General features: G+C 36.0%; 2 protein-coding genes, 1 non-coding gene and 1 pseudogene across 3 annotated transcripts in view; 2 read left to right on the top strand and 2 right to left on the bottom strand.

Moving 5' to 3' along the window:
• The window catches only part of LOC114414880 (uracil phosphoribosyltransferase-like), an 8499-nt gene extending 6025 nt beyond the window's left edge, over nucleotides 1-2474 (bottom strand). The window contains exons 1-3 of the mRNA XM_028379324.1: nucleotides 2242-2474; nucleotides 1941-2033; nucleotides 1051-1129 (exon numbers count right to left, since the gene is read on the bottom strand). Of these exons, the coding sequence (XP_028235125.1) occupies nucleotides 1051-1129; nucleotides 1941-2033; nucleotides 2242-2370 (301 nt within the window). The 5' untranslated portion in view covers nucleotides 2371-2474. The remainder of the gene's footprint in view (nucleotides 1-1050; nucleotides 1130-1940; nucleotides 2034-2241) is intronic.
• A 25516-nt stretch (nucleotides 2475-27990) lies between these two features.
• On the bottom strand, nucleotides 27991-32977 carry LOC114423394 (annotated as a pseudogene).
• An 8756-nt stretch (nucleotides 32978-41733) lies between these two features.
• Nucleotides 41734-41840, top strand: LOC114368624. Its single transcript, XR_003657374.1, has one exon. It is a non-coding gene; the product is annotated as a small nucleolar RNA R71 (small nucleolar RNA).
• Nucleotides 41841-59473: 17633 nt separating this feature from the next.
• LOC114423315 (uncharacterized protein Mb2253c-like) lies at nucleotides 59474-60337 on the top strand. Its single transcript, XM_028390059.1, has 2 exons — nucleotides 59474-59620; nucleotides 59903-60337. The coding sequence occupies exons 1-2, from the start codon at nucleotides 59474-59476 to the stop codon at nucleotides 60335-60337; spliced, it is 582 nt and encodes a 193-aa protein (XP_028245860.1).
• The last annotated feature ends 11752 nt before the right edge of the window (nucleotides 60338-72089 follow it).

Genomic DNA, 72089 nt, shown 5'->3' with positions numbered 1-72089 from the left:
CAGAAATTTCATGTCAAGTCTGATTAAGATTAGTTAAACATTGGGGTTAGAAGAAGAAGAAAAAATCAGAATGAGGGGAAATTGGGAAACTTGCTGTGCATTTGGTTATGTTTTCTGTTTTCATTTTTAGTTGATATGTTTTCACTAAAATGCCATATTTTTTTCATTTCGTTTCTCATTTTCAAGAAAGTAAATGATGAAAACAAGATTTGTTGATTTTACCACTTTGTAAATTCAGGAAACAATGAAAATAAAGATGACATTTTGTAATTCATGGTGAAAACATATCTATCATCTGAAAATGAAAACAAAACACAAACCAAATGTATAACCCTTTGAAGTTGAACATATCAATAAATGCAAAATTGATGATGCAACTCACTAGTCTATCTATCCTACTCAAGACTTGATTTTCTTAGGAAAAAGACCACGCTACTCAAAATAAGATTGTGTTTAGATTTCCATTTCAGAGACAACAAACGTCTGTTTGCACTTTCTAAAGCACAAAACAGAGAAGCAACAACATTGTTGGATTGGAAATACTGTGGGTTACGTTCAACTGAACTGTTTCCCAAACACACCCTAAGTTGTCCCAGTTCCAAGTTCCCATCATACTTGATGACACCATTTTTCTTTCATGCTGATTACCAGTAACAACAGATTAGCAGATAATGTGCACCATAAAAGTGAATATTGAAATTTGAAAAACTATCAAGGACACTCTAAATATATCATTCAGATAAGATTGGCTGTTGGAAGTGAAAACAACTAGACATACTCATACATCTTTCCCAACTTAACAATAACAATTGATGGAGCCAGTTGCTCCATCGGAGTCAACAGTTAGCCAAAACTCACAGCCTGATCAAATACAAGCAGCATGCTTTTGTCAAGAAGCTATAATACCATTAAGCATCAAATGGAAAGTAGCTATCTAACTAAAGTGATGAAGCTGTTCATACGTTACATCAATTGTGGTGAACAAAATCAGTTCAAAGTTGACCTCAAATTACAGAATATTGCTAAAAAAACAGAAACTTTGCCACTCACTGAAGATGGGACAAGGAGTTTGCTCATTCCTCAAAACTGAAACCCAGTGCTTGATCAACGGATGAGGAGGCACATACACCTTCAAAAACACAACAAACAGAGAAATCAATCAAACAAAACACCTCAGTAAAATCACCAAAAACACATGCACTCCTTCCATTATTTTTCCCTCAGCAACCAACCAGAGGAAAAACCCTTAAGCCCAGAAGCCAAAACCGCAAAAGGAATCCAAAAAATCCAATACACAGATAAATTGACCAATTAAGCAGTGGCACATAAATCATTAAAAAGAGAATAATTGGCTCTTTTTCTCAAGTTTTTCTCATGAACCAAACACGCCAAAAGTTCATAAACCAAGAAGCCAAAACCATAAGCGGAATAATAATTTTTTTTAAGAAAAAAACTGTCTCCCTTCCCTCCATTTTTCCTTTCTCAGAAACCAAACAAACCAAAAACCCAAAAACCCATAAGCCAAAATCAAAAGAGGAATTAAAAAAATCCAACAAAACCCAGAAGCCAAAACCACAAAAGGAATAATTAATAATTAAAAAAAAAAAATCTTTACAACAGATCATGTAACTAGTTACGCCACCAAAGATAAATTTCCAATAAAAACAAACCTTTGACTCCATTCCCTCCATTTTACTTTCTTAGAAACCAAAACCCCATAAACCCAGAAGCCAAAACCAAAAGAAATAACATCAAAAACAAAAAATCCAAAAAAAGAAAAACGCAAAACCCAATAAACAGATGAACCAACCAACCAAAACCACCATACCACCACAGAGAAATAACCAAAAAAAAAACCCTCTTGCCTCTTTCATCTTTGTCAGACCCAAAATCGACAAACCCATTAAGCAAAAGAGCACAAAAAGGAGAAGGAAACTAACGAGCATTTGGTTCTCAGAGAGAGGCTTCTCCTCCATGGTCATCTGACAGCACACCGCACCACACGTGCGCCGCGGAGCACTGGAATAAGCGATCTGAGCGGAGAAGAAAGCAACAGTGACAACACAACTTATAAAAAGGGTATATAAATAAATATATGTGAGAATCGAATCCAACGTAATAAATGGGAGCAAAGCAACGCAAACAAACCCATTAATATATATAAAAAAAAAAAAAACTAATAAATGAAGCACAAAATAAATGGGAAATTAAAAAGATCTAATTTATTATTGGTAGCATTGCCTTTGGTGTTGTGAATGTGAAGAGAGGGGAAAGAGAGAGGCGAGAGGGAGAGTGACATGTGTACGGAATTGGTGCCGCATCGGAGGGGAAAGGGAGATTAAGGTTGAAGTGAATGCGGGAACAAGCCATGTATGAATGATGTATCTATCTAATGTAAATCTTGGTCCGAGGTTGAGCTGTTTGTGTGTGACTGGGGAAGATGATCTGATATGCTAATTTTTAGATCAACGGTTTTTGGGATACACATAGATATATCATACATGGATATGGATACAGGGGATTGCATATGTATGTACCTCATTTCCATTTTTCATGTTCAAATAACATTAGTTTGTTACGAATAATTTAATCTATTTCTGGTTGTGTATATCTTTTATTGAGCTAATTTGTTTAAATTTATATCTTAAAATAAATATTTATTTTAATAAAATAAACAGTTTTATATTTTTTTTAGTATGTTTCTCAAAATTATTTCTATATTAAAAAAATAATTTTTTACTTATTTTAACAAACAAATTATATCTATTTATTAAAAAAGTAGTTATTTAAAAGTTATTTTTTTAAGTTTAAACAAACTTACCTATTATTTTTTATGATATTTCTATATATATTTTTAACTTTCTAGTTATCTTTTGTATTTAAGAGTGTTCATCGGGCACGTATAGGCAGATTCAAGTTCAAAATGGCTCACCCGACGAAATTCAGTCTTTGTTTTCTCTAGATCGAATTCGATTGATTGCTTCTTCGGATAGGGCAATTTTGAATTAGTGGGTTACGGATTTCACCAATTGAGTTTATACAAGTAGAAGATACCAACAGATTAACTTCAAACTCCAATTCACTCTGGCAACTTGAATTCGAAAGCCATCAGAAGGACAAGCGACAAGCGACAAGAGAAACATTCTTTTAGTGGAAATGAGGAATGAGTAAAAGTGCAAAGCAAACACTGGTCTTGCGTAACTAAGTTAAAAAATTAACACACCTAGACCAAGTTTCACCATTTTAGATTTGATTAAAATGAAAAAAAAAAAAAAAAAGAAGCCTATCAATAACACTAAAAGAACACATAATTTCTGCAAAAGTAGCTCACAATCTGAGTCCAAGCAACCCTAATTAGTAGTAGTGTAATGATAAGGGACTATAATACTAAGATAAGGGTATAATAATCAAGAAACAATGTAGAAAGAAAGGACTGTGATGGCTTTGATAGTGGGACAGAAGAAATTGTGGTAATGTCCAAGCACCATTGGTGCCCTCAAATATGCTATGGTAGTCCTAATTTATACGACTTCAATACATTAGTTGGGAGAAGAAAGGGATGAAATTTTGCTCACGTGAGTGACTAACTTAATTTTTAATTCGTTTAAGTGAATTAATCTTAGTTGTTGGATCGATTTAATTGAATGGTTGAGATTTTGTATAAGTTTAAAGACTTATACATGATGTAAACAGATCTTATCCCCTAAACATATATAAGAGAAGATGATTATTATGAGAATGATACTGGGAATGAGGATAAACAGTCTCAATTGTTGGATTTAATTATTAAAGATCAGAATTAAAACACTAAATTAAAATATCACATGCCTTTAATTATACTCACTGATCTCTAATATTCCTAAATTTCCTACTACACGAGCTTCATTGCCCTGCAAAACATATCCTGACATTCATAATCCCAATGTCTGGAGGAGCAACCCCTGCCTTTATGGTGTTAATAAAAAGCAAGCTCCAATTGAAGGTTATTCATACTTTGCTCTCTTAAATCCCAATCTTAGGTTGACTATTAAATTAAATCTCCCAGTTTATGCTTTCTACTTGCATTAATGGACCCCAAAGAACATTGATCAAATCCGCAAAGAGATACTTTCAATCAGCAAAGGGTTCTTAGGTGATAGCAAAATTAATTGTCAAAGAGATACTTTCAATCAGCAAAGGGTTCTTAGGTGATAGCAAAATTATTTGTCTTCTTGAAAATATCAAAGAAAAAACACAGAAAAAGTCCAAGTTTGAAACAACGACTTGGTAATGTATTAGGGAAGTCAATATTCTATTATTCTTGTTATTATGAGAGTTAACTGTATCTCATGATTCTTATTTTAAATATGGTAACAGTCAATTATATTAGAATGATTTGATTGTAGGAATAGATTGTTGAGTTATAGGAGAAGAATCATCTAATTAGAGATATGTATTTGTATATATATTGTCTCTGATTCTGAATGAAAACATAACCAAATTATTTTCATCTTCTCTTTCCATTTTTACATGGCATCAGAGCAATAATGATCTACTCCCTCTCTTTCCCATTTTTTTACCTTTCAAACATTTTTTTGTTTCTAAACCATTATGGCTAACGATGGAAACAAATTTGATTCTAATAGCTCTTACTCTCTTCACCATTTCGATCATCCTAGAATGGTCCCATCAGCACATGTTCAGCACCTTGTGTATGGATTGACTGAATTACAATTACAACAAATTTTATCTATTATGCAGGGCAATGAAGCATCTCAATTAGCTGCTCCCAAGGCAAATAATGTCAATTTTTCTTCAGATTTGCCCGTACCCAAGTTGATAATTGTTAGTGGTGCAACAAATCACCTAACTTCTTCTCCATCTCTACTTGTCAATAGTAAAGAAAACACTTTTTTACCACCAGTTGCTATGCCAAATGGAGATCAAGCTCCAATTATTTCTACTGGAAATTTACCTTTGAGTCCTATTATTTGTTTGAAGAATGTACTTGGGGTATCATCTTGTAAGGTGGATTTGATGTCTGTGAGTCAAGTCACAAGAGAATTAAATTGTTTAGTAACCTTTTTTCCTCAATTATGTATTTTGTAGGATTTGACGACAAGGATGATGATTGGTTTGGGTGAACAACGAGATGGACTCTATTACTTGGTTTCAATGAATAAGACACACAAAGTAAATATCATCAAAGTTTTCTCTACTTCAAGCACCTCAAGTATATTGTGGCATAAACGTCTAGGACACTTATCCTCTTCTTGATTAGACTTTATGGCCAAAAACCTCCTTCATTTCCCTTTCAAGCATAATAATGATTGTATTGTTTGTGCTCTTGCAAACAAACTAGGCTCCCTTTTTCCATAAGTTCAATTTCCTCTGATAAACCTTTTGAATTAATACATTGTGATATTTGGGGGCCTTTCAAAGTTCTTTCCCTTTCTAGTGCAAAATATTTTTTTACTACTGTGGATGACTTTTCTCGTTTTACTTGGATTTTTCTAATGCATCATAAAAGTGAGACAAAAAAATTTCTAACTAATTTTTTCTCATATGTGAAAACCCAATTCATTACTACAATAGTAAATATTCGGGTTGACAATGGAGGAGAGTTTTTCTCTATGCGATATTTTTTTTCCCAACAGGGCACTAATTATCAACATTCTTGCATTTACACACCTCAACAAAATGGGGTGGTTGAGCGCAAACATAGACATATCCTTGAGTTAGCCCGAGCTCTTCATTTTCAATCTCATCTACCTTTACACTTTTGGGCAGAATGTATCTCCACTGTTGTTCATATAATTAATAGGTTGCCCACACCTATACTTTCTCACCAAACTCCTTTCGAAAAACTTTATAAAAAAATTCCCTCTTATTCCCACCTTAGAGTTTTCAGATGTTTAGCTTATGCTACAAATGTTCATGTACCCCATAAGTTTGCTCCTCGTGCCACCAAATGTGTTTTTATTGGTTATCTAGTTGGTCAGAAAGCTTACAAATTATATGATACTGAAACCAATAAAGTCTTCACTAGTCGTGATGTTCTTTTCCACGAGGATATTATTCCCTACGAATCCATTTCTCCTTCCCCCAACTAAAACAGATTCTGTCCGACCCATTGATGTCTTAGATTTCTCACCCATCCAGCCAACACATGCAAAATCTAACCCTGCCACTATTGCTTCTCCAACAACCCCTTTGCGTCGTTCTCAAAGAGCTCATGTCCCCCCTGTAGCCTTGAGTGATTATGTTTGTAATCAAGTAAGTTCTCCCGAATCATTGTCATTCTCGTCATCTTTTCCAAGTAAAGGTACTCGATATCCTCTCTGCAATTTTATCTCATATGATTGTTACTCACCACAACATAGATCCTTTATTGCTACTATTACTAATGATGTTGAACCTACATGTTATGAACAAGCTGCTTCCCAATCTCATTGGCAAATAACAATGCAATCTGAGTTGGCTGCTTTACAGGCCAATAATACTTGGTTTCTCACACCTCTCCCTCCTAGAAAGCAAGTTATTGGTTGTCATTGGGTCTACAAAATCAAGCACAAATCAGATGGTTCTCTTGAACGCTATAAAGCACGGTTAGTAGCAAAAGGTTACACACAACTTGAAGGGATTGATTACCATGACACTTTTTCACCTACTACTAAAATGGTTACAATATGTTGTTTATTAGCTTTGACAGCTGCTCAAAATTGGTCACTTCATCAACTTGATGTCCACAATGGATTTCTTCACGAAGATCTTTCTGAAGAAATTTATATGTCTCTTCCTCCTGGTTTTCAGCGACAAGGGGAGAACCTTGTGTGTCGCCTCAACAAATCCTTATATGGATTAAAACAAGCCTCTCACCAATGGTTTGCCAAGTTCTCTACAGCTATTCAAGGTGCTGGATTTATTCAATCAAAAGCAAATTATTTGTTGTTTACATGTAAGAAAGGCAAATCATTTACTACCTTATTGATCTATGTTGATGACATCCTCATAATTGGTAATGATCCCAATGCCATAATTGTTCTTAAAAAGTTTTTGTGTAATCAATTCCGGATTAAAGATTTGGGTGACTTGAAGTATTTTTTGGGCATGGAGGTTTCTTGGTCAAAGAAAGGTATATTCATTTCGCAAAGAAAATATGCTTTGGAAATTCTAAAAGATGGAGGATGTTTAAGAGCTAAGCCTATGAATTTTCCCATGGAGCAAAATGTACTGTCAGATGAAGGAGAATTGTTGAAAGATCCAACCCCATATAGGCGACTTGTAGGACGCCTTATTTATTTGACTGTTACTCGTCCGGATATCACCTACACAATGCACATATTGAGTAGATTCATGCATGCTCCTCACAAACCTCATATGGAAGCTGCCATGCGAATATTGCGGTATCTAAAGAACAATCTAGGTCAAGGTTTATTTTTCTCTTCCCAAAATGATTTATCTTTACGTGCTTTTTGTGATTCAGATTGGGGAGGTTGTCTAATATCCAAAAAATCAACTACAGGGTATTGTGTTTTTTTGGGAACCTCTCTAATTTCTTAGCGAACAAAAAGACAAAAGACAGTTTCTCTATCATCAGCTGAAGCAGAATATAGAGCTATGACAGGCACATGTTGTGAGTTGTCTTGGCTACGTTCATTGTTGAAGGATTTGGGAATATTGCACTTAAGGGCAGCACTGTTGTATTGTGACAACAAAGAAGCTCTTCACATTGCGTCTAATCCAGTATTTCATAAAAGAACTCAACATATAGAGATAGATTGTCATTTTATTCGTGATAAAATTCAAGATGGTTCAGTTGCAACTGAGTATGTTCCTTCAACAGAACAAGTTGTCGATGTGTTCACTAAATCACTAGGGAAGGAATCCTTTTTTACAATGAAGTGCAAGTTGGGAGTTCTTGATATCCACTCTCCAACTTGAGGGGAAGTGTTAGGAAAGTCAATATTTTATGATTCTTGTTATTATGAGAGTTAATTGTATCCCACGATTCTTGCTTTAAATATGGTAACAGTCAGTCATATTAGAATGACTTGATTGTAGGAATAGATTGCTAAGTTATAGGAATAGAATCATCTAATTAGAGATATGTATTTGTGTATATATTGCCTCTATGATTCTGAATGAAAACACAACCAAATTATTTTCATATTCTCTTTCCATTTTTACACAATGTGCTCTCATACAGGGCTAAGCATTAGTTGAGTTTGGGCAGGTTCGGGCTCAAACGTGTCAATAAGGATGAAACTGACCTAAGCATTTCAAGGTTCATATTTGACTTTTTGCATGTTCGGTTATGCAGGTTCGGGTCTTGCGGGTTACGATTTTGGTCTGATGGATACATTCGAATTGGGCCCATTTTTTGCTATAATAGATTTTTATGCCAAAAACACATTTTTTGAATTTTTAAAGGATTTAGCTTACTTTTAAAAAAAAGAAGTAAATTGGTCATTTTTTAATTATACTGGACTAGGTCAAAATAGACTTTTACACTAAAAACACATTTTTTTTAATGTTTTTAAGGATTTTGCTTACTTTTTTTTTTTAAAAAAAAGGACCACAAAAGAAGACAATGGCCATTTTCTAATTGTCGTGGCCCAAAGGCTAAAATTTTATGTATAATAATAACAATAATCATAATACTTATCAATTTTAACATAAATAATATATTGAAGGAACAAACAATAAAACTTAATGAGAAATACATATATTAAGAGACTAAACTTGTGAAGAAAATATACCATATAAGTTAACAATGCAAATATTTAATCCACAATACATCCATAATGATCATACATTTAACCACACTAATTAACTACATAATATGCTTCTTATAAGTTCACTAAGTCAACCTTTGAAGGAGCAACCTAGAATTCATTAAACCAGTTAACATTGTAATAAAAAAAAAACATAATATCAAATGTTATATTTACATAACTATAACTAGTAAATAACTAAATTATAACTTATAAGTGGGTATTATAACTATAATCATAACTAGTTATAATTTGATATAATCAATTATTATTTTTAAAATATGGGTATATAATTGACTGTGAATAAACTAGTTATATAACAACTTATATATAAAATCAATTACATAATCAATTATGAATGAATAACACTAAATTATTTGAAATAACCATTTCTATAAAACTAGTTATATATGATTATTTTTAAATAAAGATAAATCATTTAAAATAACCATAACTATAAAATTATTTATAGTTTTATAACTAGTTATATAAAACTAGTTATAGTTATACTTTTTTTTTAAATTATTTGTTTTACCAATCTTGTTTAGTAGGATAATTAAAATGTATTAAATAATTAATCAACTACACAATGATTTAGCCAATGCATGATTATGATTCCCACATATCAACTTTACCATCCATCATGCACCTCCCACCATTGGTTTCGCTCGCAGCTTAAAGAGACACCCACATTTTCTACTGTCATTAACTGTTCATACTAGGTCTTTCTTCCCAATCCTATATTTTTCACTCATTTCACAACCAATTAAAAAAAATGAGGCTCTTCATCTAATTCCAATATTGTGTCTGACCTCATGATGATTGCCACAAAACCAATATCATACGCAATAAATCGAGCTAAATGCAAAACATCATCATGGGTAGCAAATACCTACAATAGGGATAATACATGTTTAGTCTTCAAGGGACATTCATTTACTTAATTTAACAAAAAAAATCATAGTAATACCTGAGAAGTATTGAAGGCATCAGAACAATTAACATGTTGATGCACACTAGGTTTCTTTCCATTTTCTTCATTCACACCAAGTTCCTCTTTATTTTTTTTTATTCATATCAACTTCTTCATAAATTATGTTGTTGTAGATCCACTAATCTTCGTTCATTTTAATAAAACATTGAAAAAAATTCAATGGCAAACAAACGATCCCTAACGATACCATACATATACTATCACACAATTTTTTCATTTTTTAGTGCATTTAGTAATATAGTACATTAAAATTGATAATCATATATATATATATATATATATATATATATATATATATATATATATATATATTAAAATTTAGACTTACATAAACTAATATATTACACAATATAATTATTTTTTGACTTCCATAAAGTAGTTAACTTAATAATATATTACACAAATATTATAAATATTTAAATATTCATCGAGTATTAGCTAAAAAAATATCAACTCTTTTAGGGACTTACCTTTTAATTTTTTGCTACAAAAAAATATACATAAATAATTACCTACAAATTAGTTATAAATATCAACTTTTTTTATTATAAATTATATTATGATAAATTACTTACGAATGTGTTGCTAATATTTTTGTAGTTAATTGTAATTCATAAAATTATAAGGACTAAAAAAATAATTTTAAAATAAAACGACTAAAATAAAATAAAAGTCTAAATTATTTTAAATTAAAAATAACTTTCAAACTATAAAAACTAAAAAATACAAATTATGAAACTATATGTATTTAAAAATATTTTAAATAATAAAACTGATTATATTACAAAATAATAAAATATTTTAAAAAATTTTTAAAAAAATTATACGAAACATACTAATTATCAATTTATAACAATAATTTGGATTGTTAATTCGTAAATTATATAAAACTTACGAATTATCACTCCATAACTTTTATATAACATCATCAATCCATAACTTTTATATGGATTGTAAATCTGTATAAAACTGTATCAAAATTACAAAAGAAAATCAATATGCATTATCTATGCTGTTAATAGTTACACCAACCAATCACCACTTGCCAACAGACGATTGTAACTAAAGCGTTTCGACCAAACGAACACAACAATGAACCGTCACGAGAATGAAGACAAACAAGAATGAATGTTCCGTGAAGAAGGAAAACAAAGAAGACATTAGTAACGAGAAGTACTTTCGGAATTTTAAAATTTTGCAGAGAAATTTGCTGGATGCATAAAGCAATTTCCTGCGTGTGATTGATCCGGGATGCAAAGTTAGCGCCCCAATATCAGATCAACTTGCCGGAAGTCATCATGGCTTTTTGGAACCACTCCCGTCCCTCAACTACTTTTTTTATATAAAAGGCCAATCAGTTGCCATTCACTCCTTGCCACTGGAACTACTCCCCTCCCTCAACTAGTTTTTTTCAACTCTGGAAGTGTAATTTTCTGGTTCTAACGTATTGTTCTTTGCATTGTATTTTTTTTATAATTTTTAATTTCATTGTATATGTAATTATTGGTAGCTATCAATTTTGGGTTTCATCTTATTTAATTTCGTTATATCTGTAAATTTTTTTTATAGTTTTTATTAGTTTTTTTGGATTTCATCTCATTTGATTATTGCTATTTATAATAATTTCATCTCTACCTTTTTTATATAACTTTCTATTATATTGACATGAAACCATTGCAAGACTTATGATTACTTATTGTCATTTTTTGTTTGTTTGTATTCATTGTTTTAGTTCTTAGTTATACTTACTTTTGGATACATTTTTTTTTGTTATCATAACTATTCTTTTTTACTTTATATGATTAATTTTATTTTGGTGTTTTTTAAAAAAAAAATTCCAGAAAAATATGTGTTGTGTTTGACAAAATAAGTGATGTCTACAAAGACAAACAAAACTGGAGATTTAAGGTTAGAGTTATTCAAATGTGGGTATGTATCCTATTAATGATCCAAGAAGCAATTTGTTGTTGATATGGTTGATTCTGATGTAAGTATGATCTATTTTTATTTTCTTTTATGTGTTACTTTTTTTTATATTTATTATTCAATAAATGCTAGTAATCCTGTCTAGGTTAGCTTTGCTATTCTTAGCCGGAATCAAGCCCGGATAAAAGGAGAGGGTTGTGTTAGGCTTTCGACGGCCAACGTAAAACTTTGTCGAATCTCTATGACATGGATCAATTACGTAATAATGTGAATGCTAGGTCGTTGCCCGGAAGCAACGCGCTGTATGGCTCGAGTACAGTGTCAAAAGAGCAAGGGCCGCTGCATCGCCGCCCGAATGTAGTGAAAAGTAAGCAAGGGTTCCCACATTTTCGTGAACGGGTGTGGGTAAATAAGCTAGTTCATGACAGGAGGATTCGCTTTGGTACATGGAATATAGGCACACTTACTGGAAAATCTATGGAAATAGTGGATGTTATGGTGAGGAGGAAGATCAATTTTATGTGCCTACAAGAAACTAAGTGGACAGGTGAAAAAGCGAAAGAATTAGACAACTCGGGATTTAAGCTGTGGTATACGGGAAAAATCAGATTAAGAAATGGGGTAGGGATTATTATGGACAAGGAGTGGAAGAAGGATGTCGTGGATGTAAGAAGAGTAGGAGATCGTATCATAGCCTTAAAATTGGTAGTGGGACAGGACACATTTAATGTTATTAGTGGGTACGCACCTCAGGTTGGGTTAGCAGAACACTTTAAGGTAAAATTTTGGGAGGATCTAGAAGGGGTACTTCAGGATATACCCCAAGGAGAAAAAGTTTTCCTAGGAGGGGATCTCAATGGACATGTAGGTAGCGTGGCTAGAGGTTTTGAGGGGGTGCATGGGGGTTTTGGCCTAGGGGAGATGAATGGGGAGGGTAAATCCATCTTGGAGTTTTCGGAGGCTTTGGATCTTTCTATAGCCAATACATGGTTTAAGAAAAGAGCGGAACTTCTTATCACTTACAAAAGTGGAGGGACATGTTCTCAGATAGATTTCTTCCTTATCAGGAAGTCTGATAGGAAGTATTGCTTGAACTGTAAAGTTATTCCGGGAGAGAGCTTGACTACCCAACATAGAGTTTTGGTCATGGATGTAAGAATTAGAGATAGGGCAAAGAGAAGAAGTCCTATGGTAGCACCAAGGATCAAATGGTGGCACTTGAAGGGTGAGAAACAAGGAATCTTCCAACAAAAGATATGGGAGGGATGGTGTGGACAATCACAAGGAAGTGCAAATGATATGTGGAACAAGATGTCCCAAGAGATTATTAAAGTGGCTAAAGAGACGTTGGGTGAATCTAGAGGTTTTGGACCTAGGGGTAAAGAATTGTGGTGGTGGAATGAAAGTGTTCAGAGCAAAGTTAGAGTAAAAAAGGAGTGTTTCAAGGAGTGGTCTAGGTGTAGAAATTCTGAAACTTGGGATAAGTATAAGATAGCTAGAAATGAAACCAAAAAGGCGGTGAGTGAGGCAAGAGCCCAAGCTTTTGACGAACTATACCAAGCTCTAGGAACCAGGGACGGAGAAAGATCTATATATAGGCTTGCTAAGGGTAGAGAGAGGAAGACTAGAGATTTGGATCAAGTAAAGTGTGTTAAGGATGAAGAAGGCAAAGTCTTAGTGCATGAAAAAGATATCAAGGAAAGGTGGAAGGCGTATTTCCACAACTTATTTAATGATGGATATGGATATGACTCTAGCAGTCTAGACACAAGAGAAGAGGACCGGAACTATAAGTACTATCGTCGGATTCAGAAACAGGAAGTAAAGGAAGCGTTGAAAAGAATGAGTAACGGTAAGGCGGTGGGGCCAGACAACATACCTATTGAAGTGTGGAAAACTCTTGGAGATAGAGGTCTTGAGTGGCTCACCAAACTCTTTAATGAAATTATGAGATCAAAATGCATGCCGGAGGAATGGAGGAGAAGCACGTTAGTGCCAATCTATAAGAACAAGGGGGATATACAAAATTATGCAAATTATAGGGGAATCAAGCTCATGAGTCATACCATGAAATTATGGGAAAGAGTGATCGAACAGAGATTAAGAAAGGAGACTCAAGTTACTGAGAATCAATTTGGTTTCATGCCGGGAAGGTCGACCATGGAAGCGATCTATTTATTACGGCGGGTGATGGAGCAATGTCGCATGGACCAACAAGACTTGCACTTGATTTTTATTGACTTGGAGAAAGCGTATGATAGAGTGCCTAGAGAGATTTTGTGGAAAGCTCTAGAGAAGAAAGGGGTTAGGGTTGCATATATTCGAGCTATCCAAGATATGTATGATAGGGTATCGACTAGTGTTAGGACACAGGGTGGAGAGTCAGACGATTTTTCCATCACAATTGGTTTGCATCAAGGGTCAACCCTTAGCCCCTACCTTTTTACCTTAATTCTGGATGTCCTCACGGAACAAATCCAAGAGATAGCGCCGAGATGCATGCTTTTTGCATATGACATAGTCCTCCTTGGAGAGTCGAGGGAGGAGTTGAATGAGAGGTTGGAAACTTGGAGACGAGCTCTAGAAACACATGGTTTTCGCCTAAGCAGAAGCAAATCGGAGTATATGGAATGTAAGTTCAACAAAAGAAGGAGGGTTTCTAACTCAGAGGTGAAAATATGAGACCATATTATCCCTCAAGTCACACGATTTAAATATCTTGGGTCTGTAATACAGGATGATGGAGAAATTGAAGGGGATGTGAATCATCGCATTCAAGCAGGATGGATGAAATGGATAAAAACATCGGGGGTGTTATGTGATGCAAAGGTACCGATCAAGCTAAAGGGAAAGTTTTATCGGATTGCGGTAAGACCGGTGATTTTGTACGGAACAAAATGTTGGGCGGTCAAGAGCCAACATGAGAATAAAATAGGTGTAGCGGAGATGAGGATGTTGCGGTGGATGTGTGGTAAGACTCGACAGGATAAAATTAGAAACGAAGCTATTAGAGAGAGGGTTGGAGTAGCGCCTATTGTAGAGAAGATGGTGGAAAATAGACTTAGGTGGTTTGGGCATGTAGAGAGAAGACCAGTAGACTCTGTAGTGAGGAGAGTAGACCAGATGGAGAGAAGGCAAACAATTCGAGGCAGAGGAAGACCCAAAAAGACTATAAGAGAGGTTATCAAAAAGGATCTCGAACTTAATGATTTGGATAGAAGTATGGTACTTGATAGAACATTATGGCGGAAGTTGATCCATGTAGCCGACCCTACCTAGTGGGATAAGGCGTTGTTGTTGTTGTTGTTGTTGTTGTATTATTCAATAAATGCTAGTAATTATGTGAATTTATTTTATAAGAATATATTTTTAGTAATTCTTTTGATGGTCATTTATATAAAAAAGTTTCGCATATGTAAGAGTAATGATTATTTAAAAATATTCTGGCATTTCATTTTATTTATTACAATTTTGATTTTTTTATGTAACATTTTTTACATATTTATTTGAATATTGTTATCATTATTTTAATATTATAGGATAGCAAAATTCAGGCTTCAATTCGTAAACTTATGATGAGGAAATATTGTGTTCTGTTAAGGAAGGTGAAGTTTATATTATGCCTTCCTTTCATGTTATTGAGAACTTAGGTTCTTATAGAGATACTACACATGCCCATTAGCTTTTGTTCCAAACAAGACTATTGTTATACCCTGCAAAGATGAAACTATCCCCATGAATCTATTTACCGTCATGGACTCTAAATCTGTTATAGAAACGAATGGTGGTTGAGGCTATTTAGTTGGTAATCACTATACACTAATCTGTCATTTTTAATTAATTTATTTTGATTATATGGTAGTTGCTTATATTTTATTTTTTATATTGTTGATGTCATGGGATTGTTGACCGTTGTCTCTACTGAAAGGGTCACTATTAAAGATGGAAAGTTGTTCAATTTGAGTTGGTTGACGATAAGTAATATATATTTTTATTATATTATTTATTTAGTTATATTATGGTGATGGATAGATAATTTTACCTAATTTAGTAGTTTTTTTACTTATTTGATTGAACTTACTTACAATGGTAATATGCAATGTGCATTGTTTGGAAAGTATATTGATGTTTTGAACGAATTTGTGACTATTGGTGGGAATGATGAGCTTCTTGTATTGGTTTTACAGTTTTCAAAGATTAAAATATATAGAGGTGAAATTGTTGTGCAAAATGTCATGGATCTAGACTTATTTGGGATCCACATGCAACTGAAGCTTTGCAACTAAAAATAGGTTATTTGTTTTTTATATTTTATATGTATAATTATATAATTTATATTTTTTTATTACGTAGTAGTTATATACTTCTATAGTTTATAATTGAAATAGGTTGATTGAGAGTGGATATACTGTTAATGTTCCTCTAGGTGTCATTGAGGATCAAAGGAGATTTATTCCAATGGTTGATGACTTTACTAAATTATATCAAAGGAAGAACGCATTTTCCAGCTACATTTGACTAATGAGTTATTTTGATGATACTGATGGTTTACAAATTAGTTTGATATTATTCTATTTTAATTATTGATTAGTTCATTAGTTTATTTTTTGGTTTATTAATTAGATTGAAATTTAATTTATATCATAATTTTTTATGCTTTGGATTTGTTGTTTACTTATAGGATGAGATTTTTATTACTATTGGAACAAGTGTATCTACTCCAAAAGATGAACCATGGTGGTACCATGCCTGCAAGTGTTAGAGGTAGTTAATTATCAAAATGGGGCGTATTATTGTTCCTCCTATGAGACTAATGTTGATGAAGTTATTCCGAGATGTTTTTAAGTTTTGTATTTTTTATTTGACTTAATTAATTTTTTTATATTTAGAATATAGGTTATTTTTAAATTACTACTTAACATTCATTTTTTTTCAATCAAGTATCTAAAAAAAATTTCAATTTCATTTTTTAGTTATATTTTTCGTTAAGTGATGACATGATCGATAATATCATGCCATCAGACTTTGTCACCAACACCTCATTACTATGTCATCACCTTCAATGATGTGATAATGACGTGTCACTGATTGAGCGTGATGACATAACACTACGTCTGCCATATCATCACTTAACGGAATGAGGACTAACGATAGATAGTAAGTTAAAACATAAAAATTTTCAGGTAGTTATTTGACAAAAAATGATTTTTTAGGTAGTAATTTAAAAATGATCTATTTTTCAGGTATGAAAAATTTATTTAAACCATATATAATTAGTGTTTTACGGTCTATGATCAATGTACACATGTAACATGTTATACATTTCCTCACTCTTCCTTCACTATTATCTAAAACCCAAACTTTTACTACCTACTGTTAAGTGATGACGTGACAGATAATAAAATGAAATATGATAAAGTTTTTTAAGTTTATATAAAAGTAAATTACATATATATTCATCAAGTTATTTTAATTAATTTTTAATTTTTTGACAAGTTTACAAATATTTAATCAAATAAAAGTGTTTGAGAAATAATTTTTTCTTATGGACTTATAAGATTTACTTTTAAACATAACTTAAATTTACGATTATTATTTTTATTTTCAATAAAATAATAAAATTTATCATTTATCATTTTATCTGAAATTAAATTATTTATTTTGATAAAACTCCTCTTTATCATTTGTTAACCAAAAAATTATTTTTCAGATTGACTTAATTATGTTTTTCATACCTGAAAAATAAATTATTTTCATATTATTACCTAATAAATTATTTTCATATTTTTCAGATTGACTTAATTATGTTTTTTTATCAAATAATTATCTAAAAAAAATTTTATGTTTCAACTTACTTACTACCTCACATTAGTCCCCTTCCATTAAATAATGACATGATAGACGGAGTACCACGTCATCATGTCCAATCACTAATATGCCATTGAAAGTGATGACGTGACAACAAGATGTCCATGACAAGGCGTGATGATGTGATACTCCGTTTATCACGTCGTAATGAAATGCGATATACAAGAACTTAAGACCTCACTAAAGCACATTTTTGTTTAAAATAATATAAAATTTTGAAGTATATATGAAAGTTGAATTCTCTTCGGCTGTAGCAGTGTACAAGAACTCAATCACTAAAGCACATATTTGTAGGTAGTAACACACAATTATGTTGAAGCCTTAAGCTATGACCCATATTTTTAATGAATCATAATGATATGTTGTAAAGAAAAAAGAGAATCATAATGATATTCTTAATCATGTGACCGTTGCACCAACCCACTTCAAGACAGACATACTCATTACTCTAGTATAGAACCAAAAATCCTAATTAATGTTATTTTGTGATAAAATAATAAGCCTAATATTCACAAAATTCTTACGTTATTTAGACAAATAAGTAGAAATTGCAATGATGAAGAAAGAATGTTCAAGGTCCTCAAAATCTCAAGAGATTCATTTGTGATAAGATTTACTACTTTTGTTTTTACTTGCAAATGATATAGGTTCCCTAATTGGAAGAAAGAGGTCTTAACCTTGAAAAGCCACTCACCTCTTTATATAGTTTATATTAAGTTAAATGAATATTTAATCGACTTTGATGTATAAGTTGATAGTGACTTTAGGAATTTTCGTATTATTTTTACGTTATAAGTGATTTATTATTGTTATTGTTTTTTAATTATTATTATATTATAATTATTACTATAACAAATATAAGAGGGTTTAAATTTTTTTAGTTTTTCGCAAATTCTAAATTACACAGGTCACATAATTGTTAATATTTATCTATTTAGCTTTTCTTTTAACTGTTTCTATAATAATATTTTATTTTTTGCTATATTTTTCCAATCTGGTATTTTTTATTATTCTTATTTTTTTAGTATAATTTGTATAGATTTTTTTTAACTTTCTTTTGTTTTCATTATCCCCATCTCTAGGTTTTTTTCTTTTTTATGTCATTGTGTTTTTATTTTTATAGTTCATTTTTTATTAACGTGTATTGACAATGAAATTGTCGTAATGTTCATAGATGTTTTGCATGATTTTCTAAATTTGACTTTATAAATTATTATATATTATTTTATTGTTTTTGTCTCTTTACACACTTGCATTTTACTATCAGTTTATTCATTCATTCATTGCAAAAAATCAAAGTCTCATTCTTTCCTGGTATTGAATTCGTAGTGCCATTTTTTTTTTGTTCACTGAGGTTTAATAGAGAAGACTCTATTTTGATACCACCCACACCACCGTAAGCTATTTTAAAGTTGGATTTTCCATAGTGTCATCCCAATTACCATCTTCTTATATCATAATGCCAATGGTTGTGCATCAAAGGCCCATGGCTTCATCTCAGACATCTTCAGAACTTATTCATGTTAAGTTAAAAGAAGCTTCAATTCCCCTCTCACACATTCAACGGTTATCCAAGAAAAAGTCATTCAATGAAAATACTCCTAGGAAGTGTTATATTTCTTTTGAACTTATTCTCATTGATATGGAGGCAACTGTTATTTTTTTTAGTGAGTGTTATATTATCTATGCTCGTTTTATATTATATTACCTTTAGTATTTTATTTGTATTTTTATTACATTTTTTTCTTTTATGATTGTTGTTTTATAATTTGTATAGTTTATTAGCAATGAGAAAGCGTAAAAGTGAAATGTATAGTAGCTCTTATGAAATTGGTGAGTTCCAGACAAGCTTCATCTAATAATAATACTCATTCAAGATATAGTAGATGCCATCACAACAATATTTTCTTTCTATATTTTTATATATTGTATATATATTTATATGTTAATGATGGTTTATAATTTGTATATTCTTTTTAGCAATGGGAAAGTGTAAAAGTGAAATGTTTAGCAGTCTTATGAAATTGGTGAGAATTTCTGACAAAATTCATCTAATGACAATACTCATTCAAAATATAGTAGGTGTCATTACAGATGAGTATTTTCTTTTTATATATTTATATATTAATGTGTGTGTGAAATTTCCAATGATTATATGCTAATATTTATTAATTATAAAGTTTATCAATAATATGGTTGTAGAAGAACGCCGAAGAGGACGACACATACTAGCTCTTTCATAGTTGATAATGATGTTGGTAATTTTTATTTGAATTATTTTTTTTTTCATGTCTTGAAATGGTATATTATATGTTAAATATTTTCTATATTATTGTAGTAATTTCAAATTAATAATAATTCATATATATATATATATATATATATATATATATATATATATATATATATATATATATATATATATATATATATATATATATATATATATATCAATGAATTGCCTTTTATAATATGTATATCAATGATAGCCTTTTATAATATGTTATTTGTCGTGATGGTCAACTTCAAATAATACATGAAACACACACCATCTTTATTCCTTTGCAATATATCCTTTATTATTTCCATATGGGGAAGATAGTTATCAAGAAGATATACCTTTTAATGAAGATTGTGATCGTCGTAGAGTTGGGAAAAAGAGGTGAGTTTCATTGAGGGAGTTTAATTATATTTTTTAGGATTCAAGATAGAGTTAATGAAGTGTGCATGATTATTCATAGTCGTAGACTATTCCTACAATTTATTGTGGATGCATACTCTATGATTGAATCACTGAGATTATTATATGTTAAACAGAATCAAAGTTCCATTAGGAAGGTCTTTCTTGCTGAAATTGAGGAAGTTGTAAAATGCGGTGATGTAAACCCTTCCAGTATTGGTTCTAGAGTTGTGTTTTCTTCTTTGATTGTTGGTGCATATCCGTATATGCTTAATAATTCTCAAGATGCAATGGCTATTTGTAGACGATTAGGCTATCCTGATTTGTTTTTGACGGTTAATTACCTGCAATCCAAAATTGCTAGAGATATAAAGATATACCAACAAAAAGAATTAAATGCATTTGATAGACCAGACATACTAGTAGGGTGTTTAACATCAAGTTGAAACAAATGTTGTCTGATTTCAAAAAGGGTAAAGCTTTTGGTAAGCGTAAAACAGGTATGAGCTTTTTTTGTTATCATTTATATATCAAGAATTAATGTTTTTATATTTTCTTTTTTACTTTTTTTTAAAAAAAATAAAATCTTTTATATTCATTTTTAATATAGGAATGTATACTGTTGAATTCCATAAAAGAGGGTTACCACATGAACATATTTTGCTTTGGTTGGATGCAAGAGATAAGATTAATTCCATTGGTAAGATTGATTATGTTGTTTGTGCTGAATTTCCTTGTTCGATTAAGTATCCTAAACTTTTTGAGGTTGTGTCCATGTATATATGGTACATGGTTTGTGTGGTCTTAGTAGAAAAAAACTCTCCATGTAGGAAGAATGGTAAGTGTTTCAAATTTTTTCCCGTAAGAGATATAACAATAATACATCTTTTGACATCGATGGATTTGCTATATATAGGAAAAGAGATAGTGGATTATATATCACTTGCCGAGGGGTGAAGTTGGATAATAGGTATGTTGTTCCTTATAATTCATTTTTGTTGATGAAATACCAAACTCATATCAATATTGAAATCTGTAACAAAAGTAATTCTATTAAGTATTTATTCAAGTATATAAATAAATGTGTTGATAGGTAACACTCTATTACAGATAAGGGAAGTTCATCCAACAACATGTGTTGATGAAATTAAACAATATTATGACTATATATATTTATCTCCTTGTGAATGTAGTTAGCGTATTTTTTTATATTCATGTGAGATGGTCAGCTATGCAAAGATTGAATTTTCGTTTTCTTAGACAACAAGGTGTTACTTTGAGAGATACAAATAGAATAGACAATGTATTGGCATGGAACGACGAAATGAAAACTACATTTCTTGCATGGATGGAAGCTAATATTAAATATCCAAAGGGCCGTAAGCTCACCTTTTGTCAGTTTCTTGAGGCTTTTATGTTTAATTATTATGATGCTCAAGAGTGGCACCCTAGAAAAAATGATTTATCTATTGGGAGATTGAGTTACTTTCCACCAGGTGGTGGTGAGTTAGATTACACGAGGTTGTTGCTTAATGTGCAGGTGGGTGCTCCTCATATGATGATTTGAGGACAATCAATGGTATTATTTATCCAACCTTTCGTGAAGCTTGTGATTCTTTAGTCTTAATTGCCAATGATGATTAATTTATCAATGATATAGTTAAAGTTTCACATTTTGCATCTGGGCATTACTTGTGAAAATTATTTATAGGTTTAATTACTCATTTGATTTTATAGTTCCATCATTTATACCTTTTAGTCCCTATAGTTTTAAAGTAATTTTTTTAGTCTTTATGATTTACATTTTAATTGTCTTTTAATCCTTGTAGTTTGAAAGTAATTTTTTAAGTCATTATAATTTGTATTTTAATTTCTTTTTAATCCTTATAGTTTGAAAATGATCTTTTTAATCCATATACTTTATATTTTAATTTCCTTTTAGTCCTTATCATTAAAATATGAGTAATATTATCAATTATAATTAACTACAAAAATAATAATAAGTAATTCGTAACTAATTTATTGCAAGATAATTTGTAATAATTTTTTTTTAATAATTTATAACTAATTTGTAGCTAATTATTTATATATCTATTTTTGTAGTAAGTACTAAAAGATAATTAAAATATAAATTACAGGGACTAAAAAGATCACTTTCAAACTATATGCAGGGACGACTCAAGAACTTGAGAGGTCTAAAGCAAATTTAAGAATAAGGCCTTTTATTTACTCATAAAATAGTTTATTAAAATTATCATTGTTTTATTTAAAATTAATTTTTTGGGTTTTTTGTGATACAAAATTATCGTAATTAATTTCATTTAACATTTCTTTTTCAATAGACAATAACGCCAATTCGTTCAATCTTTGTTGAGACATTGTTGATCTTAAGTAAGTTTTTATTAAGTTTTGAAAAACTCATTTCAGCTGGAGTAACTAATACTAGTATCGTTAACATTATTCTATAAGCTATATACGCATTTGGAAAAGAATTTATTCTTTTTATATAATTAAGAATGTCAATTGGTTTATCATTTTGCAATCCTATAATTTCCTTTAAGATATTTAATTCTAAAAATAAATCTAATCCATCAACATCCAACAAATTATCATGCTTCAAAGATTTTTTCAAGGTTTAGGTACTTCTCTTTCAAAAGTGTACAATCTAGTAACTTTAATTTGTTAACACTAAATAAAAAATCAAAAATATCTTCATATATTTAAAATTATTCAAATCTACTTTGAAGTGTGATAATTACTTTATCTATGATGTACAAAAAGTAATCAATTCTAAATTATTTTTGAAGAGATTTTACAATTTCATCCTCAACATTTTCATCAAATTGTTTCTTTCTACGACTAATACGTTTTTTTACGAAACTTAGGCTCTATATCCATTTCAAAAGTAATTTCCTTGGTAGAAATCTATGCATTTTCAAATCCATTTTCCCTATACTTTTCAAAAAATGAGAGAAGACCTTTTAATTGTTCAATAGCTTCGTCAATGCACATATCTTTTGATTGTAAGTTCTTATTAACTAAGTTAACTGCAAATAAAATGTTATACCAAATAGTCATGCCTAACAAAAATTCAAAGTTTTCAAGCTCATAATTTGCTAAACAATCAACTTCACTTTTTATTTTAGGATCATCACTAGCTTAAGCTAATTCAAATAAAACATCTCTTATTTGTAAAGTTTGAAATCTTACAGCTTTCACACTTTCAATACGGCTTTCCCAACGTGTTTGTGACAATGATTTAAGAGTTAAGCTATGTATATGGTTTTGTAAAATTTTCCACCTTTTTGTAGAAAAAGAAAATAAAATGTATGCACGTTGTAACACACCTTTATCTTTCATAGGACTCAACGTCCTCTGTCTTTATGCTTTCATAGGGCTCAAAGTCCTCTATCATTTACATTTCAAAGAATTCAATGTCTTTAGTCATTTACGCTTTCAAAGACTACAATGTCTTCATTTACATTTCAAAGACTTCAATGTCTTCAGTCATTTATGCTTTCAAAAGACTACAATGTCTTCATTTACATTTGAAAGACTTCAATGTCTTTAGTCATTTACGCTTTCAAAAGACTACAATGTCTTCATTTAAATTTCAAAGACTTCAATGTCTTCAGTCATTTACGCTTTCAAAGACTACAATGTCTTCATTTACATTTCAAAGACTTCTATGCAGTCATTTACGCTTTCAAAAGACTACAATGTCTTCATTTACATTTACAAGACTTCAATGTCTTCTGCCTTTTACATTTTACAAGACTTCAATGTCTTCTATCTTTTACACTTTATAAGACTTCAACGTCTTCTATCTTTTATAGGACTCAATGTCATTGTCTTTGTGCTTCTTAGGACTCAATGTCCTCTGTTTCTATGCTTTGAAAAAAAAAAGAAAAAAAAACTTCAAATGTCTTATGCTCTATAGGACTTCCATCTCCTCCCTTTTTACGTTTTATAGGACTTCAATGTCCTTTTGTTTATAGGTTTTTCTTCCTTGGTTTTCGCCAGTTGTCCGATCGAATAACAAGATCGCTCGAACAAAATTAGTGTCTTTATCTTTACTTCCCCTTTATTTCCAATAAAAGGTAAGTAAAGAGGGGCAATTGTCATACCCTAATTTCATCTGGGGACTATCATTCGTTGATCCTTTGATCTTTGCAAGTCGATTTACAATGTTAAATGCCAATTATAGTGCGAAATAGACGATCATTCAATGTTTTGATCAAGAATGAGAAAAATAGCAAAAAGGAGGGGCAAAAAGGTCGTCTTATTGAGTTTCTTGGACCCTAGCTCACCCAAGCTAGCTTGGGCCACCAAAAGACTTCCATGTTAAGTAACCAGCTCGCCTGGACAAGCCAGTTACTTCATGACCAAGTCTCAGCTCGCCTGGGCGAGCTGCTGGTCCACCAAATGCCATTTTTGGCTATAAATAGGTGGTAAGGGGGCTGAGGAAAGGGTTCCAAGGTTCAACATTGAAGGATATTGAGAGAAGAGAGAAAGAAGAAGAAGAAAGAAGAGAAAATGAGGTCGAGGCACTATTGAATCGCAACCGCGATCATTCCCTACGTCATTTTCTTGTTCTGTGTTCTTCGTGGGACTGTCGGTTAGTTTTGTTTTTAAGATTTGAATGTGAACTATGTACCCTTAGGTCCAATGCCTTAACAATTCTCTACCCTTAGGTCCAATAAACAAAACCAAGATAAAACCAATTCATAACTAATTTCTTTTTATCAAATATCACTTGAGATCGTTTCAAGGTCCAATGCCTTAACAATTCTCTACGCTTTTCAAATTTAAAAGATCATTTCAAGGTCCAACGCCTTAACGATTCTCTCTACTTTTCAAAATTTAAAACATCGTTTCAAGGTCCAACACCTTAAACGACTTTTTGTTCGCAATTAAAATGAATCTTTCAAAAACATAAAAATCAATTTAACACACAAACATTTAGACTTAAAGAACTATGTAGGTTTGAATTCTCCATCGCACCTGAGGATACGTAGGAGTAAGGGCAACACCCTTGTCGACCCCCAAAAAATAAAGAAACATAAAAAGGAAAAATACATAATTTTGAAGTCACATTGTGCACACTCGATCAAAGGCTGCCGTCCCTTGTGACGGACGTGTGGGGTGCTAATACCTTCCCGATGCGCAAACAACTCCCGAACCCTTATTTTCAAAATCCGCATACCTCTTTTTGGTTTTTCTAGTGTTTTCCTCAAATAAACGTTGGTGGCGACTCTCGCGCGTTTTCCTTTTTGAAAGACGCTCCTTTAACTTTTCGCCCACACTTCCGTCGTAGGGTAGGTTACGACAGGATGTAAGCTCAATTAGTAGAAAAAAATGCACTAACTAACTGAAGAGACATGTAGTATAGTTGTTAGTGCTATGATTAAAGCCATGAGTGATATGGATGCATGACTTGAAGGTAAAGACTCGAAGTCTAGTATTCATGATGCTTCACATTTTAATACTCGTAAGGATTTTGTAGTACAAGTAATACTAATGTGGAGAGAATAAAGACTAAATAAAGGGTTTGAGGATCGTGTGCTAGGCAAAAAAAGTGTTATTGAAAAGAGAAGGAAAAATAAAAAAGCTACACAGGAGGATGAACCTTCTTTGTTGAACTTAAATTCTGAATTGCCTCCATTTCATTCTAGCCATTTTTTTCTTTTTTATTTGATATAATTTATTTTACATGTTATATATTATTGTTTCCTTTTATTTTATGTTAGTCTAAAAGTTAAAATATTAACATGAAATTATTTTTTGTCAAGGCACAATTACCCACTATTAGGCATGGATCAAATGATGCTATCAATTTTCAAATCAAAGACCAACACGGCAATCCATAGAGCAACTTGTCATATTGTTATTATATTGCTTTCATTTAGAAATAGCAACAGGGTAGGGTAGGGGCACGTTTGATGTTTCTTGTCCACAATTCTGAATATCGTTCCTATCCCCTACCCCCAATGGGACTAATTTTTTACACCCATCACCGAATGTCCATAAAACAAACACAATAGTTGGTCCATAATCATACACAAAGAAGCTACATAAATATCAATATTCTATGCAAATACCACTGCACATAACATACTTTGCCAACTGAAATGGCATTACAAGATTATAACAAGATTTATAAAAAAAAATAATATAAAATATTGTAACAAGAGTTCAGTTGGAGAGAATGATAACATTTAGCAGTTTCAAGTAGTTGATAACTTGGTCTTGGTCCACATTTTCTTCCTAGTTCTTGCAAAATGATAACAACTTCAAGTATTATGCAGTGCAAGATTCTCTAAATTAAATACATTCAATAGTTGAAATGTAAAGACCCTGGTCAATTTGATAGGTTCAAAGTAAAACAAAAAAGGAGTGTTTGTAAAGGACAGTAAAACCAAAGTAGATACAAAAGCCACATAGGAATAATAATAGAACTCCATAGAAAGGAGAAAAATGTCAAGACCAAAGAACAATATTAAAAAGTAAATTTACCAAAGAGTAATATCCATTAAACGTAATAATGCTACGAACCAACAATTCATCTATATTTAGAAAAATTAAAAATGAACAATGAAATTGGAAAAATTAAATCTAAAATAAAGGATACCTTCATCGTCAGATTCATTTTCATTCAGTGAAGTAACTATTTCTTGAATTTACTTAGAACCTAAACCTACAAATATAAAATATAGTATTATAAGAGACAATTAATGAATTAAAAACTGAAAAAGTATTATAAGATATTTAAGTAAAGAAAGGTTACCTGCATTTTGTATGCTCCATACCCAACTTTTGTCACACATTAAAGCCTCTAAAGTAGTAAAATGGAGTCTTCTATGAATAGGACTTAGAGTATCAATTTCTTGTAATCTAATGTTTTTTTTTTTTTTGTAAATAATACATGTAGTGGTTGAACTATTTCATAAGTTGCTGCTATGTTTTTGGGTGTTGCGTGCCTAGTGCAAAACGTATATAAATATATATATATATATATATATATATATATATATATATATATATATATATATATATATATATGTATTATTGTCTTTCTTTTGCATAATGTCAAGGAAAAATAGATAAAGTATTATTATAAAATTAAAATAGATTCTTCTTAGCTAATAGGTTTTTGATTTTTGATTTATTTTGTTGCAGCTCAATAACTTGGAGGTGTAAAGAGATTGAAGATGTTCCTAGTCTAATCATGTGATTGAAGATCATGCAACAAATTCACAAGAAATTATCAACCTAGTTTTATTTTATGTTGTGGATTGAAAAAACTTAGTTGTATTTCTTTAGTTTTGTATCCTGTTGAACTATCACATATTGTGTAAGATTTATTAATTCTTTTTTTAAAATTTAAATCAATATTATTTTACTTTCTTTATCTTTAATTATTTAGAGTTTCTTTATCATGAGATTTTTATTCTTTAGTTACCCAAAGTTTTTGACATATTTCAGTCACTAGTAGTGACTCACACAACAACTGAAAGTGAAATTTTGGAATTAAAATAATTTTAAATTTAGCGATCGAATTTGTAACACCAAATATTGGTCACCATAGTCACAGGTAAGTAAAGCGACCAAATGACCAGCGACCGAAATTACCGGTTGCCGTGGTCGCTGAAGATTTAGCGACTTGGGTTTTTCCATTGGTAGCTAAATTGATTAGTGACTGAATTATTGGATTTAGAGACCAATTTTGCCGGTAGCTAATCCACGATTTTCTAGTAGTGATTTCACTAACACTCCCAGTCATAACTAGAGCAACAACTACTGGATTTCAACACCTTGTTGTTCCCCAACTGGACTTCAATCCTAACCTCAACTAGACCAGCAACACCACTTGATTTTAGCTTTGCTAGCCATTGCTGGATTAAATACAGAAAAGAGAATGTGTTTTATTGCACAAAATATAGTTCTTCACCTCAAAAAAGGGGATTCCACTCAAGAATTAAATCTCACACTTCTATCAAAGGAATATTATAGATTTGTAAGCATAAATACTGAAGTGGGTCACTCTCAAAGAGAGGGTTGAAGCAGAATTATAGGTTTCTCACTAAGAGATCTAGCTCAAGATGTTTCCATGTTGGACTTCGACGTGTTCTTCATGCCCTTCAAAAAAGCCTCATAAAGCTCCCAAGAAGATTGTTAAGGTGGGCTCCACATATCTTACAAGCTTTTGGAGCAAGTAGGTGCACTTTACAATTATTATGTAGTGACAACATGCAGAACAATTTTGATGTATGCTGAGAATGAATCCATACTTGATGAATTCAGTTGATGAACTTCGGAGTGATATCCCATTCTAATGTAGCATAGCTTCATCGCTCTTTAACGCTTCTTCACAACTTCATGCATTTTGAAGTTGATTACTTTAAGTAGAAGTTCAGTTGTTGGTGTATTAGTGTTCTATTCAAGGTTAGACTGAGTGACATTTTTTAGTCTTTCATTCTGATGATTTCCATCAATGTTTCTCATGGATAACTTCAACTTTCAATAGACTTGCATCTTCCTTATGTTGATGGCTTTCACTTTCTGATGTGTCTTCAATATATGTGACCACATATGGAAGAATTGATGTTGTCCTTGTGATGCATTCTGAGTCTTTCTAAAGCATTCTGATGTTCAAAAATTCAAAGTCAAAATCTTCACCATTCTGATGTAGACTCTACCATAACCTCATTGTGATATTGGATGCTCTTCATGTAGTCTTTGATAAGTTTTCTATGTAAGGCCCTGCTATTTAGTTTCTTGCCAAGAACCAAGTACTTAGAAGGAAGCATCCTTCATCATTCTTATGGGCTTCAAGAAATCTTCTAAGTTCTTGACTTGGATAGTTGTTATGAAATTTTCTAAGCACTTTAAAATGAATGAACATGTTTGCTTCTTAAATTAGTAAACACTGAAACACTTCAGTGAAATGTTAGTCATCACTGAAACCCATTATTCTTTTAATTTTCACTACTAATGATTTGCCATAAATAAAACTAGGGATGTCAATTCAACAATCTCCCCCTTTTTGATGATGACAAACCCTTAGGAACAAATTCAAAGGGTGATAGTAACTTTTTGAGCTTTTCAATTTTTAACTCCCCCTGGGAGTATTCATTTGTTTTCCTTCATTTTTATTTAAAGGGAGACTCCCCCTGAATCCATGCATTATAAGTTATAAATATCAAATCACAACATAATTCAGAAAAGAAACATATAGAGTCAGAAGGATATAACCATTCAATCCAGATCAGTTTCATTAATCAACAGGATTATACAAAATACATCAAAAAGATATAAATATAAATAAAAATAGAATCATGATCCTATAAAAAGTGATCCCCTTCCTAAACTTCTCCCCCTTTTGTCATCAAGCAAAAAAAGGGGAGGAACAAATATAGTAGATCAATCATATGTTGCTAGGAGATTAGTTTTCTAAGATAAGGAAGGAATGTTCTTGCCATGTTTGAGATCCATTATTTAAGTCTGAGAAATCTCTCAAAGAACTCATTCATGGTCCATTGAAGTTGATCAATGTTGGAAAACAATATCTTTTGATCAACATGAATTTTCCTAACTTGCTTCTCCATGGAAGTCAATTTGACTTCAATTGACCTTGAAGAAGATCCAACAACAGTAGGAGGAGTGGGAAGATGGACATGTGGAATCTCCTCATAAACCTTGAAAGGTTATACAATGACTAACACAGTAGGCAATGAAGGAAATGGGATAGAAAATGTGGAAGGCTCACTATGAATAGGACCAAAACCACAAGCAATCTCGACTGAAGAGTAAAAAATGGGAGAGTTGAAGAGATCCCCTATATTTTTAGTTTTAAAGACTAAATGCTTCACAGACCCAACAAGGGTCCTCTCACCAACTTCTGTTTTTGGTGCATTCTGAGCAAGTGTAGCAACAACACCAACCTCTTTTGCTTTCTAAGAAGACTCTTCTTCCTTTGCTCCTACCTTTTCTGTGCTAGAATCAATAGTTCTTAGCTTGGGCAACACATCTACAATAATATCAACATTGAGATCATCCTGTGCAGGTGCATAACTCAAAGGATTATGAGATTCAACAACTTCCACACCCTCAGAAGGATGGATGTCTTTGTTTTGCTGAACTTCAGCTTTCTGAGTCCCTGCATTCTAACCTCCTTCATTCTAATTCTGAGAAAGCTAATCACCTTTATCAACTATAGAATCTTCATTCTGAGGCTCAAAATGATCTTCCTTGTCCTTATTCTCCCCCTCAGAATGATGTTCTGAGGCATCATAAAAGGAACCAAAATCCAATGGCTCCTTAAAATGGTCTTTCTCTAGAAGGGGATGCTTCCTTTTCTTCCTCATTCTTAGCACCCTCAAAATGGTCTTCAGAAGACTTCCTCTTTTTAGAGCTTTAAGCCTCCTCAGAACTTACTTTTTCCTCTTCAACAACCTTCTCAATCTGCTCAGAAAACTCCTTTTTTGAGGCAGATGCTTTAGCAACTGGAAAGGAGACAATCTCATTCTCTTCTTCATTTTCTGAGGTCTCCTTCACCTCATCTAACTTGGACTGAGGACTTTTACCAATCCTAGTATTCAATCTCTTCTCACTCGTGGAATGATCAATGAGAAAGGGTTAGGATCTTTTCTTATTTTCTTTCTTCTTCTTATTTTCCTTGTTTTGAGCATCCTCCTCATCAGAACAGGTGCATGAATTCTCCTTACATAGTTGGGGATTCAGCCTCAAAGTTGCAACATTTTTAGCTCCCTAGGAAAGAACCTCATCATCCCTTGGTTTATCCTCCATAGACATAGGCTTGGTTGCTTTGATAATATGGTTGATGATCAGATAGGGTAGACTGAGAGGGATTTTCCTCCATAAATAGTAAATGAGCAGAAGATCATTTACCTTTTGAAAGGTACCCGACCTTGGCAGCACTGAGTGCATGTTGATTTAATGGACAATCCTTCCAAAGGATGTCAAAGATTTAGACTTGAGGTATTCATCTTTATACTCTAGGAACTTCTTTTGAATCTTCTTCTTTCTGAGCCCCACCATTTCAAACCAATCATCATAGAGCCTTGAGCTATCAACAAGAACTCCCAACATAATTGCTAGGAGTTGTTCCAAGATCAAAATCTCAGTTCCTTTTAGTGTAGCCTTCAATGTGAAGTTGTTGTTATCCACCTCAGTTGCAACAAAGAAAGCTCTTACTAGCCTTAGGTAGATTGGTTCATTCACTTCAAAATAAACTAGTCCATCTTTGCTTTTTTACATAATAGAGAATGACCTAACCATTCTCCTTGATTTTTAAGATATCAATGTATCTTTCATAGACCACCTTCTTCACAGCCTAGCTTCATTCAAACTTCTCCTTCAACTTTATGTCAGAGAAAAAAGTAGGAGTTTTATATTCTCGGCTCTTCCTTTTCTTTTCATATTTTTCTTCTTTCACAACACTTTTCTTCTTTGGTGACCCAACCATAATACCCTTGGCATAAAGGGGTGTGAAGGTCATAGTAGTCTCTATATAAGACTCAGAGGAGATGTGGATTGCTTTGGCTTTACCCTTTTCTTGGCTACTAAGAAAGGGTGAGGATTGGATTCACTTTCTGCGGTTGAAGAAAATAAGGGGTTTTTTTTATAACAATAGTCTTTGTTCTAGCCATTTGTGTTAGTTAAGAGAAACATGAGAGAGTAAAGGGGGGGGGGGGGGGAGAGTAAGAATAAGATTAATGTTTACTACATCTCTTTATATATAGATAGTAGGAGGGGAAAAGAGTAAGGTAAAACAAAAAACATAAAATTTTAAAAGCTAAAACAAATTTTAGTAAACTAGTATTTGATCACATAAATTCATTTTGCTAACAAAATAGCAACAATCCTAATTGGGTTAAGCAAAGATGCAACACATTAAAATTAGCAATTTTAACATACACCTAAGCATATATATTATCAAATAAGGAAGTTAAGCACAAAATTACATGCCTGATCAGAGATTAGTCAAAATTTTGTCATTAATTAAAGATTTTAAGAAAAACTTAAACTTGTCTTTAGTCAAAGGTTTGGCGAGAATATCAACTAATTGAAGTTTAGTCTCAATGAATTTCAACTCAATATTCCTTTTTTGAGCATAATCCCTAATAAAGTGATGTTTGATATCAATGTGCTTGGACCTTGAATGTTGGATTGGGTTCTTTGATAGATTTATGACACTTGTGTTATCACACCAGAAGCAAATATTTTTTATATTTTAGTGAATAATTCAACATTTGTTGCTTGGTCCAGATGATTTGAGAACAATAGGCAGCTGCTGAGGCATACTCAACTTCTAAGGTTGATAATGCAATTGTCTTTTTTTTCTTTGATGACCAAAAAATCAGTGATTTTCCAAGGAATTGACAAGCACCACTTATGCCCTTCATTTCTACCTTATCATCAACAAAATCAACATCACAATATCCTACAAGATCAAACTCATACCCTTTCTCAAACCATAGGCCATGCTTCGTAGTTCCAACAAAATATCTCAAAATTCTTTTAACTGTAATAACATGAGACGCTTTTGGACAAGATTCAAATCTTGCATAAAGACACAACAAAGACAATATCTGGTCTACTAGTAGTTAGATATAATAAAGAACCAATCATACCTCTGTACTCCTTCTTTAGAGTATCATTACCTTTCTCATCTTTGTAAATGATAGTAGATGGATGAATAGGGGTAGCCATAGGTCTGGCTTCATCCATTTTAAACCTCTTATGTAGATCCTTTGTGCATTTCTCTCGATGAATGAATTTTCCTTCATCTTTCTAAATGATTTGAAGCCTTAGAAAGAACTTCAGTGCACCCATCATACTCAATTCAAATTCCCTTTTCATTAGCTCAGAAAACTTGTTGTACATCCTTTCTAAGGTTACACCAAAGATTATGTCATCTGCATAAATATGTACAATCAACAAATTTCCTTTTTAAGCCTTTCTAAATAGTATGGTGTCCACTATCCCTCTAGAGAATACATTCTAAACTAAGAATGAGCTTAGTCTTTTGTGTTAGACATAGAGGAAGCAACATGAAGACTAAGCTTTGGAGCTTGAAGAAGTTTTGTCTTTTTACATGCCCAACTCTTTGAGTGACATTTGTATTGGTTGTTGTATCTTAGTCTCTATCTCTTCAAATGTACATCATGCATCATCATGTAGAGGTAAGAAGATTGTTTCTAAAGTTAGAAACTTCTTCAATGCGTAAAACTCTCTCTTTTAATCGATTACAAGGATAATCCTAATTGATTACACAAGTGTTTGTAGCTTGTAGAGAGATTCTAGTTTCCATTTAATCGATTACCAGTTAACCGTAATCGATTACATAGTTCAGTTGAGACCATGTATGGTTTTTCATGAGTCTCTACTTTAATCAAATATCAGATGATCATAATCGATTACTTCGTTCTTAAAGGTGTTCCCAAAAGTGATAAAAAAACACTTTAATCGATTACAACAAGAATCTAATCAATTACATTGTTCTTGAAAGTTTTCCAGATGTTAGGAAGAATACATTAATCGATTGAAATGATAATATAACCGATTACTTCTTCAAAAAAAATCAATTACAATGGATATTTAATCTATTGCAGGCGATTATAACTATTCTCTATATAAATAACCACATTTTGTTCTCACTTTTATGAAGAATAAAAAAGAGAGAAGAAAAGTGCTCAGAATAAGTGTTTGACTCACAACTTCTAGACTTTGTTTTTTTTTTTTTAGCTCTCATGGTAACAAGTGAGTTGTGAATTTCTTGTGAGATCAAGAAGAGACTCATTCACTCAAGCAAAGGTTCTTGAGTGTGATTGATTAGGTTGTGTCTCTCTTAGACTCAAGGTTTTCGTGTGTTACATGTTGTTAGCATATGCATGAATTTTTGAAGGCATGCTAGAATAGGTTTTACTAGTTTGGGCTAAGGGTAGGTGATAGAGGTTGTACCCGAATCAAATAAATATTAAAATGTAATAACTAGGAAATGATCCTAGGTCGTTTCCCAACAAGAAATGATACACCAAATGTTCATAACAGATAGTAGGAAATAGTAACAAATTGGGGGGGGGGGGGGTTGTTTGCTTTTGTAAATTAAACAGCGAGTAAAATTGAAATAGAAATTATCAGAATTAAAATATGTTGTTTCCCCTTGATTCACAAGCAAGTCTCTTATCCTAGGTTGCAAGAATTTATCCTTTATCAGTTCAACTAGTTAATCCAACCCTAAATTAAATTACTAAGCAAAATTTAACATAAAGCATTCATTATGTGATTAAGCATCACACACACCAATTACTCATAAACGATTATTAAGCATGAACGTAAATTAAGCACAGAGACAATTAATCAAGCACTAAGCATGCATGAATTAATAGCAACAAATTCAGAGTAATTAGTGAAGAGAAAAAACTGAACAGAATTTAACAGTAATAATAAAACCTAAAGAGAACTGTGCTTGATCCTCAAGAGAAAACAACGCCGCGAACTTAGCCTTCCATTAGTCAAATAGAGAACAAAATTTTATTGATAAAACTAAAAGTCTGAACTAGAATTGTAATAAATGAAAATAAAAGAGAAAGAGAAGAGAGACCAAAACTAAAAACGAAAAATAGAAGAGAGTGAGGAGAGAGAGAGCTAAACTAGAACCTTGGTGTTGTTATATAGTTTTTCAACCCCAAAGCTTACAAATCTGTTTTAAATTCAAGCCCATAAGTAAAATCAAATCAAATCTAGATAAGATAATATAAGATCTAGATGAAATAATATCTAGATGAGATCAAATCTAAATAATATCTAGATAAGATAAGATCTAATTTTGTAAAATAAATTAGTCTGCCCTCTTCAAGTCCAAGCCCAATTCTGGATTCAAGCCCAAGCCCAATTCTAGATTCAAGCCCGATGCTTCATTAATTCCTGAAATTAGATTAAAAACATCAAATTAGCTGAATGGGCCCAAATAATAAAACTGCCTCATAAATTTGACAATTAAGACTACAGTATTTAAAATGGTGCAAAAAAGGTTAAGAAATAGGAGAAAATAATGGCACATCAAAACCTCCCATACTTAGCCTTTTGCACTCCTGGGCAAAATGAAATAAAGAACAAAATCCAAGGATATCAAAGAGAGACAAACAAAAACATTTATATATTTCTCAATGAACATCAAAGAATGGGTAACATCTAACATGAAGAGATCCAAAGAGTCAAGACATTCGTGAAAATCATCCAAGCAACCCAATCATGGCAAAATAGTTAATAAGCTCAATAATGAAAAATGATTAAGCCTCACAAGATATACACTCTATCTCTCAAGTGTCTAGGCTACTGTTTACTCTCGAAGCACCCATGAAAACAAACACCACATAGACTTGACAAAATTCTAAAATTGACAAACGACTTGACAACACATGCATATGAGGATCAAAAGGTCTTTAAAGATTGTAATGGGGCCAAGGACAAGGTAGGGAAAAAAATATGGAATAAGTAGCTAAATCTCAAAGGAATAGAGGAGCAATGGAGAATAAGTGGAGATTAAGCACAAGTAGTAAACCCAAACCCTCTAATATCAACAAAATCAACCAAGGCTCCCAAATCAAGTTCTCATATCAAGACCTTATTTATTCAACTTCACTTCTTTTTTTTTTTGAATAGAACGAAATTGCAGAATTTGCAGCAACTAAATTTATTTTTGATTTTTTTAACAGTACAAAATTGAAGATTAAAGAAAGAACTAGGCAATATATATATATATATATATATATATATATATATATATATATATATATATATATATATATATATATATATATATATATATATATATACATCAAGCATGGCCAAAATAAAACATTAAGCATGGCCAAAAATCATATCTTCCAATGAAACATACCCCCCCACACTTATTCCCAGCTTATTCCCAAAACAATTCCAAAGCTCCAAAATTCCTTAAGGGTAAGGTGATATGATGGTTTTTCACTTAAGGCTTGTAATGAGCTTCAAAACAAAGAAAGGGGAAAATAGGCTCAAAGGGGCTATCAAAGGAATTAATTCAAGGTAAGTCCATTTGGCTAGAAGCTTATAAGAACGAAATTGCCTAAATCATTTCCAAATATGCATGTGAATTAGGAAGCATCAACAAGAATTAAGCCAAGGCTATTGTGCAAGCAATCAATGGGGCAAAACACACCAAAAGATTATGATGATGGATGGCTTGAATTCTCACAAAGGTAAACTTATCACTTTCAAATTGAGCTTTCAAAACTATCATGACATGTAAAGGAAAAACAAGGATTTCAAATCACAAAATTTCAAGAGACTTTTATTTTCAGAACAATTACCCATTACTTGAACATATCCTATAATTCAAAGAAAAACATGCAAATTTAACACAACAAAACTAACAAAATTAAACTAGAACCCAACAAAACTAACAAAATTAAACTAATTTAACACAACTATCAAAACCAAAACCAAAGAACACACTCCCCCCCATACTTAAACAACACATTGTCCTCAATGTGGCACAATTAAAAGATTAAAAGCAATTAAACCATCAAATAGAATCGGACAAATGTAATAAAAGTAAAGAAGGAGATAGGAAAGAAAAACTCCCTAAGTCATGGTAGAGGAAGAGTAGGGTGGAGTAAGGAAGTCTCTTCCACCACTACCTCCACTAAAGAAGGGTTTGTGAGGAATGACTTAAGTCGGTGTCCATTGACCTTGAAGCTCTTGTTTGTGGAGTCACTTTTGATCTCAACTGTACCATAAGGAAAAACATTAGTAACAACAAAAGGACCAATCCACTTTGACCTCAACTTACCACTCATGAGTCCAAGCTTAGAATTATACAATAACACTTTTTGCTCAACCATGAAGTCCTTCTTAATTATGATGCTATCATGGAACTTCTTGGTCTTTTCTTTGTAGAACTTGGCATTCTCGTAGGCTTCTAGGCGGATCTCATCTAACTCACTCAGTTGCAACTTTCTTTCCTCACCAGCTTGATCCATAGAGAAGTTGCAGGTCTTCACTGCCCAGTATGCTTTGTGCTCAATCTCCACTGGAAGATGACATGCCTTTCCAAAGACAACCCGATAAGGAGACATTCCTATGGGTGCTTTGTAGGCAGTCCTATGTGCCCAAAGAGCATCATCTAGCCTGATACTCCAATCTTACCTGCTTGGCTGCACAATCTTCTCTAAAATTCTCTTGATCTCCCTGTTAGAAATTTCTGCTTGTCCATTGGTTTGGGGGTGGTATGGTGTGGATACCCTATGGACAACCCCATACTTTTTAAGCAAGGCATGCATTGATTTGTTGCAAAAATGGGATCCTTGATCACTAATGATTGCTTTAGGTACTCCAAACCTGCAAAACAGATTAGATCTGACAAAATCTACAACAACCTTAGCATCATTAGTTCTAGTGGGCTTGGCTTCCACCCATTTTGAAACATAATCAACTGCAAGGAGAATGTAAACATAACCAAAAGATACAGGAAAAGGGCCCATAAAATCTATACCCCAGACATCAAGCACCTCACAAAATAGCATAGGTTGCTGAGGCATTTGTTGTCGCCATGTAAGTGCACTTCCTGCTCTCTGACATTGCTCACAAGTGCTACAAATCTTCCACGCATCTTTAAGATGGTGGGCCAGTAAAAGGCACAGTCAAGCACTTTGCGAGCTATCCTTTGAACACCCAGATGACCTCCCGGTGCGGAAGAATGACTGAACTGCAGGACTGAGTCAGTCTCATGATCTGGAATGCATCATCTAATGACCTGATCACTGCACAATTTCCACAAGTATGGGTCATCCCAAATAAAATGCTTAGCATCACTTTTAATTTTATCTTTTTGGGCCTTAGATGCTAAGGGAGGAAAAACAAAAGCAACTAAATAATTAACAATGTTAGCAAACCAGGGAGTAGAAAGAGAATCAAAAATACTACACAATATATATAAATGATCATTCGGGAAATCATCCCGAATGGGTGAGTTCTCATCAGACACATGTTCGATCCAACTCAAATGATCAGTAACTAAATTTTGTGCTCCGCTCCTATCACGGATCTCCAAGTCAAACTCTTGGAGCCAGAGCATCCATCGGATCAACCTAGGCTTTCAAGAGCAAAAACTACGGCTAGTAACTCTTTCTCAGTAGTAGTATAATTCGCTTGGGAAACATGTAAAGTCCTAGAAGCATAATATATCACCCTAGGCAATTTATCAATTTTCTGAGCAAGGACAGCCCCCAATGCATAATTGATGCATCACACATAAGCTTAAAAGGGGCTATCCAGTCGGGTGCTTGGATGATGGGGGTGGTAGTCAGTGCTCTTTTTAGGCAATCAAAAGCCTCTTTGCATTTATCATTAAAGTCAAACTCCACCTCTTTTTGCAACAAGTTAGATAGTGGAAGGGCTACTTTGCTAAAATCTCTTATAAAGCGCCTGTAGAATCCTGCATGACCAAGAAAAGATCGCACCTCTCGCATGCAAGAGGGATAAGGCAATTGTGAAATAACATAAATTTTTGCAAGATCTACTTCAATGCCCTTATTGGAAATAATGTGGCCTAAAACTATACCTTGCTCAACCATAAAATGACATTTTTCAAAATTTAGAACAAGGTTAGTTTCAGTGCATCTATTCAAAACTTTTTCAAGACTATCCAAACAAACATCAAAAGAGGATCCATATACAATGAAATCATCCATAAACACCTCTATGCCATTTTCTAAAAAATCACTAAAAATACTAATCATGCACCGCTGGAAGGTACCAGGGGCATTGCACAGGCCGAAAGGCATCCTTCTATAGGCAAAAGTGCCGAAGGGGCTAGTGAATGTGGTTTTTTCCTGATCCTCAAGAGCAATAGTGATTTGCATATAACCAGAAAAACCATCAAGGAAACAGTAGTGAGATTTATCTGCCAGGCGTTCAAGCATCTGGTCAATGAATGGCAGTGGAAAATGGTCCTTTTTGATAACCTGGTTCAGCCTCCTATAGTCGATGCATACTCTCTAACTGTTCTTCACCCGAGTAGGAATCAACTCCTCCTTCTCATTTTTGATCACGGTGAGGCCGATTTTCTTTGGAACTACCTGGACGGGACTCACCCATTGGCTGTCGGAGATAGGATAAATGATTTCAGCTTGCAAAAGCTTGGTTACCTCCTTCTTCACTACATCAAGAATCATCGGGTTAAGTATTCTCTGTGGTTGTCTTACTGGTTTAGCCCCATCTTTTAAATTTATTCGATGCATACATGTGGATGGGCTAATACCAGGAATGTCCGCCAAGGTCCAGCCTATAGCCTTCTTATGCTTCTTGAGAACTGATAACAACTTTTCCTCTTGCTCATCAAAAAGGGAGGAAGATATAATTACTGGAAAACTTTTGCTATCATCCAAGTAAGCATATTTTAAATTTGATGGCAGAGGCTTCAATTCTGGTGTGGATGGCTGGATAGTGGTAGAAAGAGATGGTTTCTCAGCCTGTACCTCATAAAGAAAGTTAGAGGTATGTGTACTTCCTGAAACATGGTTAGTTCTATCTGACTCTATAAAATCAATCTCAAGAGGTAAAACATCAGCAAACATGTAATCAATATCAAATTCAGATTCACTCTTAGCATCAAATTCAGACATATGATCAAGTACAAATTTAGATTCAATGCATGAAGAGTGACAGACATGCATATTAGAATGAAGATTATTCATGTATTCATCAACAATATGGTCAATTATTTCAACACGAAATACAGAAAGATCTTCAGATGGGTGTTTCATAGCATCAAGAATATTAAAATGAACAGTTACATCACCAAACTCCATAGATAGTGTGCCTGCATATACATCTATCTTAGTTCTAGCAGTTTTAATAAATGGTCTGCCTAGAATGATGGGAACTGGTCCTTTATAAAATCCCTCCTCTATATTTAAAATATAAAAATCAACAGGGAAAATCAGCTCAACAACTCTAAGACATCCTCTATGAAACCAGCAGGATAGGAAACACTTCTATTAGCTAAATGAATTACCACATCAGTTGACTGCAAAGGACCTAGAGATAGAGAATTAAAAATAGACAGAGGCATAACACTAACAGATGCTCCTAAATCTAGCATGGCATTGCCAAACTTATTGTTCCCTATAATACAAGGTATGCTGAATGTACCTGGATCTTTACATTTTTCAGGGATTTGGGGAACAGATTTACCAATCAATGCGGAGACATTTCTGCCCATACTAATTCTTTCACTTCCTTTAAGCTTCCGCTTATTAGTGCACAACTCCTTCAAGAATTTAGCATATCTTGGAATTTGCTTTATTGCATCCAACAGAGGTATGTTTACCTCTACTTTCCTAAATGTTTCCAAGATCTCCTTCTCTGCCTCTTCCATTTTTTTGTTGGAAATTGCTCTTGGAGGGAATGGAAGAGGGATATGCTGCTTCTCTTTAGATTCACCTGCATAGAAATTGTTAGGCAACTTACTCTTTAAATTTTTGTCATCATCTTTTTCTGGAGTAGAGTGAGGTTGCGCAGGTTCATTGGCGGATGAGGAAGATGCTACTGGTTGAGGTCCTTGACACTGCTTTCCTGACCTCAATGTAATGACACTCACATTTTTGGGATTCTGGACAGATTGAGAAGGTAATCTATCAGAATTATGGGACTGTTTTTGATTTAACTGTGTAGCCAACTGTCCCATCTAATTAGTTAAGCTCTGAATGGAGGCTCTGGTCTCTTGTATAAACTGCATGTTTTGCATAGTCATTTGCCTCACAAGTTCTTCAAGTGAAGGTTGCGGAGAGGCCTCAACTGTTTGCTGTTTCTGGGGCTGTTGCTGTTGTTGCTGTTGGATTGGTGGAGGAACGTATGGTCTGCTTGGGCCAGCAACATTTTGAAAATAAGGCTGTTGCTGCTGTGAAGGATTTGACCATCTAAGGTTGGGATGATTCCTCCATCCGGGATTGTACCTATTGCTGGAGAGGTCATAGTTATTCTGTTGTGGCTGATTTTGCTGCTGAGGTTGAGGAGGTCTGTTGTAGATGTTTGCAGCATAAACTTCAGGCTGTTCAATTGCTTCAGATTGTTGCACAGAAGGGAAAAGGTCTGTGTGGTGGTCGGTAGAGGAGCATAAACCACAGAGTCTGGCGACAGGTGCAGATTTTTGATTCATGGTCAGTTGGGTTACCAGGTTAACCAAGGCATCTAGTTTACCTTCAAGCTTCTTAGTCTCAGCTGATGAAGATGAATTCGTGGCTATTTCTTGCACTCCTCTAATGACAATAGCATCACTTCTGGCACTAAATTGCTGGGAGTTTGAAGCCATCTTCTCAATTAAATTTCTGGCTTCAGCAGGGGTCATGTCTCCAAGGGCTCCACCACTGGCAGCATCTATCATACTTCTCTCCATGTTGTTGAGTCCTTCATAAAAATATTGGAGAAGAAGCTGCTCTGAAATCTGGTGGTTAAGGCAACTGGCACATAATTTTTTAAATCTCTCCCAGTATTCATATAGGCTCTCTCCACTGAGTTGTCTAATACCTGAAATATCCTTTCTGATGGTCGTGGTCTTGGAAGCAGGGAAATTTTTTTCTAAGAATACTCTCTTGAGGTCATCCCAGCTCATGATGGACCTCGGAGCAAGGTAATATAGCCAGTCCTTTGCCACTCCCTCTAAAGAATGAGGAAAGGCCTTCAGAAATATGTGATCCTCCTGGACATCTGGTGGTTTCATGGTGGAGCAGACAATATGGAATTCTTTCAGATGCTTGTATGGGTCTTCACCTGCAAGGCAATGAAACTTTGGAAGCAAATGGATCAGTCCAGTTTTAATAACATATGGGACATCCTCATCAGGGTATTGGATGCATAAGCTTTCGTAGGTGAAATCAGGTGCAACCATTTCCCTTAGAGTCCTCTCACGAGGTGGAGGTTGTGCCATATTATTATAATGCTCAAAATCACCAATATCAGAATGCTCAGGATGCTCAAAAGGTACTAAATGATGTCTAACTAATCTATGAAATGTCCTATCTATCTCAGGATCAAAGGGTTGTAAGTCAAATGGATTTGAACTACAGCTACCATTAACTGTTATCCAAATGATTTGAAATTTTGTGAGCAACCTTATAAAATGATGAGAAGATAGCACAAAAAATTTCAAATGAAAATTCAAAGTCTAACTATATTATCTAAAAATGATAAGTTAAGAAAAATAAGAGAATAATACTTGAAAAATAAAAAACTTTTGATAGAATCACTTTTTTTGGACGATGGAGACCTCAGCCAGCCTATGGAAGGCTGTCACAGCGTAGGAAATTTTTTTCTACACAAATACATATATAATAATTGCGATTCTGATAACTGGAGCAAAAGTTATGGCCGTTTGAAGTTTTGACAAAAATCAAATTTGCTACTTTTTTAGAACTTTCAAATCTGACCAAACTAAAGGCTCTAGCTATTTTTCCCACAAAATATAGATTAAAAGAAGTTACCACAAAGAAATTCAGCCAAAAATAACAACTCTAGCTACTAAAACAAAAAATCCCAAATAATTCAGCAAGGGTGGTCGCTAAAATCCGTCGCTAAAATCCGTCGCTACATGATTTCCACTACTACTCTGTTTTGCCGCTAGCAAAAGTGGTTGTTAAATCTGTCGCAAAACACTATTCACTGTAAAACACCCAAAACTGAAACAGGGGAAGCGATTAACAGAAAAACTAAAATAGAACACACACTAAACAAAATACCAAGACACTAAACAACACTAACACACACACTAACACAACACTAACAATTAAACATAAAACACGAAACAATTAAACACTAACACGACACTAGCTATTATGAACCTTTGGACACCACTCCCCGGCAACGGCGCCAAATTTGATCGAGGCTGTACCCGAATCAAATAAATATTAAAATGTAGTGACTAGGACGTGATTCTAGGTCATTTCCCAACGAGCAATGATACACCAAATGTTCATAACATATAGTAGGAAATAGTAACAAATTGGGGGGGGGGGGGGTTGTTTGCTTTTGTAAATTAAACAGCGAGTAAAATTGAATTAGAAATTATCAGAATTAAAATACGTTGCTTCCCCTTGATTCACAAGAAAGTCTCTTATCCTAGGTTGCGAGAATTTATCCTTTATCAGTTCAACCACTTAATCCAACCCTAAATTAAATTACTAAGCAAAATTTAACATAAAGCATTCATTATGTGATTAAGCATCACACACACCAATTACTCATAAACGATCATTAAGCATGAACGTAAATTAAGCGCAGAGACAATTAATCAAGCACTAAACATGCATGAATAAATAGCAACAAATTCAGAGTAATTAGTGAAGAGGAAAAACTGAACAAAATTTAATAGTAATAATAGAACCTCAAAGAGAACTGTGCTTGATCTTCAAGAGAAAACAATGCCGCGAACTTAGTCTTCCATTAATCAAATAGAGAACGAAATTTTATTGATAAAACTAAAAGTCTGAACTGGATTTGTAAAAAACGAAAATAAAAGAGAAAGAGAAGAGAGACCAAAACTAAAAACGAAAAATAGAAAAGAGGGAGGAGAGAGAGAGAGAGAGAGAAAGAGAGAGCTAAAATAGAACCTTGGTGTTGTTATATAGTTTTTCAGCCCCAAAGCTTACAAATCTGTTTTAAATTCAAGCCCATAAGTAAAATCTAATCAAATCTAGATAAGATAAGATAAGATCTAGATGAAATAATATCTAGATGAGATCAAATCTAAATAATATCTAGATAAGATAAGATCTAATTTTGTAGAATAAATTAGTCTGCCCTCTTCAAGTCCAAGCCCAATTCTGGATTCAAGCCCAAGCCCAATGCTTCATTAATTCCTGAAATTAGAGTAAAAACATCAAATTAGCTGAATGGGCCCAAATAATAAAACTGTCTCATAAATTTGACAATTAAGACTAAACAGTATTTAAAATGGTGCAAAAAGGGTTAAGAAATAGGAGAAAATAATGGCACATCAGTAGGTTTCTCTTAGGCTCTTATTCACAAAGGATCATAGGGCTGGGTACCTTAGTCTCTTTTTCTGGGTAGGAACTAAGATTGATTGTGATTGCTTGTAAGAATTCTATATGCATAGTGAAAATCTAATTCGTTTTGGATTAGATAACTGGAGTAGTTTCTCTAGAGATAAAGAGTGAACCAATATAAAAATTGGTGTACATCTTCTCTTGATCTTATCTTTCTTTCTCATTTTATTCTTGATCAATTTGCTAAAGGTTAAAGAAAATATCTTTTTGAATGAGAACTTTAACAAAAGGATTTTGTGTTAAGGGTGATTGATTAAATATTGGTTTTAACAAAAGTTTGTGATATGATCCTTGAAAAGAAAGCTTTTTCAAAACTCTGTTTTTGTTTTGTTTGATTTGATTTAGAACCAATTCACCCCTTCTTGGTTTGTGAGTTCCATCATCTTTTTTCATCTCGTACCAAGCTCTTAGAGATTGTTTTAGTCCATACAAGGCTTTGATCAGCTTGTATACATACTAAGGTTTCTTCTTGTCTTCATACCTAGGTGGCTGCTTCACATACACTTCTTTATTTATGAATCCATTTAGAAAGGCACTCTTGACATCTTTCTGATATAGCTTGATGTCTTTATGTGCTGCATAGGCTAAGAGTATTCTGATAGCTTCAAGTCTTGCTATTGGTGCAAAGGTTTCTTCATAATCAACCCCTTCACGTTGATGGTACCCTTGAGCAACCAATCTAGCCTTATTTCTGACTACTTCTCCTTCTTCGTTGAGCTTATTTTTGAACACCCATTTGGTTCCAATCATTGACTAATTCTTAGGAGGGGGAACAAGATTCCAAACCTTGTTCTTAGAGAATTAAGTCAATTCCTCTTCCATAACAATCACCCAATAATCTTCACTTAGTGCTTCATCAATATTCTTAGGCTCAATGGTTGAGAGAAGAGCCATCATTCCTTTTTCTCTATTTAGAGAATCTCTTGTCTTGACTTTGGATGTTATTTCCCCAATGATTAGATCTATAGGATATGAGGAAACAAATATCCAATCTCTTGGCATATCAACTTTTGTTTTTTGATTTGAGCTTTATCTTTCTGAAGTTAGCCTTTTTGAGCTTCCTTAGAAAGTTCTTCACTTTTCTTTGGGCTTTCTAAGCTAGGTGCAGTGTTCTAAGCATGTTTATTGATCTTTATTATTCTTTCTAGTTCTTCTTCTAGATATGAAACCATTCTCTTCTCAAGTGTATTATTATGTTCATCAAACATAACATGCACACTTTCTTCTATAACTTGAGTTCTCAGATTGTAGATTTTGTATGCTTTAGAAGATAGATAATACCCAAGAAAAATTTCTTTGTCTGATTTTTCATCAAATTTCCCAAGGTTTTTTTTATTGTTTAAAATATAGCATGTACAACAAAAAATGTGGAAGTATAACACACTTGGTTTTCCTAATTTCCAAAGTTCATAAGGAGTCTTGTTCAAAACCTTTCTAATAGAAACTTTGTTTAAAATGTAGCAAGTTGTGTTGACAGCTTCTGCCCAAAAATAGTTTTGTATACCATATTCACTAATAAGTGTTCTAGCCATCTCTTGTAAGGATCTATTTTCCCTTTCCAACACACAATTTTGTTGAGGTTTCCTCGAACAAGAAAATTGGGGGAGATGCCGTTTTCATCAAAGAAATTCTTAAAGAAAATATTTTCAAATTCTCCCCCATGATCACTCCTTACAGAGACAATTTTTAAATCTTTTATTTCTGAACTTTCTTACAAAACATTTTAAATGATTCAAAAGACTTATCTTTATGAGAAAGGAATAAAATCCTTATAAATCTAGAGAAGTCATCAACTATCACAAATCCATATCTCTTCCCATCTAGACTCAATGTTTTGGTTGGACCAAATACGTTTATATGTAATAACACTAGTACTCTCTGGGAAGATATTATATTTTTAAAGTGAAAGTTGGATTTTGTTTTTTTACCATTGACACAATCTTCACAAGCTCTGTCATACCCTAATTTCATCCGGGGACGATCATTGGCCAACATTTGGATTCTTGCCGGCCGAGTTGAACTGCGTAACGTTAATTGCCGCATAATCCATAGGGTTTTGTGACGTTTCGAAAGGAAATGTTCCAAATACTCAAAATGGGGGCAAAATGGTCACTTTGGGGATATTTCCCAGCCCCTGGACCCACTGAAGCCCATTAGAAAACTTAGAGATGAAGTAACTAGCTCGCCTGGGCGAGCTGCTGTGCAACCTCCTCCCCTTATTTTCCTATAAATAGGCGTGAGGGGCTGAAGGGAAGGGGTTCAACATCATTTGTAAGAGGTTTTCACTGAAATTAGAGAGAAAAAAGAGAAAGAAAAAGAAAAATCAAGGCCAAGGCATTTCAGTGATCAATTCCATGACCGTTCTTCCTCGTTCTTCGATCTTTGGCCGATTAGTTTTCTATTTTGAAGCTTTGAATTCATTCTATGCACCCTTAGGGGTCCATCCTTGCTTTGAATGCTTCATCTTCATTCTTCTATCATCGATGATCTTTTTCTGTGTTTTAAGCGAGTTTTGACCGATCGTTTAAGCCATAATCTCACTTAATCAATGTTAAAATAAATTTCAACCAATCGTTTGTGTTGTAATCTCGTTTAATCACCGTTAAAATAAAATTCAACCGATCATTTGTGTTATAACCTCAGTTAACCATCAAAAAAATAAGTTTCAACCGTTCATTTACCTTGAAAATTCTCTTTTAATGATTTGGAAAATAACCAAGTGAAACCAAAACTAAAATCAACTTGTTAGTCGTCTTATACGACTAACTTTTGTATAGAAAACATTTTCCAAAACTTGTATAGTTCCCTAATTTATGGTTATTTTGTAAATAAATCTTGTTTTATTGTTAAAGTTGTCTCTAGAATATTTCCATTGGATTTAATGATGAAATCTATGCAATTTCAGGTGAAAAAGAGGCTAAGTCATGAAGTGCTAAAAGTGACAGTTGAGCTTAGCTCATCAATTGGGCTAAGTGCGCATCCACCGCTAAGCATAGCTTCAGCATGATTAGTGCGATAAAAGAATTTGGCAGAGCATCAATATTAGGGTCGCACGCTAAGTGCGAGATCAATGCACTAAGCGCAGCAGTTGTCTTCAGCCAGGCTCAGCGCACGACTGACACTAAGCTCAAATCCACTTACTCGCGCTAAGCGCGAGGGTTGTGCTAAGCGCAACATCACGGGTTCAGAGCCTATTTAAAGCTATTTTGTGCAGAATTAGGGCAACAATCCAGAGAATCACCCTCACACATAGAAGTCAGAGCACACCACAATGCCTATTTCGGGAGAAGAGCTCTGGAGGTAGCAAGAGGAGTAACTTTTGCAGAGATACCTAGGTCTTGTAATTAGAGAGAGATTAATGAGTTGCAGAGTGATTGTGAAATGCTGAGAAAAGGAGGAGGGATCCCCCTTCTTGTGTAAGGAGCAGTTATTCTCTACTCTTAATCTCATTATTGTTAGGGTTTTTCTGTAATGGCTGGCTAAACACCCTTGTTGGGGATTTCTAAAGAACAGCTGATGTAATTACTTTAATATCTAATTGATTGTGTTTCTTGTGTTCAATTCTTCTTTTAGTGCTTAAATTTTGTATGCTCTTGGTCTGATCAACCGTTTGTGTGCATAGTTAGGTGACTTTAGCATTGGGAAATGTACTGTTGCCTTAGAACTTGAATGAAGCAGGATTGAAACTTAGTCTTAAATGAGGGATTTACGGATTAAGTTTTGGTTTTAAACATGATGTTATAATAATGCTGTTTGGTCTAAGTCTAGTCCAACAAGAGGGATCTGAGGACGAAACTTGGTTTAAGTTAGTCTAAACCTAGGAGGGCTGTCTAAATTGAGTCTAGTCCAACAAGAGGGATTTAAGGATGAAGCTTGGATTGATTCAGCCTAACCAGGGATCAGGGTTTAGTAATTTAGGCTACAACATAGAACACAAAAGCATGATTGATTAGAGAAATATCTTTATATACATCAGCTGGTTTGATAGAAAGACCCAACACCTTTACTTACTGCTGTCAATCTTACTTGCAATTTTTACTATTTTTAGCCTAGACTAAGTTTAATTCAGTTTTAAACCATCAGTTATCAATGTTTCTTTCAACAATGCCTTATTTCTGAATTTAACCCTGTCTAATACTAGTTCCCTAAGTTTGATACTTAGATTCATCCGTTTTAATTTTAAATACTTGACGACCCGATGCGCTTTCCGGCAAACTGGATTTCCCTTGAACATATTTGTATAAAGAAAAATTGGACCAAAAATTAATTACAGGGGAAATCCAACACAACTCATAATCAAGCTTTTGTCCACAAGAAAATCGCTTGAATCCGTTCAAAGGTCCAACGCCTAAAACGGTCTTTTTTACTTCTATCGGTTAAAATGAATTGTTTAGAAGTCTAAAATCAATATCAAAGAACTATGTAGCTCTGAGTTCCTCATCGCAAATGAGGATACGTAGGAGCGAGAGCCTTGCTCTTGTCGACCCCAAAAAGATAAAAAAACATAAAAAGGGGAAAATAAACTAAAAATTGAAGTCATGATATTGCACATTTGATTAAAGGTTGTCGTCCCTTGTGACAAACGCGTGGGGTGCTAATACCTTCCTCGTGCGTAAACAACTCCCGAACATTTATTTCTTAAAACTCATAGACCATTTCTTGGTTTTTCTAATGTTTTCCTCAAATAAACGTTGGTGGTGACTCCACGCATTTTCCTTCCTTGGAAGACGCACCCATGAGCCTCGCTTTTCCCTCCCGCCGAAGGATAGGTTGCGACAGTTGGCGACTCCACTAGGGATTGTTTTTAGAGAGTTAGGCCATTTTAATTTGTGTGCATTCCTTATGGTGACTTTCTCTGTTGTTTATTTCCCTTTATTTCTCTTATGTTCTTGTATGCATATAACTCTTTGATGCTTTTAGTGTATTTGTTTATTTAATGCATGCATTGATAAATATTCGTTCATTTGATGCACCCACAACACCTACACTTTTGCACACACTGTGAGTTGTTAAGGGCCCTATACCCGGGTCCTTGGGAACATAGGGAGTGGAGGTGAATCTATGGTCATGCTAAGTCTCCGACTTGCTTGATGACAGTGAAACCACATCTAGAGTTTTTCTCTTTGATGATACGTTGTCGTTGGTAGTCCCTACCGCCACAATGTTTGATATCAAAGGGGATGATATCTCTAGAAACCTTTGAAAGTTAGATGCAACCACCTCGGGAATTATCACTAAATAGCAAGCTTTTAGTTCCCCCCCATTAGGTTCCTGAAATAGGGGCATTGAGCCAACACATTACATGTTGTTTCCTTGATATTGCCATGCATATCTTTGCAATGTCATGTTTGTGTGCGTCTCTGCTATGTCATTATTTGATGATGTTACCACATGCTTGCTCATATAATATTTTTCTTTTCATTCTATTGCATCGTCACTCATGTGTTGCGTTGGTCTCGTCATTTTGTCACAAGAAGTCGGAAGGTCCGCATCACCTTCTTAAATGCATACATGGGGCACTGTGGTGATGATTGTAAATGAACCATGATGCCTAAATGTTATAAGTAAGAAGAGATGATCTTTCAGGCTCTCGTGTTCGTAAAATGCATTTGTGTCATGCATAGCATAAGCATTCCTTAATGCATTCATCATATTTCCTCCATGATAGGGTGTTGAAGTATTGATTCAAATAGAACTTTTTAGTCTAGCAAAACATGGGATCAAATCAAGCACCCTTGTTTAAGAAAAGGTTCTATCAAGTCAAAATTAAAAGCCTAGAGGTTGCCAGTATGCAAGAATTGGGGCAATTGATGAATCAGCTCCAACGTCAAGCTTTCCGCAAGACCTATGGGAAGATTTGGGATCTAGCTATGATAGAAGTCTCTATTGATGCCATTGCAGCTTTCACTTAGTATTACGATCAACCACTAAGATGCTTCACGTTTAGGGACTTTTAGTTAGTACCAACCATGGAAGAGTTTGAAGAGATCTTGGGATGCCCACTAGGAGGAAGAAAGCCATATCTTTATTCTGGGTTCTATCCCTCCATGGTGAGAATAGCCAAGGTAGTCAAAATCTCGGCACAAGAATTGGACCGAGTGAAGCAAAATAGAAATGGGGTGGTCGGAATACCGAGGAAGCACTTGGGGGAGAAGGCGAAGGCTTTGGTGGATCAAGGTGAATGGGCTTCGTTAATTGATGTCTTGGCGCTATTGGTATTTGGAGTCATCCTCTTTCCAAACATGGATGGGCTAGTGGACCTGATGCAATCCTACCCCGCAAGGGCATTGGATAGAAGACTCCAAGAAGATTGGGCCAGAGATGGAAGAGAAGACCCTAGGGTTCTCATGAGCCTTAGGGTAGATTTCGGGCCCATGGGCTAAGTATGAGCATGCTTGTCTTTGTACATATTAGATTAAGGTTTCATTATTTTTGGGCCTTGTATTTAGGGCTCTATAATATAGATAAGGTACCCTAGAAATGTATGATTTTTCAGCCCTTGTATTTTAGGGCACCTAGACTAGTTTTTGTATTAGGGGTAGTTTTGTAATTTCACATACATTAAGTGAATATTCAATGTGTGTGGTTCGAAATAAATTTAATTGAATTGGGAGAAGCCCAATCCAATTAAATTTTAGAGGGGGAGGTGAGCATTTGCTTGTTACACCCCATTGCCACATCATATAGTCACACTTTGTGCATATCCTTCATGCTTTACATGCCTCATGACACCTAAGCACACTTAGTGGAGAATCTTGGACTTGATCTTGGATTAGTGGGCTGAACCATAGCTAAAATTCACTAATCATAATTAGTGAAATTTTGGCTCCAAAATTTGGCTCCACAAATTCAATTTCAAATTCAAGTGAAATTTGAATAGAAATTCAAATTTTCCTCCAATTTTGTGTGACACTTAGGCTCTAAATAAAGGCCATGTGTGTGCATTTTTTGAAATTTGATCTTTTGAGAATTACACTTCAAAGTTCAGACCTTAATTGAGGCACAAAATTTTGTGCTCCTTCTCTTTTTCTCCCTTCACTCATCTTCTTCTTCCTTTAAGCTCTTATCCATGGCTTCCTATGGTGGTGAGTTTCTTCTTGACTCATCTTCTCCTTAAAGTGGCATCTCCAATCATCTTTCTTCCTTCTCCATTCAGCTGCCATGATCTTTAAGAAGCAAAAGACTCCATTGATGAAGAAGATCCAAGGCCTACAAGCTCCACATGGAGCTATGTCAGGACCTAGCGGCAATCGATGCCTTCCTTGCTTATCACCATAGCAAGGAAAGTCCACTCGTTGTTGTTTTGGCCGATGCCTATGACACATTTGACAGAAGATGCGAAAAGAGCGGTGCAAGGATCATCTGTTGCACACTTACTCTTTATGTATGGCTGGTCTCACACCTCTTTCTTCATGAAAGTAGACCTGTCTGTCCCCTGCAAGGTCACCGCACATGCACTGAGAAAGGGAAGGCCAATTGGGAGCAACTCCTGGCTAGTATAGTGGGGACATCTGTTAATTGGTTCCCCCGATGGAAGGAAGGAAGAGTTGGGGTTCTGTCCTCATGTGAGGGATTCTCAAATGTCCCATTGATGGGAACGAGGGGTTGTATCAATTATAATCCCATCCTTGCCATAAGACAACTTGGTTACCCCATGAGAGGAGCACCGTTGGAAGAAAGTACCACGCGCTTCATCGCACGGGGTTTCAGAGACCCCAATGCAAGGATATTTCAGAGGGTCCAAAAGGCATGGAGCACGGTGCAAATAAAGGATAAGGAACTTAGGGGAAGCAGCAATGGGATTGTCGGCGGATATCACAAGTGGTTGAAGGCTCAGACGCAAGAGCTAGATTGGCTCCTGAAGCTAAAGGCCTCAAGTGGGGAAGAGGCTAAAACCCTGGAGGAGAGTGGAGAGGTGCAAGCCTTAAAGGTGGAACTTGAAAAGGTGCAAGCAGTCAAGGAAAGGTTCAAGACGACGACCATCAAGGTCCGGAAAGAGTGCGACGAACTGAGAAACGTCAATGTGGCCACAACCAAAGCATTGGAATGGGAAACAAAAAAGGCCCGAAAGGAAGAATGAGGCTGAAACAAGTTTCGAGGAGCGTTGTGGGGTAGCAACAACGAGTTTAAGCTTCAAAGGGCCGAGAGAGACCAGTCGAGAGTCGAAGGCATGGTATTGGAAGACAAGTTAAAGGCTTGCCAAAGTTTAAAAAGGAGTTTGCTCGAGCAATTTAGCAAGACGAAAGAGAACATGTGGGCCATCATTGACCAATACAAAGAGAAGCTAAGTTTAGCCGCAACCCATGAACAAAGTCTAGAGGACGAGTATGCAAAGGTGTCAGTCCTGCAAGTAGAAAGGGAAGCAAGAGAAAGAGTGATCGATTCATTACATAGAGAAGTAATGATGTGGATGGATAAGTTCACTTTCACCTTGAATGGGAGTCAAGAGCTTCCAAGACTGCTAGCCAAAGCTAAGGCGATGGTGGATCTGTACTCGTCCCCCGAGGAAGGTCATGGGCTCCTCAATTATTGTCAGCACATGATTGATTTGATGGCCCACATAATTAGGAGCCGCTAAGGCAGTTGTATTTTTGCTTTAATTTTGACGAGATGAACATTTTTGTTCCCTAATAAAAATGAGTTTGGTTCAATCCTATGTCTTTGCTCAAAATTCTGCACGAGGCCAATACTTCGGTAACTTATCTTTAGCATGCATTCATGTTTAGTTCTTAGTCGCATTACTCATTATATTTTTGTTCTTTAGGCAGTAAACACCATAACTAAACACGCTTTAAGACACCCCTATCGAACCCGTTCCAAAACTAGAGTCATGGGTGACATAGAAAAGGTGCAAGAACAAATGAAGGTCGATATGGAGGCCTTAAAGGATCAAGTGGCTTCCATGATGGAAGCCATGTTGAGCATGAAGAGAATAATGGAAAGCAACACGGTCGCAATTGCCGTCGCCAGTGCCACCGTCGAGGCAGATCCTACCCATTCGCATGCCACAAACCAAGCACACCAACCCACCCCGGACATGGTGGGACAAGGAGGAGAGGTGTTGGGCAGCACCGGTGGTCCACTCATTGGGTATAATAGGAATGCTTATCCCTATGGCTTACCCCCCAATTATATGCCGCCCACCGTGCACATGCCCAACGAGAACGCTAATCATGTTGTTCCCGTTACCTTTGAGGGTCAGCAACCCCAGCCTATAGGAGGCGCCCATGAAGAACCTCAGGAGCCTGCTCAAGGTGATTTCGACCTATATCCCACATTCATCGCCGAGGGGCCGACGTTTAATGTTGTGCCTCAACCTAATATCACAGGAGCTCCTTGACCCCGCCATCTGCAACCATTGCATTTCTTAGTAGGGGGCCCGCCTCCAGCAGTGGAAGGGAGAAAGAAACTTGATCTCCTCGAAAAGAGATTAAGGGCTGTCAAAGGGTTTGGTGATTACCCTTTTTCCGACATGACAAAATTGTGTTTGGTACCTGATGTTGTCATCCCTCCAAAGTTCAAGGTACCTGGTTTTGATAAATACAAGGGGACCACTTGCCCCAAAAATCAACTGAATATGTATTTCCGAAAAATGGGGGCATACTCTAGGGACGAGAAACTGCTAATGCATTTCTTCCAAGAAAGCTTGGTCGGGGCGGCGGTTATCTAGTATACCAATTTGGAAGCTTCTCGCATCCGCTCATGGAAAGACTTGATTATTACCATCATTAGGCAATACCTATACAATACTGACATGGCTCCCAACAGAACCCAGTTGCAGAATATGAGCAAGCGGGAGCACGAGTCATTTAAGGAGTACGCCCAATGGTGGAGGGACTTAGCAGCGCCCCCCATGGTAGAAAGAGAGATGATCATAATGATAATGGGCACTCTGCCGGTGTTCTACTATGGAAAGTTGGTGGGCTACATGCCCTCTAGCTTTGCAGATTTAGTATTTGCGGGCTAGAGGATTGAAGTAGGCCTAAAAAGAGGAAAGTTTGATTATGTTGCTCTGACCGGTACGAGCAATAGAAGATTCGGAGCAACTGGGGCAAAGAAGAAGAAAGGGGACGCCCACGCAGTGACTTCAGCTCCTACTTGGTCGAAACCCCTCATAACACTTACCAATATGCCTAACATCAACCAAGCTTTTCATCCCGCATCAGAAACCCCTCCAGTCCAGTAGCCGTCCAGCAAAGGGCACCCGCTCAACCACAAAGTAGCCGTTCGGTAAAGAAGCCTATGGAATTCACTCCCATCCCGATGTCATACGAAGACTTGCTACCTTCTTTGATCGCCAACCAAATGGCAGTGGTATCCCCTGGGAAGATTTTCCAGTCTCCTTTCCCTCGATGGTACAACCCCAACCCAACCTACGCTTATCATGGGGGTGTCCTGGGACACTCGATAGAACAGTGTATGACCTTTAAACATAAGGTCCAAAGTTTGATCGACGCAGGTTGGCTAATGTTCCAAGAGGACAGTCCAAATGTAAAGACAAACCCTCTTGCCAGTCATGGAAGGGCACCGATTAATGCGGTAGAGGAGTGCAGACTCCAGAGGCCGAAGCAATTGAAAGATGTGATAACCTCTAGGAGGTTTATATTGAAGGCGTTGTGTGAGGCGGGCATCATTTGCTTCGACAGGGTCCAGGAGGACGCCTGCTTAATACACCCGGGGGCAGCACATGATGTAGAGGCATGCCCTGTGGCAAAAGACTTGCTACAAGGGATAATGGACCAAGGTTGGTTTGAAATTGGTTATGCAAGCAAGGAGGAGCAACATGTGTGCATGCAATCGGCTGACAAAAGCCCAAGCAAGCCCAAACCATTGGTGATCCATTTCACCAGAGATGCTGCCACCCAAAAGCCCTGGGGCTTCCAGCCTACCTCGGGTAAAAAGCCTATCCCTTTCCCTTACAAGAGTGACAAGGCAGCCCCATGGAAGTATGCCCGTCAAAAACCCGACATAAGGAAGGACGAATCCGTCGGAGATGACTTGTCCTTTGCCAAAGTTACTAACATCTCTGGCATAAGCGGTGTGACCCGTAGCGGGTGAATCTTCCCAGCACCAGACCTGTTGGTACGACCCAAGGACGCGAAGGGAAAGGCGAAGGTGGGCACGGAAGAAAGAAACCAGGTAAGCCCGATTCGCGAAGGAAAAGGCTAAGGGAGAGGAAGACTTCAGTAGAATGAAGATATCCGCCAAAGAAGTAAACGAGTTCCTTCGAATCATCCAGTAAAGCGAGTTCAAGGTAATTGAATAGCTCAACAAAACCCCAACTAGGGTCTCCCTGTTGGAATTACTCATGAACTCCGAGCCTCATCGGCACTGTTGGTAAAAATCTTGAATGAAGCTCATGTAGCCCAAGACATCTCTGTGGAGGGCTTCGGAGGTATCATCAACAATATTACCGCCAAAAGTTACCTCACCTTCGACGATGAGGAGATACCATCGAGGGTCGCGAACATAATAGGGCCTTACATGTGTCCGTCAAGTGTTTGGACCACATCGTGGCCAAGTTTCTTATCGACAATGGATCGTCGCTAAATGTCATGCCCAAGAGCGCATTGGACAAACTGCCTTTCAATGCGCCACACTTAAGGCCGAGCTCCATGGTGGTGTGGGCTTTTGACGGTAGCCGTTGAGACGTAAGAGGGGAGATTGATCTCCCAATTCAGATTGGATCGCATATTTGTCAGATCACTTTCCAAGTGATGGATATCAACCCAGCCTATAGCTGCCTTTTAGGCCGACCTTGGATTCACTCAATCAAGGTAGTCCCTTCAACGCTCCACCAAAGGTTGAAATTCGTGGTGGAAGGGCAGTTAATCATAGTCTTCGGGGAGGAAGACATTCTTGTAAGTTGTCCTTCTTCTACACCATATATGGAAGCCGCCGAAGAATCCTTAAAGACATCCTTCCAAGCTTTGGAAGTGGTAAGCAATGCTTATGTCGAGTCTCCCCCAGTGTAACCGTGCTCATCCGGTGCTACTTTAATGGTAGCCCGTGTGATGCTAGGGCATAGGTACGAGCCTGAAAGGGGTTTGGGTCAGAAAATGATGGAATGGCGAGCTTGGTGGAGTTCAAGGAGAATCGTGGAAGGTTCGGGCTAGGATATAAGCCAACACGCGCCAATGTAAGGAAAAGTGTCCTAGAAAGGAGGGGTAGAAGCATGGGTCGTCCACAAGGACCGCAAGTGAGAAGGACTCCCTTATGTCACATCGGTGAAAGTTTTGTGAGCGCAGGCTGGATGTGTGAAGGGCGGGTCGCCAGGATCCACGATGAAGTCCCTCGAGAGCAACCAAACTGGGTGCGGCCATGCCCTCCTGAGTTCGAGTTGGGAAACTGGAAAATTATCCAACAACCCAGAATTTCCGTGGCAAACATGATGTAATTTTTTAGTCCTAACCCTATAGCTGGGCCTAGGCTTTAGGGTTTTCTCCCTGTTTGGGCTTGTTTTGTGCTATCAAATATATATAAATACAACCTTTCTTCATTTGTTCTTGCACTTTCATCCATTCTCATTGGTTTGCATGTTTATTTTTGTTGCAATTAAACGATACAGATCTGACAAGGATTGAGGGCACACCAAGAAGAGACAAAAATCGTAAACTTGGGTGTTAGTGAGGAAAAGAAAGAGGTAAAGGTTGGCACAGACATGACCACGCCTATCCGAGATGCATTGGTGGCTCTGTGTTAGTCGTCTTATATGACTAACTTTTGTATAGAAAACATTTTCCAAAACTTGTATAGTTTCCCCAATTTATAGTTATTTTGTAGGGATTTGTAAATAAATCTTGTTTTATTGTTATAGCTGTCTCTAGAATATTTTCCATTTAATTTAATGATGAAATCTGTTCAATTTCAGGTTAAAAGAGGCTAAGTCTTGAAGTGCTAAAAGTGGTAGTTGCACTTAACTCACCATTTGGGCTCAGCGCGCATCCAACGCTAAGCGCAACTTCAGCATGCTTAGCACGATAGAAGAATCTGACAGAGCTTAAATATCAAGGCCGCGTGCTAAGTGCGAGATCTGCTCGCTAAGTGCGATGGTTATCTTTAGCTAGCCAGGCTCAGCGCATAACTGGCGCTAAGCTCAAATCCACTAACTCGCGCTAAGCGCAACGTCACAGATTCAGAGCCTATTTAAAGCCTGTCTTGTGCAGAATTAGGGTAGAGAGAGAAACACACAATTCTAGCAAGCAGTACAGAATTCCAGAGCAAGGACACCACAATGCTAATTTCGAGATAGAAGCTCTGGAGGCAGCAAGAGGAGCATCTTTGCAGAGAAGAGGAGGAGGGATCCCCCTTCTTGTGTAAGGAACTATTATTTTGTACTCTAAATCTCATTTGTGTTAGGGTTTTTCTGTAATGGCTAGCTAAACACCCTTGTTGGGGATTTCTAAGGAACAATTGATGTAATTACCTTTAATATCTAATTAATTGTGTTTTATGTGTTCAATGCTTCTTTCAATGCTTAATTTCTGCATACTCTGGGTTTGATCACCCATTTGTGTGTACAGTTAGGTGACTTTAGTATTGGGAAATGTATTGTTGCCTTTGAACTTGATAGAAGCATGACTGAATAACCACATTACCAGGGATGAATTGTTGGGGTTTTGGTTTTCTGAATATACTGTGATGATAATGCTGTTTAAGTTAAGCCTAGTCTTACAAGAGGGATCTGCGAACGAAGCTTAGGTTAAATTAGTCTAAACTTACGAGGGATCGAGGTTTAGTACTTTAGGCTAGAACATAGAACATAAGAACATGATTAATTAGAGAAATATCTTCATATGCATCAATTTGTTTGTTAGAAAGACCCAGCGCTTTTTACTTATCGCTGCCAACTTTTACTTACTTGCATTTATTGTTTTTACCATAGAAGTAGTTTGTTTCTGTTTTTAACCATCGATTATCAATGTTGTTCCAACAATGCCTTACTTCTGAATAAAACTTTGTCTAATAAGCAAGTTCCATGAGTTTAATACTCGGATCACTCCGGTTTAATTTTAAATACTTGACGACCCGGTGCGCTTTCCGGTGTTTCATTTCCCTTGAATATATTTGTTGAAAATTGGAGAAAAAGGAACCATATGGGAAAATGAACACTCTGCTATGAGACTATCAAGACATCTTCGTTTGGTTATACCAAGACATGCCAGGTTTAAGTCCCGACATTGTGCAACATAGGTTGCCTTTGAATCCTGGTTGTTCCCAGGTGAAACAAAAACTAAGAAGGATGAAACCTGAAATGTCCTTAAGGATAAAGGAAGAGGTGAAAAAGCAGTTTGGCGCTGGCTTCTTAGCAGTTGCTCGATACCCAGAATGGGTTGCTTACATTGTGTCGATCCCTAAGAAGGATGGGAAAGTGCGAATGTGCGAGGACTATCGGGATCTGAACCGAGCCATTCCAAAGGACAATTTTCCTTTACCGCACATCGATGTCCTTGTACACAACACAACCAATTTTGCTTTGTTTTCTTTCATGGATGGGTTCTCAGGCTACAACCAAATCAAGATGGCACCGAAGGACATGGAAAAAATGACGTTCGTCGCCCTGTAGGGAACGTTCTACTACAAGGTGATGTCCTTTGGGCTCAAGAACGCTGGAGCAACCTACCAACGGGCTATGGTAGCATTATTCCACGATATGATGCACAAAGAAATTGAAGTCTACGTGGATGATATGATTGCCAAGTCTAAAACCGAGGAGGAACATCTCGTCAACTTGTGGAAGTTGTTCGAGAAACTGCATAAGTACCGATTAAGATTGAATCCCTCCAAGTGTACTTTTGGGGTCAAGTCGGGAAAATTACTCGGTTTTATCATAAGCCAAAAAGGTATAGAGGTGGACCCTGACAAGATGAAGGCCATCCTTGAAATGCCCGAGCCGCGCACCAAAAAGCAAGTCCGAGGTTTCTTGGGACGCCAGAATTATATAGCGAGGTTCATATTGTAGCTCACCGCCATCTGTGAGCCTCTCTTCAAGCTTCTGCGCAAGAACTAGTCAATCCAGTGGAATGACGACTGTCAAGTAGCATTCGTAAGGATCATGCAATGCCTTATGAGTCCCCCTGTGCTTATGCCACCGGTGCCCGGGAGACCCCTTATCCTATACATGACTGTGTTGGATGAGTTGATGGGGTGTATGCTGGGACAGCATGATAAGTTCAGAAATAGGGAATGGGCAATCTACTACTTGAGCAAGAAGTTCACCGCTCGTGAGATGAACTACTCCCTGCTTGAAAGGACATGTTGTGCCTTGGTGTGGGCGGCCCATCGTCTAAGGCAGTACATGCTGAGCCACACCACTTGGTTGGTATCCAAGATGGACCCAGTCAAGTACATTTTCAAAAAGCCCGTCCTCACCGGACGTATCGCTCGATGGCAGGTTCTACTGTCAGAGTTCGACATTGTTTATGTCACTCAAAAGGTGATAAAGGGAAGCGCCTTGGCAGACTATCTAGCTCAACAACCCCTCAATGACTACCAACCCATGCATTCGGAATTTCCAGATGAGGACATCATGACCTTGTTTGAGGAATAGGTGGAGGATGAAGATAGGGATAAGTGGATCGTATGGTTTGATGGCACGTCCAACGCCCTAGGCCATGGAGTTGGGGCAGTTTTGGTCACTCTCGACAATCAATGCATACCCTTCACGACAAGTTTGGGCTTTGACTGTACAAATAACATGGCTGAATACGAGGCATGCGCCCTTGGGATCCAAGCAGCAATTGACTTCAAGGTCAAATTGCTCAAGGTATATGGAGACTCAGCCTTGGTGATCCATCAATTGAGAGGAGAATGGGAGACCAGGGATCACAAGTTGATACCCTATCTGGCCTACATCAAGAAATTGACAGAGTTCTTCGATGATATCTCTTTTCATCACAATCCTAGAGAGGAGAATCAAATGGCCGATGCGCTCGCCACTTTAGCCTTCATGTTTCAATTGACTCTGCACGGAGACTTACAATAGATCGAGTTCAGATGTCGCAAAAAGCCCGCACATTGCTGCTTGATAGAAGAGGAGAAAACAGTAAACCTTGGTACTTCAACATTAAGCGATACGTTGAGGACAAGGAGTACCCACAGGAGGCTTCCAACAACGACAGAAGGACGTTGAGAAGGTTAGCAGCCGGTTTCTTCCTAAGTGGAGGCATACTGTACAAGAGAAACCATGATATGGTATTGCTCCGATGTGTGGATGCCAGGGAGGCTGAGCAAATGCTCGTAGAGGTGCATGAGGTATCCTTCGGGACACACGCCAATGGACATGCCATGGCCTAAAAGATTTTAAGGGCAGAGTATTACTTGCTCACCATGGAAAATGACTATTGTATCCATATGAGAAAATGCCACAAGTGTAAGCATTCACGAATAATGTCAATGCTCCGCCCATGCCTTTGAACCTATTGGCAGCGCCATGGCCCTTCTCTATGTGGGGAATAGATGTGATTGGAGCTATTGAGCCCAAGGCTTCGAACTGACATCTCTTCATCTTGGTCGCCATTGGCTACTTCACCAAATGGGTTGAAGCGGCATCATATGCCAATGTAACAAGGAGCATGGTGGTTAGGTTTATCAAGAAAGAGATAATCTGCCGGTACGGGTTGCCTAGGAAGATTATCACTGACAATGCCACCGATCTGAACAACAAAATGATGAAAGAAATGTGTGAGGATTTCAAGATCCAACATCACAATTCCACGCCTTATAGACCCAAGATGAATGGGGCAGTTGAGGCTGCAAACAAGAACATCAAGAAAATAGTTCAGAAAATGACCGTGTCATACAAGGATTGGCACGAGATGCTCCCTTTCGTGCTACATGGTTATCGAACCTCGATGCGCACATCAACTAAGGCAACTCCTTTCTCCTTAGTATATGGGATGGAGGTCGTGTTGCCGTTTGAAGTAGAGGTCCCCTCTTTAAGAATTATGGCCGAGTCAGGGTTGAAAGAGTCAGAATGGGCCCAAGCACACTTTGATCAACTGAATCTTATAGAGGGTAAGAGATTGGCCGCCATGAGCCATTGACGGTTATATCAAAGCTGGGTGAAGAACGCTTTTGACAAGAAAGTACGCCCACGCAAGTTAAGCGAAAGGGATCTCTTCTTAAAGAAAGTATCCCAAGCTCAGAAAGACCATAGAGGAAAATGGGCTCCAAATTATGAAGGAATATTCGTCATGAAGAAAGCATTTTTGGGAGGAGCATTGGTGCTTGCCAACATGGATGATGAAGAGTTGCCTTTGCCTGTGAATTTTGATATCGTCAAATGATATTATGCTTAGTACTTGGGGTAGCTAGAGGAGTCAATACATGATTATTCTCCAAAAAGTTCATTGGGATCTCCAAAGTTTTCCAATCCTTTGTAAACCATGATCGCAACATTAATGAACATTGGATTGATGATTTGCATTTCAAATTTCTTGTGTTATGTCTTTTATGTCTTTAGAGTACACACTCTCAATCTGTGGGGTGCCGTAAAGCGTTTAAGTAAAATTGAACATAATAAACTCTTGTTTAATTGTTGCACTTAAACTCCTAAGCATAAGCATACATACATTTGCAGCTTGTCATCTTGCGTGTTGGAAGATAAATGAAGTTTCATTTTGAGTAGTGATCAATATCACACCAAAATCAAGACAAAGGTAAGCAAAAGGTGGTATCGATATTTCGCGGTGTGGTTTCACATTTTACTACTGATGTCGTTTCCTTTAATCAAAAAGCTTAGGGGCAGGTATGAGCAGGTGTTGGGCCCATGATAAATCAACCATCATCCCGCGCCCGGCTCAAGACGTTAAAGAAGCACTACTAGGAGGCAACCTAGTACCTTTAAAATTCTTGCTTTATTTATTTGTCTATTATATTTGAATGCGCCTATTTTTATTTGTGAACATAGGAGTTTAAAATATGTAAATATGGCAAAAGGGGGGGGGGGTAATCAAATTTTGAAAAAAAAAACAGAATTAGCTCACCTGGGCGAGCATGTCTGCACCAGATTTTAAAAGGGGGGAGGGGTGAAGCTTTTCTTCACCCCATTTTTCTCCCCCAAGCAATTCTAAGCACCCCAAAGCTACGGGATTCATGAAAACCAGCAGCCCTAGGTCCTTATTTGCGCCTTTTTGCTTCTATTTTGTTGCGTTTTGGTTCATCCCTACAAGTAAGTGCCATTTCCCTTTGATCTTGGGCTTGCCATTGCTGTATTTTAGTGCCTTGTTTGCCTATTTGTTGCAAAATTCGTGAGGCAATATGTGCTTGGATTCATACTTGTTTGTTTGAATTAGGACGTTGTAGGGGATGGCCATAGGCCTATTAAGAATGAATGGACATGTCACATTGCCCCCATTCCTTATTTGTTCATGTCTAAACATGCGCCCACCAAGTGTTCGGTGAAATGCCTCAATGGCATTTGCGCATGATTTTGTGAAATTCTGCTTGTGGAACGAATTGATGCAGGTGCGGTTGCCATTGTGAGTGTGTGGACAGCTTGTAGAAGCTAGAATAGAGTGCCAAAGTATGACTTAGGCCTAGGAATCCATGCTTTTGGGACTTTAGTGTAAAAAATTGCATAAAAATGAGAACATGTTGGTGAGGTTTCCTTTAGGCTAGCACTTGGTTCGGGCTGCATCATGATGAATACTTTGAACCTAGGTAGGAAAATGCCTTTCGAGAATACAAAATATATTTGAATAAAAAATGGACATATAGCAAAAAAATATATGTATATATGCTTTTCAAAAATGTGAATAGGTAGGGAAATACCTTTCAAGGGTGTTAATAGTTAGCAAAAATCACTTGCAAAACAATATACATGTGAGGAAGCAAAATTGTATATACGTATGATAGGTAGGTAGCAAAAAAATGCCTTGCAAAATGCATATATATGTGAGTCATAAAAAATGCCATTCAAGATGTGAGTAGGTAGAATAGAAAGAATACCTCTCAAACAAAATATGTATACATATGGGTACATACCATGGAAATGCCTTGCAAAATGTATATATGTATATAAATATGTATCATGAAAATGCCAAAAAAAATGTGTGTGCGTATGTATGTGGTTATGTAGCACCAAAAATTCTTTTCAAAAATGTAGGTATATGTCATAAAATGCCTTTCACCAAGATGTATGTATGTGCATGTGCATAAATGTGAATCATAAAATGATGCAATCCTACCCCCTAAGGGTATTGGATAAAAGACTCCAAGAGGCTTGGGCTAGAGCTACTAAAGAAGGCCCTAGGGTTCTCATGAACCTTAGTGTAGATTTTTTAGCCCATGGGTCAAGGTTGGATCCACTCTTCTTTGTAAATATTAGAATAGGTTTTTCCTTCTTTTGGGCCTTGTATTTTGACCATTCTAGTAGTATAGGGTTTTAGCCTTGTATTTCAGAGCATTTTGAGTAGTCTTTGTAGTAGGGACTTTTTTTTGTATTTTCATGTATTTTGTGAAGAAGGTGAGCTTAGTTTTTAGATGGGTGTGTGTAGCTAAGCTCCAGCTTCTCAAGGAAGCTTCTCAAGGAGGTGAGCTTAGTTTTTAGATGGGTGTGTGTAGCTAAGCTCTAGCTTCTCAAGGAAGTTTTCTCAAAGAAGCTTCTCAAGGAAGTTTTCTCAAGAAAGCTTCTCAAGGAAGCTACCTAGTCTATAAATAGAAGCATGTGTAACACTTGTTGTAACTTTGATGAATGAGAGTCTTGTGAGACATACTTCAAAGTTCCACTTCTCTCCCTCTTTTATTCCTTCAATTTCGTGCTCCCCCCTTTCTCTTTCTCTCCCTCTTTCTTTTCCTCCATTGAAGCATCCTTCCAAGCTTCTTATCCAAGGCTCATCTTGGTGGTGAAGCTCCTTCTTCCATGGCTTATTCCCTAGTGGATGGCGCCTCCTCTCACCTCTTCTCCTTTGTCTTCCACTGCATCTCCATGATGGAAAATCACCATTAAAGGACCTCATTGAAGCTCAAAGATCCAATCTACATAGAAGCCCCCCAAGCAAGCTTCCATCATAAAATGGCAAACATCAACGCGTAAGTTTTTTTATTACACGATGACGTTTGCGTTGTTAGAAAGATGTGTGCAAGGGTGCACCATTTTTGTTTGATTGGCCTTTATTGTGATAAATTGATACTTCTTGTAAACTAACTTTACAAGTGTGTCCTTGCAGGAAATGGCTCCAAAGAAACTCCCAGCCAAGAGGTCCAGGAAGGATGCCACTAGAGAAGGTTCCAGTGCGGCCCTGCAGGCAAATATGGACTTTGATGGACACAGGTTCTGGAGTGCAGAACACCAACAACGGTTTGAGGCCATTAAAGGCTGGTCATTCCTCAAAGAGAGGTGAGTCCAGCTGAGGGACGAGGAGTATGCTGAGTTCCAAGAGGAGATAGCCCGGAGGAAATGGGCCCAACTTGCATCACCCATAGCTAAGTTCGATCCGGAGATAGTCATGGAGTTTTATGCTAACGCCTGGCCGACAGAAGAAGGAGTCACAGACATGCGCTCTTGGGTGAGGGGCCAGTGGATTCCCTTTGATGGCATGCCATCAATCAGTTTCTGGGGCATCCACTGGTTTTGGAGGAAGGCCAGCGTTGTGAGTTCTCCTAGAGGAGGATTCAGACCTCCAGCTTTAATGAGGAGTTTATCAGTCAGTTGCTATGCGTTCCGGGGTAGGACTTTGCCCAGAGCGTAGCAAGGAGATGGGTGCGGATCATGCGCATCAGCATGACCACCATCACACATATCTAAATGACGTTGCTGCTTAGCAACATTCTCCCCAGCGACCACAACTCAGACCTCTCCTTGCCAAAGTGTCAGTTGGTTTACGCCATCCTGACTCAGGTGAGTGTCTATGTCACCCAGCTGATCTCTAATGTTATTTACCAATTTGCAGGGATTACGCCTCCGAGACACCCAGTGGACTCGGAGAAGTCCAACAGGGCCCTAGGCTTTCCTGCTCTGATCATAGGCCTCTTCCAGTTCTACAGAGTGTCGGTCACCCCCACCAAGCTCATCCAGCCTTCCATCAATAGGGTTTTCATTGAGAAGTACTGCATGCCCAGGAAGGTGCAGGGTCAGGCACCCTAGCAGCCAGAGGAGGACCAGCAGTAGCCAGCTGCAGATGCGCCACCACCGCCTCTAGAGGTGGTACCATCTCCAAGGTCCATTTCCAATCACCTGTGGAGGATAGAACTCTGGATGCACAGGTACATGCAGCACGTGACTAGCCAGCAGACATATAATCACAGAGGGCAGGTGCAACTAAACTAGACATTCTACCAGTACAATGTGCACCAGCAGAGTTAGGACCCTAGTCCTTTCCCTTGGCCTACCCCCAAGCAGTTCGAGGCCACGATGGCCTGACCTGGAGACATGACCGATTTTGAGACACGGGCAGGACCCGCAATGGCCCCTGGGGATGGCGGAGGAGCTCAGGAGGATGATGACATGGCTGACGTGTTGGATTTCTTCATCTAACGAGGTAGAGTTGCACGACCAGGATGCCAAAAATTATGATTTTGTTTTTATTTGATGTTATTGCTTTCAGTTGTTATTTTGTTATTTCATTGTGGTAAAACTGAACTTGGTATTATTGCTTTCAGTTGTTATTTTGTTATTTCATTGTGGTAAAACTGAACTTGGTGTTATTGCTTTCAGTTGTTATTTTGTTATTTCATTGTGATGAAACTGAACTTGATATTATTGCTTTTAGTAATTTGTTATCTCATTTTGACTAATTTTACCGCTTCTAGCATATTGTCGTATGTACTTTGTGATGGTTTGTCTGAAACGCCAAAAAATAAAGGGTCTTGTGCATTTTCATTCGCACACCTTTTATTCCTTTAGATAAAGTGTAATCTCGGTTACCAACTTTGCCCGGGTTACAAACCTTTTCTAACAAAAAAAAAGAGAAAAGAAGTTTGCTTGAAAGAAATTGATTGAAAGAAATAGCTGAAAGAAAAAAAAACTAACTAAGCCAACACGCTTTTGAAAGAAAATGACCGCCAGTTTTCTTTGGAAAATTCACGGGTCAAAACATTAAAAGATTTTTGAAAAGAAATGTGTGCGCTTGAAGGGTGAATGCAATGAAGATTTTTCCCGAAGCCCTGAATGGACTCGGATGTGTGCATAACTTGATAAAAGAGCATTATTTAGAAACATTGGGTTGATTTGAATAGGGAAAACAAACCCTAAGCCATAGTGTTTATATGGCCACAAAGCTTTATGTATGAGTGTCCACATGGATGTATGCATGATCAGTTTTGCATGAATTTCTAATCATCATTATCATATACGTGTCATGGAAATGATTTAAGGCATTCCTTTGTTCTTGAGCCGCTTGATAAACAAATATACCGACATGTGTCATGTCCCGCCATCCGTTGGCCTTTTGAGCCAAACCTCAATGTTTTGGCCATAACCTTTACCTAGGATGGAAATTTCCAACCTTACCATTGGAAGAAAGAACAGAAGGATCTTCCTAAAAAAGCTTCTTTTACCTTGGGTTATAAATGTGCTTCAAAAGAAAAGAAAAGAAAAAGGAAAGGAAGAAAGTCAACAATCAAAGATTAGAGAAAAGCAGAAAAGAAAAAAATAATAAATACAGACATATTTTCTTTGTACCAGACAATGTCTGAACAATATGAGACATTGTCAATAGCAAAAGGAAGGGAACAAGTAACAATAACTTGGTTAAAACCTGAGGGATGCATGAAGCAATCACCTTCTTAGTTACCAACCAAATCTTTGTGTCTGCTCTTGCTCCGTGTCGAACCAAAGAGAAAAACAAAAACAAAAACAAAAAAGGCAAAGGCCAAAACACCCAAAAGCCAAAGTTCCCCCAAAATTCAACTTCCTAAAAGTCCTATTGATCCATGATTATGCATCTTTGATTTGATAGGAAATGATTTGCAAAGTCAAATCATGACATATTTGTTGTTCGGAATTATGATGAAACACTTGCCTGTGTGAGATTTTATACACTTTGAGCGGTTTTCCTCTATTTCAATTGGACCTAGTGTTTCTTCTAAATGCTCATTTAGAGACAAAATGCTAATGTCCCAAATCTCATTTGTGGTTATGAGAAATTCTATCAGCATGCTTTCCTTCCCCAGTAGTCACATTGTTTTTCTTCAAAAATATATGTTGCTCTGATCGGTTTAGAGGTTTGTTTCTTTGCTAAGCGTATTCACATATTAGTGAAAGATTTCCAGAGACTATTACAGTCTCCCCTTGCCTTCCAGAGACAATCAAGTCCGTCGGCACGCAAAGAAAAATTATGGTCATCTTCCCCCTTTTCGAAGACTTCAATGTCTTTCGACCGAGATTATTACAGTTTCTCTTTGCCTTCTAGAGACAATCAAGTCTGTTGGCATGCAGAGACAAATTGTGGTCATCTACCTCCTTTTCAAAGACTTTAATGTCTTTCGACCGAGACTATTACACTCTCCCCTTGACTTCTAGAGACAGTCAAGTCCGTTGGCACACAGAGACAAATTATGGTCATCTGTCCATTTTCAAAGACTTCAATGTCTTTTGATTGAGACTATTACAGTTTCCCCTTGCCTTCTAGAGACAATCGAGTCAGTTGGCACGCAGAGACAAATTATGGTCATCCGCTTCCTTTGCCTTCCAGAGAAAATCAGGTTTGTTGGCACGCAAAGACAAATTATGGTCATCCACCTCCTTTGCCTTCCAGAGACAAGCGAGTCCGTTGGCACGCAGAGACAAATTATGGTCATCTGCTTCCTTTGCCATCCAGAGACAATCAAGTTAGATGGCACGCGGAGACAAATTATGGTCATCTACTTTCATTGTTTTTAAGACTATTACAGTCTCTCTTTGTCTTCCAGAGACAAGAGAGTCAGTTGGCATGTGGAGACAAATTATGGTCATCTGTTTTCATTGCTTTCAAGACTAATTACAGTCTTTTTTTCCTTCCGAAGACAATCGAGTCCGTTGGCATGCGGAGACAATCAACGTCCTCCGCTCTTTATCTTTTCTAAGACTATCAGAGTCTTTTGTCGAGACTTCAATGTCTCCCTTATTTTGCAAGACTTCAAGGTCTTTTATTGATGTACCTGATGCCTCTTATGCTCTTTCTTTTGACAGGTTTTGTTGATTGGGCTAGTGGTCGTCAGGTGGTGAAATCGCTTGAATGAAATTAGTGTCTTTATCTTTACTTCTCTTTTATCTCCAATAAAAGATAAGTAAAGAGGGGCAACTGTCATACCCTAATTTTGTCCGGGGGTGATCATTGGCCAACATTTGGATTCTTGCCGGCCGAGTTGAACTGCTTAACGTTAATTGTCGCACAATCTGTAGGGTTTTGTGACGTTTCGGAAGGAAATGTGCCAAATACTCAAAATGGGGGCAAAATGGTCACTTTGGGTACATTTTCCAGCCCTTGGGCCCATTAGAAAACTTAGAGATGAAGTAACCAGCTCGCCTAGGCAAGCAAGTTACTTCTGAAGGAAGCAAGCCTCCTCCCCTCATTTTCCTATAAATAGGCATGAGGGGCTAAAGGGAAGGGATTCAGCATCATTTGTAAGAGGTTGTCACTTAAATTAGTGAGAAGAAGGATACAGAAGAAGAAAAATCAAGGCTGAGGCACTTCCGTAACATTTCCGTGATCCATTTCGTGACCGTTCTTCATCGTTCTTTGATCTTCGACCAGTTAGTTTTCTATTTTGAAGCTTTGAATTCATTCTATGCACCCTTAGGGGTCCATCCTTGCTTTGCATGTCTTCATCTTCATTCTTTTATCATCGGTGATCTTTTCTGTGTTTTAAGCGAGTTTTAACCGATCGTTTAAGCCGCAATCTCACTTAATTAATGTTAAAATGAATTTCAACCGATCGTTTGTGTTGTAATCTCATTTAATCACCATTAAAATAAAATTCAACCAATCGTTTGTGTTATAACCTCGGTTAACCATAAAAAAAATAAGTTTCAGTCGATCATTTACCTTGAAAATTCTCTTTTAATGAGTTGGAAAATAACCAAGTGAAACCAAAACTAAAATCAACTCATAATCAAGCTTTTGTCCACAAGACAATTGCTTGAATCCGTTCAAAGGTCCAACGCCTTAAATGGTCTTTTCTACTTCTATCGGTTATAATGAACCGTTTAGATGTCTAAAATCAATACTCTGCATAACTTTCTTGCTTTTCAAAGAACTATGTAGCTCTGAGTTCCTCATCGCAATTGAGGATACGTAGGAGCGAGAGCCCCACTCTTGTCAACCCCAAAAAGATAAAAAAAAAACATAAAAAAGGGGAAAATAAACTAAAAATTGAAGTCATGATTTTGTACATTTGATTAAAGGTTGTCGTCCCTTGTGACAGACGCGTGGGGTGCTAATACCTTCCTCGTGCGCAAACAACTCCTAAACCTTTATTTCTTAAAACTCGTAGACCGTTTCTTGGTTTTTCTAACATTTTTCTCGTATAAACGTTGGTGGCGACTCTGCGTATTTTCCTTCCTTGGAAGATGCACCCATGAGCCTCGTATCGCCCTCCTGCCAAAGGATAGGTTTTGACAATTATGTTTATAAATTTTAGAAAGGGTTTTCATGTTGAGATGACCTACTCTTCTATGCCATAACCATTTATCACTTTCAAAGGCTGTTAGATAGTATTAGCTAGGTAAAGTCTCTAGACAAATCCTATAGAGGTTTCTCTCTCTTACACCAGAGAATAAGATTTTTCTAGTTGATGTTTCTTTTATCAGACAAGCATTAGGTCCAAACTTAACTTCATAGCCATTGTCACATAGTTGACTAATGCTCAAAAGATTATTTTTCAACCCTTTTACATAATAAACATTTTCAATTCGAGTAGAGTTTGGTTTACCAATTTTACCTAGATCTTTGATGAGGGATTTTCTATTATCTTCAAAAGCAACAAACCCTTCATTCTTTCTCTCCTCAAGGCTGAGGAATTTTCTTTTGTCTACAATCATAAGCTTGCAGCATCCACTGTCCAAGAACCACAACTTTTTCTTCTTGTTATGGAGTAGACATTCCTACATCAGAAAATAATAAGATCTTAGGTACCTATAATTTCTTGGATCCTTATGTGTTAGTTACCTTTTTGAAGGGAATATTCCTTTTTTCTATAATATTTTGAGGTCTGGTGTCCCCATCCATTAAAGTTGGAGCATTTCCTTTTAGCGTTTTTGTTTTTGTTAGGCTTTTAAAAAACCCTTTTAGGATTCTTATTGAAGCCTAAACCATCTCTATCATAAAGGTTGCTTTGGACTCCAACAAGCTTATCCAAATTGTTTTCTCCAACCATAAAGTTAGTTAAATCTTTTAATATTTTCTCAAATTTTTCTTTCAAAATTTTGTTTTCATTTTCATGTTGAGTTTTTTCAAAGGAGATAACTTCTTTTGTAGTTGTCTCTCTTCTCAGTTTTGACTGTACATAAAGCTTGAAATGATATTTTGCAAACAATGGTTTTTCTTAAAAAGGATTTCATTATCCATTCTAATTTTTTCATTTTCCTTTTAAGCATTTGAAAGTTGATTTTTCAAATGAGCACATTTCTTAGTAAAAATATGAGAATCATTAAGTTATCAAAAGCTTGTTCTGATTCTTTTTTATTAGAAAAATCCAAATCACTTTCAGAATCAGATACCTCATCTTTGTCTGAGTCTTACATGAGGCATAGGTTGGACGCATACTCCTCATCTTTCTCTGAGGATGATGAGTCTATATCATCCCATGTGACCATCATTGCCTTTTTCTTTGGATCACTTATCTTGAAGTCTTTCTTAAGGAAAGGGTAGTCATCATTCATGTGGCTAGGTTTGTTACACTCAAAGCATTTAACTTGTCTCAAACTTTCTCCTTCCTGGAAGTCTCTTCTAGAGAAGTTCCTTCTTGGCCCTTTTCTTCTTCTATGTAGTCTTTGTAATCTTTTGTATAAGAATGTCAGTTCTTTTTCATCTTCTTCAAAAAGATCATCATCATTGTTCTCATCATCAGAGGCTACTACTAAGTTTAGTGCTTTGAACTGAGGTTTTGTTTTGGTTTTCTGAGAGGCCTTGAGATCTATGATTTTCCTTTAGGTAATTGTATTCCATTCATCAGCTCTTGTTCATGAACTTTTAAAGAACCAATAAGTTCATCCATAGCCAGGGTCTTCAAATTCTTGGTTTCTGTTATGATAGTGACTTTTGATCTCCAAATTTTGGGCAAACTCCTCAGAATCTTCTTGATTCTCTGATGTGTTGTATGCTTCTCTCCTAAAGCATTTAGTTCATTCACTATAATAGTGAACCTTGTAAACATTTCTTCTATAGATTCATATTCATGCATCTTAAACATTTTGAATTTAAGTTAAAATATTAACCTTTGAGTCCTTTACTTGATCTGTACCCTCATGTACTATTCAGAGTGTGTTCTAGATTTCTTGTGATATCTCATATTCTTCTATTTTTTTCATATTCTGATCTACTCATAGCACATAAAAAAATTGGCTTTAGAGTTCATAAGTGTTGGACAAGTGGCCTCAATAACTTAAGAGGGGGGGTGAATTAAGTTTTAAAATTTTCCTACTAACAAACTTTCACCCTTTTTAAATGATATGCTCAGAATGCAAAAGAAGAAGCAACAATCAATTTAATTGATGTTCTTTAAAAGTGCAAGACAAAATTGATTGCAATAAAATAAATGAGATAAGGGAAGAGAGAAATGCAAACTCAATTTACAATGGTTCGGCCACTTCCCGT

Source organism: Glycine soja, chromosome 1 (assembly GCF_004193775.1).
Source record: "Glycine soja cultivar W05 chromosome 1, ASM419377v2, whole genome shotgun sequence".
Lineage (NCBI taxonomy): Eukaryota > Viridiplantae > Streptophyta > Magnoliopsida > Fabales > Fabaceae > Glycine > Glycine soja.
Note: the sequence above shows the minus strand (reverse complement) of the source record. Positions and strands in the feature narration are given on the sequence as shown.

What these genes read in the sequence shown, in the direction of transcription:
- LOC114423315 (XM_028390059.1), top strand. Translation starts at nt 59,474, where the DNA reads ATGACTGTGTTGGATGAGTTGATGGGGTGTATGCTGGGACAGCATGAT. An exon ending in AAAGGACATGTTGTGCCTTG is followed by an intron (nt 59,621 to 59,902) that starts GTGTGGGCGGCC and finishes TTTGAGGAATAG; the next exon opens with GTGGAGGATGAAGATAGGGA.